This window comes from Oryza glaberrima, chromosome 8 (assembly GCF_000147395.1).
Source record: "Oryza glaberrima chromosome 8, OglaRS2, whole genome shotgun sequence".
NCBI classification, from domain to species: domain Eukaryota; kingdom Viridiplantae; phylum Streptophyta; class Magnoliopsida; order Poales; family Poaceae; genus Oryza; species Oryza glaberrima.
In genome coordinates this window covers 5,683,545-5,755,633 of record NC_068333.1, presented here as the reverse complement: position 1 = coordinate 5,755,633, position 72,089 = coordinate 5,683,545, and the positions used below count along the sequence as shown (strand labels likewise).

The 72,089-nt window shown below is 42.1% G+C and overlaps 2 protein-coding genes and 1 long non-coding RNA gene across 8 annotated transcripts; all 3 read right to left on the bottom strand.

The window, feature by feature from the left end:
* Positions 1-23,702: 23,702 nt before the first annotated feature.
* Positions 23,703-26,595, bottom strand: LOC127781159 (uncharacterized). Its single transcript, XR_008018933.1, has 5 exons — positions 26,117-26,595; positions 25,657-26,034; positions 25,486-25,545; positions 24,030-25,158; positions 23,703-23,934 (listed from the first exon to the last, which is right to left on the bottom strand). It is a non-coding gene; the product is annotated as an uncharacterized LOC127781159 (long non-coding RNA).
* A 5,991-nt stretch (positions 26,596-32,586) lies between these two features.
* Positions 32,587-35,237, bottom strand: LOC127781494 (probable pectinesterase/pectinesterase inhibitor 32). Its single transcript, XM_052308455.1, has 2 exons — positions 34,690-35,237; positions 32,587-33,663 (listed from the first exon to the last, which is right to left on the bottom strand). Exons 1-2 carry the CDS (start codon positions 35,153-35,155, stop codon positions 32,936-32,938), a joined length of 1,194 nt encoding a protein of 397 aa, XP_052164415.1. The 5' UTR covers positions 35,156-35,237; the 3' UTR covers positions 32,587-32,935.
* Positions 35,238-44,830: 9,593 nt separating this feature from the next.
* Positions 44,831-53,978, bottom strand: LOC127781906 (VIN3-like protein 2). 6 transcript variants are annotated; one of them, XM_052308974.1, is made up of 8 exons: positions 53,803-53,977; positions 53,397-53,475; positions 53,228-53,272; positions 52,967-53,060; positions 51,997-52,046; positions 46,911-47,583; positions 46,243-46,568; positions 44,831-46,070 (listed from the first exon to the last, which is right to left on the bottom strand). In XM_052308974.1, the coding sequence occupies exons 6-8, from the start codon at positions 47,573-47,575 to the stop codon at positions 45,169-45,171; spliced, it is 1,893 nt and encodes a 630-aa protein (XP_052164934.1). In that variant the 5' UTR covers positions 47,576-47,583; positions 51,997-52,046; positions 52,967-53,060; positions 53,228-53,272; positions 53,397-53,475; positions 53,803-53,977; the 3' UTR covers positions 44,831-45,168. The 6 variants fall into 6 exon arrangements, with proteins under 6 accessions (XP_052164934.1, XP_052164932.1, XP_052164933.1 ...); XM_052308972.1 differs by lacking the exons at positions 51,997-52,046; positions 52,967-53,060 and having other exon boundaries at positions 44,831-45,036; positions 45,195-46,070; positions 53,803-53,978; XM_052308973.1 differs by lacking the exon at positions 51,997-52,046.
* Between the last annotated feature and the right edge of the window lie 18,111 nt (positions 53,979-72,089).

Here is a 72,089-nt window from a genome sequence, read left to right as displayed (position 1 = left end):
TGTAGTTTAATTCGTGCAAATTAGTTTAAGTCTCTGCTAGATCTTCAATTTTTTTTGTTGCCCGGAAGTTCCGGTGGTTAGAACACCGGAAGTTCCGGACAGTCTGAGCATATCGGAAGTTCCGGTGTTCCACACCCGGAGGTTCCGAACCTGCTGAATTTTACCGCTGCGATTTGTTTGTGAATTTCAGGAAAACCTATTCACCCCCCCTCTAGGCTACATCTTTGCGCGTTCAAGCACCACCTACGCGCTCAAGATCGGCTCGCACCTCCGCGGTTGCCCTGCCTCGGGCAATAGTAGGTACAATATCATGCAATTACATTTCAAATCACATGTGAGACCTCCACGTCCAAGAGACTGGTGAAGCAATCTCCGCGGCGGAGTCAGCGTTGAGACCGTCCTAGCTCCGGCCGGATGGAGTAGTTCTCCACGACTCTTGAAAACAAAAGGAAAAAAAGGTCATGATGAGATTCACCTGGCCTCCGGTCCGCGAAGCAATTTCCTTGGCCAAGTCATGTGAGACCTCCGCGTCCAAGAGACCTGTGAAGCAATCTCCGTGGCGGAGTTAGCGTCGAGACCGTCTAGGCTCTGGCCGGACGGAGTAGTTCTCCGCAACTCTTCAAAGCAAAAGGAGAAAAGGTCATGATGAGATTCACGCAGCCTTTGCCCGCGAAGCAATTTCCTTGGCCAAGTCATGCGAGACCTCCGCGTCCAAGAGACCGGTGAAGCAATCTCCATGGCGGAGTTAGTGTTGAGACCATCCTGGCTCCGGCCGGACGGAGTAGTTCTCCGCGACTCTTCAAAACAAAAAGGAAAAATGTCATGATGAGATTCATGCGGTCTCCGGTCTGCGAAGCAATTTTCTTGGCCAAGTAATGTGAGACCTCCGCGTCCAAGAGACCCAGTGAAGTACCCTCCGTGGCGAAGTCAGCGTCGAGACCGTCCTGGTTCCGGCCGGACGGAGTAGTTCTCCGCGACTTTAAAAAAGATAGGTTAGCAATTGAGATATATATATATATATATATATATATATATATATATATATATATATATATATATATATATATATATATATATATATATATATATATATATATTGCAGTCTTAAGCTGTGTAGGTTTGCAATTCTAAGCCTCGGCTAAGGCTCCGCAAGTTGCTCCAAATTCCGAGCCTCTCTACGGTAGGCTCTGCGTTCGGAGCCCCTCCGTGGTAGGCTGAATTCGGAGCCACTCAAAAAAAAAAACTCCGTACGCTCATGCACATCAACCCGTGCGTTCAACTTCGGCTGGCCTCCGGCGCGGGGCATGCCTCCACATCGAGCTCCGGCTTCGACCTTGTGACCCCGCTGATGCGCGATAGGCCGTGGCTCCTTGCCGGCTCCACCCAACGGCGCCGGGAGCTAGCGCCGCGCCGCGCTTCGGCCTCGCGTGGTGGGCCTTGAGGCGCCGACAATGCTCCGCGTGGACTCGGCCTCGTCGCGCCGCCGCTGTTCCATGCTTCGGCCATGGCGAAACAGCGTCAGGCCCCACGACGCCGCTTCCGTGTCGTGCTTAGACTGCTTCGCGGAGGCTTCGTCCTTGTGCGCCGCCGCTGAACAACGGCGCGGCTACTAGCGCCCTCAGGCCGTCAGACGCACAAGAAAAAGAAGAAAGAAACAGAGAGGTGGTGCGCGGCACAGCATGCATCGCACATGCGTGTGCAGCCATCACGATCGTGTGCTGTCCTGCAGTGCTAGCTAGAATAGCTAATACGTACTGCCAGCATGGTCAGGATGGAACCCACAACCACGTCAAACTTGACGACCACGCGCCATGCAACGCGCGCGCCGGGGTACTCCGCCGCCTGCTCTGCCAGCACACTCGGGAACCGCCGCCTCCGCTAGCCCCGCGTGGCTCGGAACGCTCCGGAGCTGCCGCTAGCGCGCCAAACTTCGGCCGCTGGTCACCGCGCCGGGCGCGGCAAGGGAACTCCGTGCATCTGTCGCCGCCTCGGCCAGCCGGCATCGTCGCCTCCACGAGCGCCGCGGGGCTCCGGCCGTCGCGGCTCCGTCGCCCACGAGCGCCTCCGCTGGCCGCCCGCGACTCCGCTGAGTCGACGTCGCAACCGCGCAAGGCTCCGTCGCCTCCGCGGCCACGGGCGGCTCTGTCGCTTCCGCCGTTCGCGTAGGGCTCCGCCGACTCTGTCGCCTCCACCGGTTGCGCGGGGCTCCGCCGCCCGCACATGGCTCCGCGCGGCCCCGCCGGCGCACGCGCCTCCACCGCTCGTTCGTGGCTCCGCACGGTCCCACGCCGGCGCACGCGGCTCCGTCGCTTCCGCCGGTCGCGCAGGGCTCCGCCACCTCCATGGCCCCGCGCGGCTGCGTCGCCTCCGCCGCCAGTGCTCCCGCACCTATCTCCGACGCACGCACCTACGCGTAGCCCCCCGCGAAGCCATCCTGTGTGAGGCGGCGGCAGGCAACATGCAGTTGCATGGTACTGTTCACGTAGAAGTAAAAAGAAAGACGGGACTGCCTATACATCATGGCACATGGTATCTAGGTGTATGCATGCAATTTAAATAGTTGTATAAAAATTTTATAAAATTTGGTAAGATAGATCATGATAATATAAAACACTATACAAACATGTAAGTCTAAATTCGATTGATATATGAAGAAACAAAAATAACAAATTTTATTTGCACTTTACGAGTACTATTCACTGTCTGATCTTATTATTTTTGTTTCTCTAATAATAGATCAAATTTAGTCCTGCATATTTGTGTATAGACTTGTATCATCACAAAGGATGTTACTACATTTTTTCAATTTTTTTATAACTATTTGAGTCACATGCAAATGATGAGTGCCATGGCACCTAGGTGTAGAAAAACCTTGTCTGATATATCATAGGACAAGTGACAGATTTTTTAGCCTCATATCATGCAGAGGAATAGAAAAAGAAGCCTCCACATTCGCTCTCATGGCCTAGAAATTCTCACATTAATCGGAGAAAAAGAAAAAGAAGAGTCCATATAGAAATACAATTTAGAAATTGTTGAAATTCGGAATTGAAAAATAAGAAATATTAGAAGAGGAGACTAGAGTCCATATAGAAATACAATTAGGAAATAACTGAATTTCAGAATTAAAAATAAGGAATATTAGAAGTAGAGTATAGAGTCCACATAGAAATACAATTAGGAAATAATAGAAATTCGGATTTAAAAGTAAGAAATATTAGAAGTAGAGTATAGAGTCCATATAGAAATACAATTAAGAAAAAATAGAAATTCGGAATTAAAAAATAAGGAATATTAGAAGTTGTTAACAACCAAATTTGGTAACATTAGCATCGGAGAGAAGATTAGATCGAAGCAAAGTCGGAAGCGGAGATCGAGTTTGAAAACAGGGTAGGAATCGGCTGAAGTCCAGATCGGCTACGACAAGATCGGCTGAGTCTGAGTCGAGCTAAATAAGCTGATATAGCCGATTCCGACAATACGACTTGTGCGCGACATCGGGTTCAAGTTAATGTACTTCAAGATGATTGCCACGCATGGATAGAGTCCTGGGAATGCAATTGTATCTATTAATTAGGATATTTTATATGAATTCCTTATAGATAAGTGTGGGCAAAAGTCTGCCGCAAAGACTTGTGGTATCTTAGAGTTTGTTAGAGATAATGGTCGTGTCCGGTATGGGCATATCTTGTAATCCTCGGGTATAAATAGACCCCGAGCCCTATGTAATTTTGAACACACACGTTCAACACAATTTCGGCGCATCGCCACCCTTTTTGCTTTAGTTTTGTTTCGACGAGTTCTTGCTTTCGGGATGAGCTGCATCGATTTCGATCTTCAACAAGAGGTAAAATTCGTCGTGATGGATTGCGTTCTTAGGATTAGTGCTTCCATCTTCATGACACTCTAATCTTGTTTATGTAATTCATCAAATTATCATATATCTTACATAATCTCTAGCAATATCGCCATCTAGACTACTATCGGCCAATATCTGTATGCAGAAGACAGCCGATTAGGTTAGATCTTGACGTTGATCTAGATTATATAAGATATCTACCATTCTGTGAAATTTCTAGCGGCTTGATTGTCTAGATATCGTTCTTCTTTTTATACTTAATGTTGCATCAGTTGAGTTTGATCTATTAAGTCGTGCTTAGAATATCGATCTCTAGCCTGCCTTCTAGTTGCCGATTAGAATAGTATCGGAGTTTCAGCCGATCGTATCTGATTTAACTTCATTTGTTCTATATGCCTTATTGATATGTTAAATCTGCCCTTTATGTTAAGATATTGCCGTATCTAAGTATGTTAGGCTTTTGCTCAATATATTATACTTGCTTTAATGTCGCGTCCCAAATTGACCCTAAAATACATCCTCTAAATTATGCCTAGAATAATTAAAATGCATGTGAAAGCCTTCAAAGATTAAAATGTGCAAAGTTAAAAGTCAAATAGGGCTTGGAGGATTTTTGTATATTTCCTAAAAGCCTAAAAATGTGTAAATAAATTTTAGTAGAATTTTCAGAGCACAAATAATAATTATTAAGAAATAAACAAAGTTAAAAAGGTTTTATAAAAAGAAAAACCCTAAAAATCACCCCTCCCCTCTAATGGGCCGAATTCGGCCCATCTCCCTCCCCCTATCTCCTCCTCCCCGCGGCCCACTCGGCCTCCTCCCCGCGCGCGTGTCGCTGACGGGCGGGCCCGCCCGCCACCCTCGCTGACGGGTGGGGCCCCCCCGTCATCCCCTTCCTCCCGCCGCTCCCGCCGCCCCGCCCGCGCCAAGCGCTGCCGCCGCCGCCGATTCCGCCGCATCCCGCCGTCCCCGCGCGCAATAAAGAGGGGGGAATTATTCCCCGGGATCCCCTCCCTCTTTCCCCCCATTTTTCCCTCCCTCTCTCCCTCGGATTCGTTTGGAAACTCCTCCCCTAACCTCGCCGGCGCCATTAATGGCGGCCGGGTCTTCCGCGCCCATTTCCCCCTCCTCCGGCCGCCCTCTCTCACTCCCAACCCTATATAAACCCTCCCCGAGCTCCCCACCTCCGTTTCCGCCACTCACCGCCCTCTCTCTCCACCGGAATCGAGCTCGCACCGTCGCTCTCTCTCTCCGCCGTCGCCGCCGAGCTCCGGTCCGCCGCCGTCGTCGCCCCGGGCCACCTCCCACCTCGGCGCCGCCTCCTTCGGCTTCGCCGCAACCTCGCCGACCTCGTCCACCTCTCCGTTTCGGTCGCCGACCGCCGGAGCGCCGCCGACCCCGTCGACCCGAGCCGCGCCACCGCCTTCCTCCGCTCCGGTCGCCGTTTCCGTCGTCGCCGTCGCCCTCGGGGTGAGCCGTGGACTGCCGCCTCCTTTCCCCCTTCCCTCCCCTCTCTCGGCCGCTGCTCCGCCGTGCCGGTGGTCGCCGGCGGCGACCATCGGGGTGCGGGCGCTGCCTCCCGCCGGCCGCGCCGACGTGGCCGCCTCCGGGCGCGCCTAGCGGCTGCCGCGTGGGGCCCGGCCGTCAGCCGCCCGCGCCCTCGGGTGCGGCTGACGCGTGGGGCCCACGGCGCCGGCCGGTGTAAGCCGGGTACACCCGGTCCACCGTGGACCGTGAGGCTGCCGCGTGGGGCCCACTCCCGTGGACCCGGTCCGCGCGCCCTCTCCCCCGGCTGACGCAATCAATCTCTTTTTAATTAAATTTTAAATGAAGAAATTCGTAAATATTCATTTAAAGAGCATATAAACTTCAAATGGCCATAACTTGGCCATTTGAACTCGGAATTGGACCGTTCAAGTCTCTAAGTTTTCCTTAAGAAGTTAAGAACCCATTTTTGTGCTTTGTTCCTGCTTGTTATATGGAGTTTATTAGAGTAAAAGCCCTTTTCTTTTCCGTTGGTCGTGTAGACGCTGCAGCTTCGGAAGATCCGCTCTTCGTGGAGGTTGAAGCCGACGTTTGGGAAAGCGAGCAAGGCAAGTCACATCATTCTTTGAACATATTGGATCCCACTTTGTGAAATTACTTTGATTTAAATTATTGCATTATCGCTTTATTTAAATTCCCGCGTTATCACTGTTTTATTTAGCCATGCCTATTTACCTTTGTTATGACCTTATTATTATTGTTATTGTTATTATTACCTTGTTCACCCTAGAATAAACAAAACCCCAGCTAGTGGGCACTCTATTCATGGCTCCACTAGTACGAATTTAGGTAGATGCTTCGCTGATTAATTAGGCAACATTAGGTGGTTTTATAACTCTAGACTTTGGGAATATTCATATCACCTGGACATATTGGTATGGTTGGATTATTGTGGAATTGGATGCACACCTCCCCCTCTATTCAAAACCCTCAAAATGGTTTTAGGCTGGGCTCGGGGTGCATGGTTTCGTTAGTAGCACCTCGGCCACATAAGGACCGGTCTTCGGGCCTCTGTTGCAAAGCACTACCGTACTTCCACATGTCTAATGGGTAAGGCTTAGTTTGTAGCTCAGTCTGGTTATAAACAAAAGTACACGGATGGAGATGGACGAAGTCGGGGGTCGATGGACATCTCTAGGACAAATGAAGGCTACACGAGCTGCGGCCCGGTAGTCGAGATGTCATGGCACAGGGCTGGTGTCCTGCTGCTAGGGGCTCAATTCTGCCTGCCTGTCCGGGGGTTCCGGCCGTAGGTGGGTTGGGTCGGTACTCTTGTCTATGGCTAGGATGGGTTGGAAACTATGTCATGTCTTCCGTCCATATGCCGTGGTGGTATGTGGCACGTGGTTGCACGTGAGAAAGACGTGTCTTGTGGGTAAAGATGTACACCTCTGATCAGAGTAAAACCTATTCGAATAGCCGCGCCCTCGCCTAGCAATGTACCCAAGTTAGTGTTTTAAATTCTTAAAACCTGCTTAATAACTAAAATGTGGAATGGTTGGCCTGGGTTGGCTTGGGACGAGCTGGGACCCAGGGTCGGGTTGCCAGTTCGGTCTGAATCATCGTAGGCCTTGGGTTAAGGCAGATTCGTGTGGGTTCACGGCCTTGTTTAATAATATTAAATAGTTCTAGGATCGTGTTTTAAATTTAGCTTCGAGCAACTAAGGGTCTTTTAAATGCTGTTTATTGCAAAACCTAACCCCTATATTATAACTCCATTGTACTCCTTTGCATTTATGCTGCACTTGTGGGTGTGTCTTGTTGAGTACGGTGGTTGTACTCAGTCTTGCTCAATTTTTCCCAAACCCAGAAGAGGAGCCCCTGGATGATGAAGGCTTTGGTGTCTAGCTCGTGCCTGCCGTCAAGCGCCTGTGGTCGTCGCCTTAGTCTTCCGCTGTTTTTCGTTGTCTTTGAGTGTGCTGGGCCGTCGCTGCCCATGTAATAATTAACTATTTACACTTCCGCTTGTTAAACTCTGAATTGTATCAACTTTTGGTGTACCTTGCCTCCTGGGACAAGGATACACGCACGTAAGGAACGCCCGTTGGGTCATTTCCGGTCGTGACATTTAATATCTTGATATAGAGTAGTATCGGAGTATTAGCCGATACATGCTAGATCTATCTGATCGGCTATGCTATAAACATATATAGTCTTGTTATTGACATATATTTCGATCTAAGTGATTTATACTGTCTCGGCATGATGACCGATCTATCCCAATCACTTGATTTAAGTAGACATCGATATAAGGAGTATATATTGTTAATATCTACAGCCGATCGAGTAGATTTAGTCCTTTTTTACTTATTCATGGCTGCCGATCGACGCACAGATGACATCGGCTCAAAGATAAATGATATGTCATCGGCATCTAGCCGATCGGCTATCATTTATAAATTTAACTACGGTTTCTTTGTTTTTATTTCTTGTTGATTACAAGATCAAATCAACTGGCACGCTAATACATCCGAAGGCAAATTTTGGACCTGCACTGGAGTTAAGCAGATCTCCCAGGCCACGTGTTTTCTGTCAACACGCTTTTGGCACGCCCGGTGGGACCTGATTAGAAGTCAGACGTCAGTCCCTCCTCATGGCCGAGAAACAGCCACCGCCACCATCAAGCCCAGGTTCCATTAAAGGCAAGGCGCCGAAGCCGGGATTGACCGACATCATTGATGACAACGTCATGCCAATCGATCCAGAGAAATTCACGCCTGAGCAGAAGCAGGAGTTTGAAGCAACGATGCAGCAAGCACGGGATCAGTTCCTGAGCTCGTTCATGCAAACCCGCAAGGGCACGCTTGTTCAGAAGTATAAGATAAAAGTGGTTGCTGATAATCCTGGGACCGGTTCTTCTAAAGATGGAGAAGTGAAACAAGCTCCAGGCGGCTCGGCTCAACCGAGTTCTAAAGGTGCTACCGACGGCTCCCCGAGCGATCAAGGCAACAATCTGCAAGGAGTCCACGGAGCACAAGGTGATGGAGCGCATGGGGCTCAAGGTGATGGTGCTCAAGGACCACAAGGAGGAAATCTTAATCGGAACAATGAACTAGCACAAGACTTTCTCAATAATTTTCAAGATCGGGTCGATTACGCTGTGCATCATGCTTTGATCAATCAATCAGGAGTGCTAGTCAATACATTGTCAAACATGATGAAGACAATAGCCGATGGCTCAATAGCTGAGCATCAGGCTGCAGGCCTGGTTTATTTGCAAGGAGGTGTCTTCCCGAATTATCGATCGTTGATCACTGATGTTCAGCCATCTTCTCAGGCGGTTCCCTCTGTTGCACCCACAACTCAGCCGACGGCGCCAGCATCAACTCCTCTATCTGCTACAGCAGCTATAGCGCCAGGCCAGCCAATGAACCCTCGGTTGTTAATGAGGGAACATCCACAGCCTACTGGGCAGATTGCAAATCAACCAACCCAAGATCAAGTTGCTGCCATGCTTTTGCCACCTCCACCTATTGTTGATCCAGTGCAGCAGCAGCCGATTCAGCAGACATCACCAATCCAGCCAGTTGTACAGCCGATCCAACAACAGGTCGTACAACCAGCTCAGCAAACACCATCAAGGCAGCAGCCTCTGCAACTGATTCAGCAGACGCCACCAAGGCAGCGGCTTCAGCCGATCCAACAGACTCCGATGCGATAGTAGATCGTTCAGCCGATTCACCACCCGGGGTCGGCAAATGCATCGGCTGGGTTTGCAGCACCTGGTGGGCAACCTGCGCAACAATTTGTAAACCAGGTCGTCCCAGAGCATTTGGTTCACCATGCACAACCGGATGGCACGGTGGTGCCTCAGATGGTTCCTGAGCACTTGGTACACAACATCCAGCCGAATCTTCATAACTACCAAGGGGGTAACTTGAGCTATCAATATCAGCCTCCTTCCCCGCAAGCCCAATATCAGCCGGGGGGATTGGCTCAGCCCCAGTTCGCACCTCAGTTTGGTCAATTCGAGCCCATGCAGCAACAACCACAAGGAGCAGCTCAGCAACGACCATGGGCCGATGTGATCGCCGATGTAATGAGGGAGCAATTCGGACTTAAACCAAAAGAAACTGGAAGTTTGTATTGACAGCCTTACCCTGAGTGGTTTGAAAGAGTTCCTCTTCCCAATCGGTTTAAAGTTCCAGATTTCTCCAAGTTTTCGAGACAAGAGGGCGTGTCGACTTATGAGCACATCAGCCGATTCCTTGCTCATTGCGGTGAAGCATCGGCTGTAGACGCCTTGAGAGTTAGATTGTTCCGGTTATCTCTGTCCGGATCAGCTTTTACTTGGTTTTCCTCTTTGCCATATGGGTCGATCAATAGTTGGGCCGATTTGGAGAAGCAATTCCACAGCTATTTCTACAGTGGGGTCCATGAGATGAAGTTATCCGACCTGACAGCGATCAAGCAGCGGCATGATGAGCCTGTGCACGAGTATATTCAGAGGTTCAGAGAGATGCGGAACAAGTGCTTTAGCTTGAGTCTGACTGATGCTCAGTTAGCCGATTTGGCCTTCCAGGGTATGATTCCTCCAATCAGGGAGAAATTTTCATCCGAAGACTTCGATAGCTTATCGCATCTGATACAGAAGGTAACTTTGCATGAGCATAGGTCGGCGGAAGTCAGGAAAAGCTCTAAGAAAGTTAATCACGTTTGTCCATATATGTATGGGTCGGATGACGAAGAAGATGATTCTGAAATAGCTGCAGCCGAATGGGTAAGGAGCAAAAAGGTTATACCATGCCAATGGGCAAAGAGTCCCGGGAAAGAGGAGAAGTATGACTTTGATATCACCAAAGCTGACAAAATTTTTGATTTGCTACTCCGAGAAAAGCAGATTCAGCTCCCTACCAATCATACGATCCCATCGGCTGAGGAATTAGGCAAGAAGAGATATTGCAAATGGCATAATTCTGAGTCTCATTCTACTAATGATTGTAAGGTCTTTAGATAGCAAATCCAGGTTGCCATTGAAGGGGGAAAGATTAGGTTTGATGATTCCAAGAAGCCGATGAAGGTCGATGGGAATCCTTTTCCTATTAATATGGTGCATACAGCTGGTCAAGCAGCCGATAGGGCCCGTGCTAAGGGTTTTCAAGTAAATTCGGCTAAGATTATCAACAAGTATCAGAAGAAGTATGACAAGCAGCAGGAGAGGCGTTATGAAGAATACGACGATGGTTTTGATCCTCATTGGGGTTGCGAGTTCTTCAGATTCTGCTGGAATGAGGGGATGAGGTTGCCATCCATTGAAAACTGCCCTGGGTGCAGTGATATCATCGAGAGCTCAAGCCGACCACATAATAGGGATAATCGGCTGAAACAGGCAAGACTCTCTGTTCATCAAAGATTGGGTCCAATGAGTCAAGATCGTGGCCAAGAAGATGAGGTGATCAGAAAGAATCAATGGTGTCCTTCTGGTATTTTCACGAAGAATCAGAAAAGGAGGGTCCAGAGATTGAGGAGCAGGGAGCGTTTTCAAGAGGTTGAACAGGAAATCAACCATCGGCTGAGGAAACCAAGACCAAGACAGGAGTGGCGTGTCTAGAATCAGGTTCCCGTAGCCGATGATGCTGCAGCCGATGAGGTGAAGAGGTTAGCAAAAGGAAAGAGTGTTATAGCGGCACCAATTAACATGGTCTTTACACTACCAGCCAAATTCGGGGTCGATCAGGCCAATCTCGATGAAGTGGAAGAGGAATCAGCTAAGTTGGTCCTGTCACCAGAACAGGCAGTATTCGAGAAACCCGAGGGGACAGAGAATCGGCATCTTAAACCATTATATATAAACGGCTACGTCAATGGGAAGCCGATGTCTAAGATGATGGTCGATGGTGGGGCCGCGGTGAATTTGATGCCTTATGCTACGTTCAGGAAGCTGGGTAGGAACGCTGAGGATCTCATCAAGACAAATATGGTACTCAAGGACTTTGGTGGTAATCCATTGGAGACCAAAGGTGTTCTAAATGTGGAACTAACGGTCGGCAGCAAGACTATTCCTACCACGTTTTTTGTCATCGATGGGAAGGGTTCGTACAGCTTGTTGCTTGGAAGGGATTGGATTCAAGCCAATTGTTGCATCCCTTCGACTATGCATTAATGCTTGATTCAATGGCAAGGCGACAAGATAGAGATCGTGCCAGCCAACAGGTCAGTTAACGTTGCCAGTGCCGATTTAGCCCTTTGGGAGATGGATGGCCTTGATTGTTTATCTGGAAAAGTCTAGGATGGAGATTTTCTAAAGGTGTCCGATTCTGATATACAGCCAATTGAAGATGGAGAACCCAAGCTATTACTTTGAGAGCGTCATGGAGGGTTCGAATGTCTACGCTAAGGATACAGTAGATGATCTCGATGACAAGCAAGTCCAAGGTTTTATGTCAGCCGATGATTTGGAAGAAATAGACATAGGTCCAGGCGATCGGCCAAGGCCGACATTTATTAGCAAAAATTTGTCTCCAGAGTTTAGAACCAAGCTGATTGAGCTCCTAAAAGAATTTAGAGATTGCTTCGCTTGGGAGTATTATGAGATGCCCGGACTCAGCCGATCGATTGTCGAACATCGGCTACCTATCAAGCCAGGGGTTAGACCACACCAGCAACCTCCGAGGAGATGCAAAGCCAATATGCTCGAGCCGGTTAAAGCTGAGATTAAACGATTGTATGTGCTGGTTTCATTCGTCCCTGTCGATATGCCGAATGGGTTTCTAGCATAGTTCCAGTTATTAAAAAGAATGGCAAGGTCAGGGTGTGCATTGATTTTCGAGACTTGAATAAAGCTACACCAAAGGACGAATATCCAATGCCAGTGGCCGATCAATTAGTCGATGCTGTATCAGGGAACAAAATTTTGAGTTTTATGGATGGGAATGCAGGATATAATTAGATCTTTATGGCTGAAGAGGATATCCATAAGACAGCTTTTAGATGCCCTGGTGCAATTGGCTTATTTGAGTGGGTCGTCATGACTTTTGGCTTGAAGAGTGCTGGAGCAACATATCAAAGGGCCATGAATTATATATATCATGATTTAATCGGCTGGTTGGTTGAAGTCTATATTGACGATGTGGTTGTTAAATCTAAAGAGGTGGAGGACCACATAGCCGATTTAAGGAAAGTTTTTGAGAGAACCAGAAGTATGGCTTGAAGATGAATCCGACAAAATGTGCTTTTGGTGTGTCGGCTGGCCAGTTTTTGGGATTTCTTGTTCATGAGAGGGGGATTGAAGTGACTCGAAGGAGCGTTAATGCGATCAAGAAGATTCAGCCCCCAGAAAATAAGACAGAGCTACAAGAGATGATCGGCAAGATAAATTTTGTTAGAAGATTTATTTCTAATCTGTCTGGAAGATTGGAACCTTTTACACCCTTATTGAGATTAAAAGCCGATCAGCAATTTACTTAGGGAGCAGAGCAGCAAAAGGCTTTGGATAATATTAAGGAGTATCTCAGCTCTCCTCCTGTTTTGATTCCTCCACATAAAGGAATACCGTTTAGGTTATATTTATCGACTGGTGAGAAGTCAATCGGCTCGGTGTTGATTCAAGAGTTGGAAGGGAAGGAGCGAGTTGTATTTTATCTCAGTCGACGGCTCTTGGATGCTGAGACTCGGTATTCACCTGTGGAGACGTTATGCTTGTGTCTATATTTTTCGTGTACGAGGTTGAGGCATTATCTATTATCTAACGAGTGCACCGTTATATGCAAAGCCGATGTAGTCAGGTACATGCTGTCGGCTCCAATATTAAAGGGACGAGTTGGAAAGTGGATATTTTCCTTGACTGAGTTTGATCTTCGGTATGAATCACCAAAGGCGATGAAGGGACAAGCTATAGCCGATTTTATTGTAGAACATCGTGATGATTCAATCGGCTCGGTGGAGATAGTACCATGGACTTTATTCTTTGATGGATCGGTATGTACTCATGGTTGTGGCATCGGCTTAGTTATAATTTCCCCTAGGGGGCATGTTTCGAGTTCGCTTATACTATTCAATCATATGCGACCAATAATCAAGCTGAATATGAAGCAGTGCTTAAGGGGTTGCAATTACTCAAGGAAGTTGAAGCCGATACTATTGAAATCATGGGGGATTCTTTGCTAGTAATCAGCCAATTGGCAGGAGAATATGAATGCAAGAATGATACATTGATGGTTTATAATGAGAAATGCCTGGAACTAATGAAAGAGTTTCGGCTGGTTACTTTGAAGCATGTATCTCGAGAACAAAATTTTGAAGCTAATGATTTGGCTCAAGGGGCATCGGGGTATAAGCCGATGATCAAAGATGTTAAAGTTGAAATTGCAGCAGTATCAGCCGATGATTGGAGGTATGATGTGCATCAGTATTTGAGTAATCCATCTCACTCGGCTTCCAGGAAATTAAGGTATAAGGCATTAAAGTATACACTGTTGGATGATGAGCTTTATTATCGGACGATTGATGGGGTATTACTTAAGTGCTTGAGTGCCGATCAGGCCAAGGTTGCAATCGGCGAAGTTCACGAAGGGATCTGTGGTACTCATCAATCGGCTCACAAGATGAAGTGGTTGCTTCGGCGTGCAGGGTACTTTTGGCCGACAATGCTGGAAGATTGTTTCAGATATTATAAAGGGTGTCAGGATTGTCAGAAGTTTGGAGCAATTCAGCGAGCACCGGCATCGGCTATGAATCCTATTATTAAACCATGGCCGTTCAGAGGTTGGGGAATTGATATGATCGGTATGATAAACCCACCATCGAGTAAAGGGCATAAATTTATATTGGTGGCAACTGATTATTTCACCAAGTGGGTAGAGGCGATTCCTTTGAAGAAGGTTGATTCTGGGGATGCTATTCAATTTGTTCAGGAACACATAATCTATCGATTTGGTCTTCTTCAGACTATTACTACGGATCAAGGTTCAATCTTCGTGTCCGACGAGTTTGTTCAGTTTGCCGATAGCGTGGGTATCAAGTTGTTGAATTCTTCACCTTATTATGCACAAGCTAATGGGCAAGCCGAGGCATCTAATAAAAGTTTGATCAAATTGGTTAAGCAAAAAATTTCTGATTATCCTCGGCAATGGCATAATCGATTGGCCGAAGCATTGTGGTCTTATAGGATGGCCTGTCATGGATCGATTCAAGTTCCTTATAATCGAGGCTGTTTTGCCATGGGAAGTTAGAATCGGCTCTCGACGAACGGAGCTGCAAAACGATTTAACAGCCGATGAGTATTACAATCTTATGGCTGATGAGAGGGAGGATTTGGTTCAGTCACGATTGCGAGCCCTTGCGAAGGTTACTAAGGATAAGGAATGTGTTGCTCGGCATTATAATAAGAAAGTTATATCTAAAGATTTTTTGGAAGGAGAACTTGTATGGAAGCTGATTTTGCCGATTGGTACTCGTGATAGTAAATTCAGTAAGTGGTCGCCGAATTGGGAGGGACCGTTCCAAATTCATAAGGTTGTGTCTAAGGGAGCATATATGTTGCAAGGGCTCGACGGTGAAGTTTATAGGCGAGCGCTCAATGGCAAATATTTGAAGAAATATTACCCAAGTGTTTGGGTTAACGCATGATCGGCTACTATTGCCGATACATGACAGCCGATGAGTTTACATCGCCTTGAGATGGCCGATATTGTTATATCGCCCTTAGTTGTTTTTATAATGTGATCGGTTGTGGTTTGCCGATGTACAATGGCCGATATTATTATCGCCCTTAGTTGTTTCATAATTTTATCAATGCTCTCGACATTGTAAAACTAGGGGGGCATATATATATATCAGCATGCAGTATAAAGTTTTAAATTTTGTTTGCGCAAATTTCAAAGTCGTATTAATCGGCGCAAAGGATCGTTCCAACAGTACAGTATCAGAATGTTTTAGCAAAGATTACCGCGATAAGTATCGCTGGATAGCCGATATAGCCTTCTGCCTAATCTGCTCTACTTCCTCTATGGCTTGGGCATCTTGAGCATCGGTTCCTAGGATAACTTTCAGGGACTTGGTCAGTTCAGCAACATGTTTAATAGCCGATTTGAGTCTCGCTTTCTGTTCTTCAATAGACTTGGGGAGATCGGCTAGTTTCTTGTGTTCCATATCCAGCTCAATGTTACATTCTTCAAGTTGTGCTAAGAGGTCAATCTTGCGAGCCTCAAGCCGATCAATGTTAGACTTGATTGGGCCTTCAGATAGTTGATCAAGCTTGGACTTCTCTTCATGCACAAGTTGTCGGTTGGCTTGGATAGTGGCCTCAATATCCTTACGTTCTCGCCGTTCGGCTAATGTTAACTTGGCTTTCTCCAGTTTGAATTGGTGTTGCTCAAGGTAAACGGCTGGAATAAGGATATCGGCTAACTCATCTGGGATTAAAGCTTGAATCTCATGTAGCCGAGCCCTGATTGAGCCACAGTCAACCACCAAGTTGTCTAGCGATGATGCCTCTAGCCGATCTAAAATCCTTCCTAGAGTTTTCTTCACATCATCAGATAAAGGAGCCAAGGCTTTGCTTGTGGTATCTTCTTCTCCTTCATCAAGGTAGTCCCTGATGTCAAAAGAGAAAAGATCGGCTAATACCTGCAGTGACAGTTTAGAAGCAGATTAGAGGTTAAACAATTACAGCCGATTTGAATGCTTGTTATGATAAAAGAAACTTACTGGGATAGCAGGAACAGCTGGTTGTTCTTCTTCCTCGACGTGGTGACTTCCCGCAGCTGAAGGAGTCTGATCACTTGATGATGATTGTTGAACAGAAGGAGAAGGAGTTGGTGAAGGCTGAAAGGGAAACAAGTGTCAAACAGAATCGGCTAAAAATTAAGTAATGAAAGTTAAAACTATCTTACTGGTGGAGCTGGTTTAGATGTTGTTGCAGCCGATTTCTTCTTCACTGCAGTCTTCTTTTTCTACAATTATAAGATTTGGGAGTGATCGGCTATAAGACAAAATAATCACGAAAGGGATTAAGAAGAAACACTTACCCTTGAGAAATGAACCGGAGCAGAAGGAGTTGGAGAGGTTTGTTAAGGCGAAGCCGATGGTGTTCTTTCAGTGTCACTTATCTCGGATGCGGCCTGATCAACCTCGTCTTCAATGGCCTCTTCATCCAGAGCTTGTTCGATGGATGGATCCAGGGTAGGCAGATCATCAGCTGGCTTGGTTTTCTTTGTCTTCTTATTCTTAATTGGGGCTACGATGCTTACAGCCGATGATCTGGTTTTCCTCTTTTTGCCGGCATCGGCTGGTTCTCTAACGAGCCCTTGAAGAAGAGCTGAGGTCTTGGGGGCATCATAGCCGATAACTGGAGGAGATAGCCCACCTCCGTTAGGAATTAAACCTGGGGCATATTGGATGTCTTTGCCACTGTTGCTTTGATGAGGAGGGGAAGATTCCGTTGTCTGCAAACCAAAAGGACGATTGGTTAAGATTAATCGGCCAAACAGTTATTTAGCTAAAATTGGGCAAAGTTGGAAACTTACTTGAGGGACAACATCTGGAAAGAGGTCTGTCATATATATTGAAGCTGGTTGGTGGAATAAATGCAGTTTCCATTCACCCCACCACCTATCGAAGCTTTTGCTTCTGAATGTTGACAGTTCTATGTTGTCAATACTGCCCCGAGGGGGTCCTTGAAGGCTAAGCAGCCGATCCATCATCAGGGTTGATGAAATCCCTCCTCGGCATTGGATCTTGTCAGCAAAGAACAAGCCGATTAGGAGTTGGCCCATTCCGAGTTGTCTAGCTGAGCTCATTGGATGATAGAATTCATAAGAGGCTTGGATGTTTCTTCCTTGATGAATGCCAACAGGAAGGATACATGGGTTGATTGCAGCCGAGAAGATTTCCCTGGATGATTGGTATACTTCATGGTTGATGTCTTCGAATCTGAAGTCCACTGGGTGCTCAAGTTGTGCAGAGTCTTCATAAAGGAACCAGACTCTAGCATCTTTCTGAAAGCCTTCATAGAAGCTACAAAACCAATCTTTGAGCAATTCAGCCGATAGTTTTGCTCCGGCATCAATTGGTGTAGAAGCGTATTCTCCATATGATGTGCATCTCCGATGAGTACGCTCTTCTCCATCATCATCTACAATCGGCTCTAGTCTTGGGAATTCAGCTTCTGATATGGATGGCCGATTGACAACCTTCATGACTATCAGGTTTAACCAGGTTTGTAGTAGCCACCAGGGTCCACCAGCTCCAACTACTAAGCCGACTGCTATCTTAGCCGATGCATTGCTCAACATCTGGTATAGATAGCCGAGGAGAATTTTGCCCAAGGGGAATTGTCTCTTTGTTTCTAGAGCTTCAACCAGAAATTGCCAGTTGGTTGTCGGGCCACAACTTGATCCACAAAAAATAAATTTTTTTAGCCACATTAACAAGAAAGCCACATGTTCTCGAGGGGTGACCGAGCCCTGGCCCATGTATGCTGCCACATAGCCTGACCAACCCCCTATACTTTTGGTTTTGAAGTCATATTGGTTCTTTATGCTCAAACTCATGGGGTTGGCCGATGAGGTAACATCCAGACCTATGATCATACTGATGTCTATGAGAGTTGGAGTTATCGGCCCTTGATTGAATAAAAAGGCATTAGTAGTGTTTGACCAGAAGTAAGAAGCAGCTGCCATCAGGGGTTCATCTTTGGCTGAGTTTGCTATAGTAAGGTCAAGTGCTTGGCCGATTCCAATTTCGTCCTAGTGAACCCTCTTGCTGGCTGATACACGTTTGAACCATGTGGTCCAGCTCTTTTTTGGTGGAACTTTTTCTAGGGATGGCCAGGATTTGAAGGTATTCTTCCAGTGACCTAGATCTGGGTTGGTTAATCTGAAGGGGATCCTATTGGTTTCACCAATAATGAACTCGGTGGGGTCTGGATTGCCGGCTGGGCCAACGAAGTAGTGATTTTCATGCCACAGACTGGGAATCGCAACTAAGTTGGAAAGGTGCTACAAATCCAAAGCAATTATGCGGGAGATAGCGATATCAGATTGGAGAAGATCGATTTGCTGCTAAAGAAGGGGATTTAGCCGATGAGAACTTACCTCGGCGTATTCGGCTGATGGTGACCAGGTGGGTTGGCGGAAGACGACATTGGTGCGGGCGGAGATCTCGCCGGGAAGGAAGTCGCCTAGGGATCGCCTTTGCGCTGGAGGAATCGTTGAAGAAGAGAAAAGGTTTCGCTTGAGCGGTGAAAACAGAAGTCACGGCGTGAGATTTCTCGGGGGTAACGGGTAGTATTTAAAGCGCTGGAATGACGGTCAAAAGTGGCGGAGTGCGAAACTTGCTCGGAGTCGGCTTATGGCAAATCCGGAACATTATCAAATATCCCGGACTTGGGGGGCATGTGTTAACAACCAAATTTGGTAACATCAGCGTCGGAGAGAAGATTAGATTGAAGCAAAGTCGGAAGCGGAGATCGAGTTTGAAAATAGGGCAGGAATCAGCTGAAGTCCAGATCAGCTACGACAAGATCGGCTGAGTCTGAGTCGAGCTAAATAAGCTGATATAGCCGATTCTGACAATACGACTTGTGCGCGACATCGGGTTCAAGTTAATGTACTTCAAGATGATTGCCACGCATGGGTAGAGTCCTGGGAAGGCAATTGTATCTATTAATTAGGATATTTTATGTGAATTCCTTATAGATAAGTGTGGGAAAAAGTCTGCCGCAAAGACTTGTGGTATATTAGAGTTTGTTAGAGATAATGGTCGTGTCCGGTATGGGCATATCTTGTAATCCTAGGGTATAAATAGACCTCGAGCCCTATGTAATTTTGAACACACACGTTCAACACAATTTCGGCGCATCGCCACCCTTTTTGCTTTAGTTTTGTTTCGACGAGTTCTTGCTTTCGGGTTGAGCTGCATCGATTTCGATCTTCAACAAGAGGTAAAATTCGTCGTGATGGATTGCGTTCTTAGGATTAGTGCTTCCATCTTCATGACACTCTAATCTTGTTTATGTAATTCATCAAATTATCATATATCTTACATAATCTCTAGCAATATCGCCATCTAGACTACTATCGGCCAATATCTGTATGCAGAAGACAGCCGATTAGGTTAGATCTTGACGTTGATCTAGATTATATAAGATATCTACCATTCTGTGAAATTTCTAGCGGCTTGATTATCTAAATATCATTCTTCTTTTCATACTTAATGCTGCATCAGTTGAGTTTGATCTATTAAGTCGTGCTTAGAATATCGATCTCTAGCCTGCCTTCTAGTTGCCGATTAGAATAGTATCGGAGTTTCAGCCGATCGTATCTGATTTAACTTCATTTGTTCTATATGTCTTATTGATATGTTAAATCTGCCCTTTATGTTAAGATATTGCCATATCTAAGTATGTTAGGCTTTTGCTCAATATTATAATTGCTTTAATATCTTGATATAGAGTAGTATCGGAGTATTAGCCGATACATGCTAGATCTATCTGATCAGCTATGCTATAAACATATATAGTCTTGTTATTGACATATATTTCGATCTAAGTGATTTATACTGTCTCGGCATGATGACCGATCTATCCCAATCACTTGATTTAAGTAGACATCGATATAAGGAGTATATATTGTTAATATCTACAGCCGATCGAGTAGATTTAGTCCTTTTTTACTTATTCATGACTGCCGATCGACGCACAGATCATATCGGCTCAAAGATAAATGATATGTCATCGGCATCTAGCCGATCGGCTACCATTTATAAATTTAACTACGGTTTCTTTGTTTTTATTTCTTGTTGATTACAAGATCAAATCAACTGGCACGCTAATACATCCGGAGGCGAATTTTGGACCTGTACTGGAGTTAAGCAGATCTCCCAGGCCACGTGCTTTCTGTCAACAAAGTAGAGTATATAATCCATATAGGAATTTAAAACTAACTAAAATTTAGAATAAACATAATAAAATTAAAAGTAGAGTTTAGAGTCCGTATAAAAATACAATTTATAAATATCTAAAATTCAAAATTAAGAAAAACATGGGAGTCAATATAGGAATACAATTTAGAAATAACTGAAATTTGAAATTAAAAATTAAAGAATATTAGAAAATGAGTTTAGAGTCCACATAGAAATACAATTATAAATAATAAAAATTCAGAATTCAAAAAAAAATATATTAAAAGACGAGTCTAGAGTCCATATAGGAATATATATAATTTACAAATAACTAAAATTTGATATTACACATTAGTAGTTTTGTAAAGTTATAGCAAAATTTAAAATTATGTTGTCATTTTAATATATTTGAATAATATAATAATAGAATATATATACTATTATATGAGAGAAAATATAATGATGCTAGACGCGCAATCTGCGTGGGCCACCATGCTAGTTTTATAAAATTTCAATGGCATGGTTACGAATATACGAATTATAATGGCATTTATCTAAATATGCACATTTGCAATGGCATGAATCCAATTAACCCTATTTTATATGTGTTTTGAATTTGCTTCAGCATATTGACCTGGATGTGCATTTGTGTTCCATTAAGATGTTATATTGTTTGGTGTTCCATGAAAAGAGGTGGATATGCAAACTGAATGTGCTTGCTCACTAAACCATGGTAGCTGCAGTAATTTCTATAACTTGATGTAAGGAAGAAAAAGATAAAAGATATATATGTTAAACTTTCGATGGTCCCATAATCACTTGAGCCTATTTATTTACATGTTCTTGCCCTCCTCTCCTAAATCACAATGTCTGCTTTGTAAGACATGAGATCTCACCATGTTCTCTGCTACTCCAATGGGTGATGATGGTGATGGCAAGAGCATAAGAGAATGCTGCAAATAAAGCTACGCTAGGTGAATTCTATGCAATTTATTCTACTATGCATATCTTGGGATGGAAGTAAATTTGTTGGTCTATTCAGTTCTTCTTTAGATTATTGACTAAACCAAATAACCAACTTGGTGCCGTTTACTTTACAGGAGGTTTTCATATTAGTTTTTTTCCCTCTTATGCTATTCTGGTCCTTTAGTTAACAGTACATGGAAAGTAGTTTCTTTTTGTTGCTATATTTACAAGTAATCATGAGTTTCATGTAATAGCATCAATAATATAACATATGAAAAACAATTATAATCACTATCATTCTCAGGATGACACTTATGACGTGCATTCAGTTTATCATTATATTCAGAGCTTCATCTTCCTTCCTATGTACATATTGGCCTTGAGTGTGGTAAGAAAGAAATTGAGATATGGCTTGTACTTCTACACCTTCAAGTGAGGTACAGAAGTTTTTTACATAGTAAAGGAATTTGCACAACACTGTTCTTTTCACGGTAATTTCCCCCTACTTTATTTTCAAGCTTAAGATGTATTGTTGTTGCCTATTCAAATATTCACCCTCTTGAGATTAGTTTATACTTATATAACTTTTCTCATATTAAAAAATGCACATGATGCTGATATACAATCAATGACATTATACATGATGTGGTTTTTTAATGATTAAGGCTAGGTCATGAATTTGTGGCCGCTTTGATGTCATTTTGTACTTTTTAGAGTGAAGTGGTACCTTTAATTTCGATTCTCAAAGTAAAGGATGCTTTTTTATATGTACCTTCAGCATGATCAAGCAATCTTTGAGATGTAACCTTTGATTCTGATTTCCGAAGTATGAATCGACGTGCTTGGATTTTTCTGATAGTTGTGTCACACTTGTAGTTGAGTGAATTTGCTGGTTGAATGGACAAAGGAAGAAAGCTCCGACACCAGAGGTAAGAGTATAGCCATGGTCCACATGATTTTCTGCAAATTTTTTGAGCAGGGTATTGATGTACAGCATGTCTCAATTTATACCATGTAGGTGATATTTTGATTTCATCTAATTGTGATGTATCACTGCACTATTGTAGGAGTTGGCTGAGCTGGAAGCGAGGCGTGAACGTGTCAAGCAAAATATTGAATAACGCATACGATGATTACATATTATATCCTCTCTTATTCTTTTATCCTTAACCCTATATTGATAATAAGAAAGTGTTTTATCCTCTCTTATTCTTTTATCCTTAATATCCGGATGCACATATTATATCTGTATAGTTTATGGACTTACTTTATTACACTCTAATTTTAAGAAAGAGTAATTATTTTACTTAGAAGAAATTTGATTCACTATATAGATTTTATTCAATAGCCTCAAGATATAAACATCTTTGTTTGCTTAGAAAAAATAGTTTATAAAATATATTTCAAGGAATACTTTTATTAGCTGCAATAATACATTAGAATATGCAAGAATTAAGTTTGAATAGTTTAAAAAGTTTAAATGTCATATACTAATTTTCTTTATTTTCTATCTCAACCTTTAATTTCTATATAGCCCAACTACTAAAGCCCAACAAACGGGAAAGTATTTTCTACACCTAGGTGCCATGGCACCTAGATATATCATTATATGCATGTAATTTAAATAGCAGCCCACTTAGTCCACCGTCTTCCTCTTCTCTTTTTTTTTTCCTCGTTCTTTTCCTCTCCCTCACGCTGTCACGCTCTCTCCCAGCGCCGCCGTCCTCCCAGACCACGGCGCCAACACCGTCGTGCTTCGATCCTCACGCCGGCTACCGGACTCCAATCACATAAAAGTTTTCATTTTGTGGGGTTACACAAGTTTTATAAAATGATGTGTAGCTCTCCTGACAATAAAATATATGTGATTTGTAGCTCCTTTTCTACACTGCAGTAACTAATAAAATATCCTAACAAATTAACAGAACAGAAGGGCAAGATACATGTCATTGATGAATAGAACAAAGGGTTAGGAATGTAAAATACCACAAATCTCCATGTCTCAAAATTTGTGTTGCCAGCAGTGAACCAGTTAATAACTCAATATACTTGAAATTGCAGCAAATACTTATATACCACTTTGAATCTTAAATGTTCCACTTCATCATGTTTATATATATAAATAATTGATTTTAGGCCCCTATAGTATAAATAAGCAAGATATACACCCTCCGTCCCAAAAAAAACCAACTTCTGGGAATGAACCTGGACAAGCATTTGTCCAGATTCATCCTCAGAAGTTGTCTTTTTTTGGAAAGGAGTATGAGGCTTTAAGAGTGACGAAAAAAACAAAACCTTCAAAGGATCATTTCTTAATCTCAAATGATCCTTCTATTGAAGCATTTTTATGAACATGAAAAAAACCAAGAAAAATACTATATGGGTAACCCAGATTCAATACCAGAAAGTGGTTGTATTATTTACATCCCACAAGCAATCCTTTGGAGTGGCTTCCTGCCATGTTGGCATAACTTAGGGGGGCTTATCAATTGGAGTGACACTCTCATCTCACTTCTATCATTGTATCAATAGTACAGATCTAACTCTTTAGAACATGAAAAAACTTTAAATTTAACCAGAAATACAATGATTTTTCCTTATTAGTTCAATCCAGCACCTCAAACAACTTCCATTATAATCTGACAGAAAGATAAAACAACATAAGATCATCCGGAGAATGTAGAGTGTCCCACTCATATGAAGGAAGCAACTTCCACAGATATCTACATGAGCTTGACCAAAATGCTATAATGGTAAGTATACTGAAAGAAGAATATGTAAATAGGAAATATAACATAAGAAAGAGGAGCAGCCATACTCGATAATACAATTGGTAAGCCTCCTGCCGCTGCCAGCTCTTCAAACAGCCCTCTTCTATAATGATATTACGTAAGATTCAATAGAGTTCCATCTAAACTGTGCCTATATAATGCAACTAACAAAAGGGGTAATGGAGGGGTCTACTCAAATTCTTTGGTACTTTGGGTTCCACAAATCAAATTACATGTGTCAAGCAAAAATACACAATGCACTAGCATACCTTAGTTCCTCTCTTGCCAGCAACATGCTAAAAAAATCATTTAATAGATATATATGCTTCTGGACAGGGATAAGCTTAATTTCCCAATTATGCCAGTGAGCTGAACAAAACGAAGGTTTGCTTGTATGCTAATGTACAGATGTAAACATAATTGCTCGCACAACAAATTAATTTTCCATGGTAACAGAAGAGCCATATCCCAATTTCACATTAATACCAAGAGGCTGAGCTTTTTCTCATGATACAGAATTTAAAAAAGAAAATAACAAAACCTATTGATGCAACCAAAGCTACCAGCTTATCTTGCATCTATACCATTGAGAGTATGAGGTACATTCTGAAATGCTAAATTGAGCACATGAATTATCATAATGACCACATGCTAGTTTGATTAAAAAAACTATACATGTGAATCTATAAGGACAGTCCTAAACATTCTAGTACATATTAAGTTTATGTTCCTAGCTTGTTGTACATGTCACTGTGAGAGTATTTTACCGGTCACTGTGAAGAAACAAGTAGGGCGGCTAAAAGATGTTTCATTTGGCAGAAAGTATCATGTTCCATTTTACAAAAAGCATCTCACTAATTTCTGTTAAATAGGACTCAGCAGTGGATTTCCCATCAGGTATTCCAAATATCATTTAAGCAGTAAAATCAACGTGTGTGTGCTCCAGAAGAAAAATAAATGAAGCGTGACAAACTGTATTATGAAAGAAAATACTACGTCGTTTTTACTCTGCATAATCTCACACAAAATGTAGATCTACTTCAATCACACTTGAAGCTCTGACCCTAGAAACTCAATCACACATCAAATTCACAAGATTAAACAAAAGGGTGTGAATTCTTGAAAGAACATTCATAAAATCAATGGCTGGCCGTGCCCTGTTGACCTTTAATGAACCTGAGAAAACAGAGATTACTCATTACTGAAGACCCAAAGCCATTACCCCTTACAAATTCATTATGGTTTTGCATCAGCAAGTTTGATTTATCCAGAGTTCATTAGTTGAACATAACTGGAAGCATTTTAGAAAGGTGAATCAAGGTGTTTTTCTAGATGTCACACAAATTTCTATTTCATGTATTTCTAAAAGAACATATCAATATGGAGTTAACAACCCTTACTATAGAGACCATATGCTTTTTAGGGCATGTATGTTTGATAAAAAAAAGTTTAAAACCAATAGTTTCTACAATATGCCAAATATCAATATATAATATTTCTTACCATTTCATGTTTGTCGCGAGGAGCAGCACAACTCCAATCAAGCATCTGCCAATCAGAAGACTAAAAAAAGTATTTTTGTCAATCTCATCCTTTCATGTATGAAATTTTTTTGATAAGACTAAACGGATTTTCTATCACGATTAACTTGCACCACTTAAAGTCATATCTTACCTGGGTTCTTGTCCAATCTTGATTATCACCTTCACATCACAACTTGTATTTGAGATGCATTAGGCCTTGTTGAGTTAATCCATCCCCATGTGGATTGAGGGGAATTTGGAAGGGATTTATTCCAAATCTATTAGGGCCTGAAATTAATTCCCCTCGATCCATTCAGTCTCTTCCTGGTGAGGATAACATAACAAAGCACTTATATGAAGCTACTGCTCTGTCAAGTCCACATCCACCACCGTGTTGCAACCTTGCAACGCAGCTTTGGTGGTAGTAATCGAGGATGGCAGCATGTAAGCATGGGTGAAGGAGAAAGCACTCCAGAATTAGGGATCCACGACTGCTTGCCAGGAATGATTTCTTCAACCAATAACAGAGCTGAAAATGGCACACTTTGTTAATTATCTGAGAAAGTGAGGGCGTCCGCTGCATTATCAAGTTGATGCTAGGAATGGAATACCAGGAAAACGGCGGCATCGGCTATAGACGACCTTGGCTCCGTCGGCGGCGGATGGGGAGGACGTCGGCTCCAGCCGCGGTCGATGGGGAAGAGGGCCGACCTCGAGTGCACGGTGGCGATGATGGTGGCGGCGGCGGCGGAAGGGGCCGCCCTCGGCGCCGGCCGCGGTGGATGGGCGTGGGCAGCGGCGACAGGAGAAGGTCGGCGTGGGCGGCGGCGGCCTCGACGCTGGTATGGCGGTGCGGTGGTGCGTCGTCGCTGATCCGTCGCGAGGAAGAGGGAGGTCCGGCGTTGCGGCGGAGCGAGGAGGCGAGGTCGCTGGTCCGGCGGTGGACCGTCGCGAGGAGAGGAGGCGCAGAGCGAGGATGCGCGCGGGGAGCAAGTAGGCGGAGTCATCGCGCTAGGGATTTGCGCAGCGTAGTCACCGCGTGGGGGATGACATCGCTGGTGGGATGAGATCGGGCGAAATCGCTGGAGGAGATAGAGCTACGGTGTACAGCGGATGGATGAGATTAGATGAGATGCAGATAAACGGTAGAGATTGATCTGGATGATTTCACCCGTAGGATTGAAGGGGGCAACTTCTTCTTTTTATATTAGTATTTATATTTATATTAGTATAGATGTCTTTTTACGTGGTCATATTTTATGAACTGTGATGCTACGTCCTGTTATTTGTGATGGCAATGGACTAACCATATATCAACTTGATGTGCTCTGCTAATGATTATTATGCTCTGTTAGTTCTAAGTTTCTAATTCAATTGACTCACTCTGAATAGATGATGGCTATATATTTATGAATGAATGAATAAGCGAATGCTCACATGAATCAAGTATGTAAATTTTGTAGTACAAAAACTGAAAGCACACTACAGGATTGGTCCTTATATGTGTGCTTGCTTGCAAAAAAAAACTGAATTTCTGAAATTAGTGGCACATTAGCAGAATCAAATCCCTGAATGAGGTTTATTGAATGATGCGGCAATTTGCATGTTCTACAATTTGATAATTATGGCAAGATCTGTACTGTGTAGATAGTTCAATTATAACTTATGAAATCTGACATTGAATAAAAAGAGATGGTGACTAACTTCTTTTGATGATTTACTACTACTATCTATATGTCCTGACATTTATGTATGCTTTACAGAGCAAGTAACACAATTTATGTCATACTTGATTAGAATGGTTGATGAGGCCAATAATTGAACTATTGATCAACTAATTATATATATGCAATTGATCTCGATGCTAAGCTCTTAAATCTACTCTAATCTATCTATTGTACAAGGTTTTCTAGTCATTAATCTTAATGCTTCCAATTTTACTGGAAGTTACTGTTGTGGTGAACTCCATTCGGTGAATTTTTGAGATTTTTCTCATGTGCAGTTCTTCGGTATGCCCATCTACCAAACGACATATGCAACCGACTAGGAATCACCCTAGAAAGAATCATCCTCGAAAACTCCGGTACCTGGTGCAAAGTAATCGTCACTAGACACCTCACATCCTGCATCCAAGTTTAAAAACAACAAGGGATGGGTCAATACATTAGGTATTGCCAAGTCCTACCCAAACCTTGGGAAACCTAGGACTATTTCAAGCTGAGATCAAGGGTGGCTATATTTGTGGCTCATTTTCAGCATAAAGCAAATTTTGTTTTACAATAGTAAATAATACTCCCTCCGTTCCATAATATAAGGCACAACTACTTTTTTTGGATGTTCCATAATATAAGGCACACATGCATGCATACAATTAATTAGTACCCTCTTATTCATTAAATTATTATTTTTTAAATCCTCTACCCTTAAGATCTTTAATTCTATTGGATGCATGCATTATATTTATTAGGGTGATCTAAACTAGAAGATGATAGTAATTGTTTCTTGGTCTTTGAATTAAAGGTGGTTGTGCCTTATATTTTGGAACAGAGAGAGTAGTAGATTGCAACGAAACTTTGTAAATCAAAGGATAAACAACAGTAATAGTAACATTAATGTTATCAGAGTACCATCCTTGTGCCCTCCATGGCAACAAGTAACAATTTTATTCTTAACCCACGCTGGGCAAAAATCATCACCATTATTCACCATACCCATTTCACAATTTATTTAACAAAAATCACCAACACTATGCTTGTATCATTTCACCAAGTCGCTCATGACCGTGAACACGGCTAATCGATTAGTTTAGACTCTGCAGAGTTTATGCACTTTACCCACATGACACAGGCTAGCAATCATGTAAACCATGCCACGCGATACCAAACCGGTACTCGTTTTGCTAGCCTGTGACGAAGCCACTACATTGCTCAAAGATTAACCTTGCATGAGCATGGAGAGTGTTTCTCCACATTGGCCATGAACCAATGCCACTAGGAAAGGTGGGCCCTAACCTAATCCTAACGCTGTGAGGCGAACAAATCCGCTCCCTCAACGAGGCACTATCCGTTATATTGGATATGCTCAGACGCCCATGCCATATGGTGAACGCAACTGTTCCCATAGAGGGTCACATGGGTAGCTCCTATGAACCACGCTCACACTAGTCCCTACTACAACGGCATCCCAATGCAAGGTTAAGCAATAAGCAACATAAGAAGCTAAGGTTACCCCATAACCAACACACGTGGTTGCACTGTAATCTTAGTTGGTGACATATAGTTTAGTCCTTAATTGACCCAGGCGAACACTCCCCCTATCGGTGCACAACTACTATCATATGCACACTACTTGCCACCCAAGTCGAAAAGAATTATTTTCAATTTCCCATTTTCATAGAGAACAAAGATAACTCCTCTGTAAAATTATCCCATTTGTAAAGAATGATTATCATGTCATATATAACCATCAGTAATTTTTTTCTAAGCATGGCTAAGCAAGTAGCTATAGTAGTAGCTCGAATATACCCACAATGTGCTTGTACAACACCCATATATACTCAGCCTAGGGCTTCAACAGTAATGATAATCAATATATCAAGTTAGATAATGCGGCAATTAGGTCATTTTTTACCAATATCCCATTTTTATAAAACATCGCATGCAATTTATTCAATAGTAAAGCATTTGCGAAAATATACGACTCAACATGATCGAAGGAGGAATTGAATAGGACTTGCCTTGCTCAGTTGGTTGCTCAAATAACTCTTGGTCCTGCACACTCTCACCAACGGCAACAATCGATTCGTCCTCTATCTAAATTTAAACATGCATTCAAATGAACATCCAATAAAACTCCAAGATAAAATATGATGCATGGGTGCATGAACATGTTTAGTGTAAAGAGGGTGATTTAATATACATTTAGGAGAAAGAATCGCTTAAATACGATGCTGTATGTGCAAGTTATCGTGTTTCATTAAAGTACGGTAAATACCACGCTTACTATTCAAATTTAAATTAGTGAAAATTTTCACAACAGTGGTGATAATTTTGAGTGTACAGTATTAAAGAGAGCATTATTATGAATCTAACAAAGTTTGGTTCACCTCAATCGGAGTTAAAATAAATTCTCTATGATTTTCCAAAGTTTCAGCATTTTATAGTGCATAAATAATTAACTGGAACCGTTTTCTTAGATTGATTAATTTCTCTTTACAAAAGGCTGAAGCGTACTGTCTAGAGTACGCTTTCCTACATGGAAAACGTATATTGATAGTGCGCATCCACTTAAAACAGTGGGGTCCACATGTAAGTGTCTCGTAGATTTATATCTCCAACCCTATACTTTTTGTATTTACGTATAAGTCCAAGGTCCCACTTGTAAGTGAATTGGCGCTTTGTATCGGGAACCCTAGAGTTTTTCTTATTTACGAACGGGTCCGGTCTTCTTCCCCGACAGGAAGGAACGAGGGGAGCGGCATGGGGGCGGCTCGGGACGGCCTTGCCGGCGGCGAGCGGCGGAGGGGCTGGCTAGGGCGGAGGAAGGGGTGGCTAGAGGAGGTCCTCGCGCTACACCTAGGGGCGGAGGCGCAGCCGGGGGTGTCTAAAGGCAGCGAGCGCCATGGCCGGCGTTGGCGGCGGTTCTGGACGTCGGCCGCCGGCGTGCTACGATCGACAGCGATTCGATTCCTTGCTAGGGGAGGGCCTAGGGACTACGAGAATCCTTAACCCGTGCGTGGTTGGAGTGGAGACGGTCCGAGGCGGCGTGGCGACGAGCTCCCGAGGTGGTCGGCGGCGACAATGGTGGCGGCGGCTCTCCGGTCGAGGGGTCCTAAAATAGATTGCGGAAATGGACTTAGGGAGGTCTTGGGAGCGTGCTGGCGCAGGGGAATGGAAGGCAGCTCACTGAGGCGACGGCTCGATGGTGTGGGTTCGGCGGCGGGGCACGACGGTGGCGCAGCCGTTCCCGGCGAATCGGAGGGTTTCGGGCTTCGGCTTTGGGAGTGGAGGTTGAGGGTGGTGTGGAGAGTTAGCTGGCGCGAGGGAGGAGCGAGGGGCGGATGCGGAGGCTGTCGTGATGCGTTCGGCGTCTCGCGCGCGCAGGCGGTGTCGGCGGAAACACGACGTCAGCGGGGCAGAGGGAAGGCTAGCGCGGCATCGGCTTTACAGGATTTGCAGAGGGAGGTGCAGGGGGTAGGCAGAGGGAGACAGGGCGGTCGGTCTCGCCTTGTCGCTTCGGGCGTCGGCTTTGGCAGGGGTCGGCGGCTCCGGGTTAGCGAGGCGCGCGGCGAGGCCGGCTTTGCAGGCAGGAGACTTGGAGGCAGGGGCATCGGCTTTGCAGACGGCAGACGCAGGTCGGCGGCCCTGCAGAGGGAGGCAGCAACGGTCGGGTTCGTCGCGTCTCGTCGCTCCGGGCAGAGGGGCGGCGTCGGTTGGGCGTGGCGGCTGCGAGGCAAGCGCTGGGCGCGGCAGGGCATCGGGCAGAGGCGGCGTCAGCTTTGCACAGCCTTGCAGCGAGATTCGCGGGCAGAGGAAGAATGGGCGGCTTGGAGGCGACGACCTTCGGCTCGCATCCTATGTGTTCGATGGAATGCCTGCAAGGAAAGAGAGGGGAAGAAATAGGAGAGAGAGATGGGGTGCTGGGCCACTGGCAGGTGGGGTCCAGGGTGCTTGGGCCCATTGATCAGAGAGAGATAGGGAGATGAGAGGTCAGGAACATTCCTTTCCAAGGATTTTTAGAGAGGTCCGAGGGTTTGTCGAATTTTTTTCGGAATAGCTACATTGCTCAAAAGCATGCGCCAATTTTATTGGAAGTTACTGTTGTGGTGAACTCCATTCGGTGAATTTTTGAGATTTTTCTCATGTACAGTTTGTTTTTTGAAAATTCAAACAAGTTTCTTTCTTTTATTCCAATTTAAATTAATTTTGGGTGCTTTCATCTTTTTAATTGAGATGCAAAAACCGAGTTATATCTAATTGAATTTGTTGTTTATTATTTATCATCATTATTCTTATTTTTTTTTCTCTAATTTAATTTATATATGCAAAATGAAATGATGCATAGAAAATCTAAAAACAACTAAATCAAATTTTCACCACAATAATATAAATGATTTTTTTTCATTATATTGAATTTCCAAGTTTCTACAGTTTGGGTTTGTTACAGCTATTCCATTCATGGAATGGTTACAGCTCAACAGAGCTTACTCGGTGGAATAATTTTGAAGATTTCCACTAATTTGTTTTTAAATGGAATTGTGGTCAGATCTGGAATATTTGGCACTGCACTTAAGTCCCTCGAGGTCTCTAAAATTGAAGTTGCTCTGAGATTAGGGACTGATTTGTAATTATTCTAGAACTCATAGTCAGTTTTGCAAGGGTATCAATTGTCCATAAATTTTTTGGTAGATAAATTAATGCTTATATATGATTTAGTCGTGCATCTATTTGCTTGCTGGGATTAAAATTATTTGCTCTAGTTTTATTTCATTTTCTCGGTTAGTATATTGATTTGTTTTATGATTTAGACCGTCAGGAAAATTGGTCTCAAGGCAGAAAAAAAATAAAAAACCACAATGCCACAATGCAATCCACATGCCAATATGGATTACTAAACAATACTTTCTCGACACATTATGAAAATGAACTAGCAAGTATAGCCACACACAAACTGATTCATCCATTAAAATTTAAGCAAACTTCCAAGTCCTTCAAGTTTTAACCAATATACACATACAACCAGCAGTTCACCGTCAAGTACAATTTTTTATCACCCACTACAAAGTAAACATGGGACTACTTGTCTTCCGGCAGTAATAATCCAAGCTGAAGATCAGACAGCGAATGCACCATCTTATACCTTTTCCAAACATTTTATCTCGAGCTATTTTCACCTCTTTTACATGTCTTCTAAATGTAACAGATTGTGGTAAAAACAAATCAAGATATATGAGAAAACAATATTGTAAGCTGAATAAGATGACATATGCGAAAAAATTGTAGTTAATGAGGATACTATGAACTAAATAAATATCGAATACAATTAAATGACAGGGTAAATATCTTTCACATCAACAGGATAATAACTGAGTAATCATATGGCAGCTAATCATCAGATCAATACAAACATATATACAGTGCTTATTCCTCGTTCAGACAGTGCATAAAGAAAGAAAATTAAGTTACAAACCATTAACCATCGCAATACACACAGCCACATCGGAGCACATCGAGATCATACAGTACCAGTTACAAACCATCATATCGCATATACACACACACAGGAGCACGCATGCATCATACAGTACCAGTTACGTACAAACCATGGCATACTACACACACAGGAGCTAGCACATCGAGATCGATGATACAATACCAATACCAAGCAAATATAGGCAGGCAAACAGTAAATAAAGAGAGTAGCAGGTATTATTACAGACCGAGATCGAGATCGAGATGGTACGGGACGTTGGTCTCTGGCAGCCAACTGCCACCGTCGATGAAGCTGTCAACGGTGAAATTGCGTACCTCGTGTGGTGCAAGAAGGTGGAAACCATGCCAGTTAACACGCTGGGTGACGTTGGCCCCAGCCCCAGTGTTGTTGTACTCCGCGTAGTAGACGGTGCTGGCGGTGGAGCGCTCGTCGGTGGCGTTGTTGATGCGCCACGCCACCCATCCCTTGGGATTGACCACGTTGCCGTCCAAGTAGGACGACATGAAGATGACGCGGGAGTACGGGTGCCAGGGGCGGCCCAGGTAGGTGTCCACGCCCCTCAGGTCCTCCTTGGTCGACACGTTGCACTCCTGAAAGACGAAACCCGAGCGTGCGACGACGGGCTCGGAGTCGTTCGTGTGGCGGCGCCCTTGCGCGGTGATGGTGTTGTGGGAGCCCTCCAACGGGCGACGCACCAGGAGGTGGCACATCTGGAAGACGGCCGTCGCCTCGCCCCACACGAAATCAATTGTCCCGGAGATAACACATTCCCTGTAGAACTGCCTGTAAACATCTGCCAGCAGCGTGTCCTGGTAACCCGTTATCTCGCACCTGAAGAAGACGGCGCGATCCGACTTCACCACCACCGCCGCCGCCTGCATTGCCTGCGGCCCCGCGGTGTTCTCCACCGTAAGCTCTCGCGCGATGAACCCGTCCTTTTGCACGTCTGTACGTACGTATATCAATTACTGTACTATATATCAACAAGTTCCATGCATGCATGTGTATGTATATATCAATTTGCACCATGCATGTACGCACGCATGCATGCATATATATAAAATTTTTTGCTACTGGCCGGTTAATTTGACGTTAAACTTTTAGCAGGCTAAAATCACACAGTTTAATTAGTGCTCCCTTATATATATCGATCATCTTAAAGAAATCAAAGCACGTACGGAGGTGAAGCTAGAGTTGATCCTATATATGATCCATGTCCACTATGAAAGAGCAGGGTGTCTAGCTAGCTACCAACTGAGCAAGCACGTTATTTTGATATAATTATGTAGGCAAAACAAAAATTACATTGCAGTTTTATACTGTAAGTAGTTACAGTTATATAACTTTATTGTATTAACTTACATTGTAGCTTTTAGTTTTTTGTTTTAAATTAGCAAATATAAATTATGTAATATAACGATCCAGCATAATAACTGTACAATATATCTACTTGATATTGTAAGTATACACAAGCTTAATAGCATTTTAAAATTCAATTATTCTTTTATTATGAAACCCGCTCTCTAAATTAATTACAGTGTAAATACAATGTTCTTAATTACACTATAATTTACATAAAGTTCTAATGCAATATATACGTGTGTGCGCGTACGTATGTAACCTTTTTATTCTAAAGTTTTGTAAAGTAATTTATTTGTAGTGCATTTTCTAACTAGGATACTTGTTTCTTTAATCTGGTCAAAGAGTTTTATGTGTCTTATATTGCTCTAATGTAGACTATATCATGTTAATCGGGCGGTATAAAAATCTGTGTGATTTATTCCGTTGAAAATTTGTTGACAAACAAATAGCTAGTCCCGCTATATACACACACACACACGTACGCATCGATCATCTAGCTAGCTACTAATTAATTAGTGATTAGTCGTCATAATTAATACACATGTACGTAGTAAGCACAAATCTAGTCAAATATTTATATATGTACTGGGAAACGATTTCATTTACTTACTCAGTGTGCCCGTACAGGCCGTCCCCCGATTCATGTTTTTGCTCTTCCTGCCGCTGATTATCGTACGCCCGATCCCGTCGCCTATGATGGTAATATTAGGCCTCCATATCTCAACGTCTTCGACGTACTTGCCAGCTTTCACATGGATTGTGTACCGGCGCCCGCTCGTGTCCGCCTCTGCTGCCTTCACGGCTTGCTTGATGGTAGTGTACTGGCCGGTGCCGTCGGCCGCCACGACGGCATCCACCGCCATGCCGGCCACAGACATCCCCAGGAGGCGCCGGTCTCCGGGTCGCACCCAGAGAGGCAGCTGCAGCTGGCCCTGGCCGCCCCAAGTCGACGACGACTCGGCAGCTGCCCCGGCCACGGCGCCGGCGGCGAGTTGCTCCTCCGTGGCTACCAGCCACAGGAGGAACGGGACTACTACCCAGTAGCGAAGCAGCGCTGCTTTGTAGTACTGCTTCATCTTGCTAGCTAATGATGATAGAAAAAGCTCTGATCGATCGATCGATGTATCTGTCTGTCTTGCAGCGCCTCGCAGTCCACCACTGCCTACCTATTTATACAACCACTCCAACTCTTCATGCTGCATATGCATGCCCAACAAGGGCTGGAGAAAGCTATGTGCACTGCATGTTACTAATGGAACCAACAACTACGACTGAGGCCGGCCGGCCGGCCGGGGTCCCCATGCATTTGCATGTCTTGCTTCCTCTCTTTCTCTTTCGATTGAAGAAACACCAATAGTTAATTCATGCATGGTTGCTCTCACTGTGTGTTCTCTTGTGCAACTGAGGAGCTAGCTAGTACAACTTCAGTACGTACTTATAAACTCTTTTGATTTCGTTATTTTTATTAATTATGTCCCGGGTTAGATTTCATGTGTTTTTTTCCCTGATTTCACCACTGTAGTCTCTCTCCTCTCTCTCTCTCTCTCTCTCTCTCTCTCTCTCTCTCTCTCTCTCTCTATATATATATATATATATATATATATATATATATATATATATATATATATATATATATGCATATGCATTTCAATAAGTATAACTTTTCGGTTTTAAGTTAAGAATTACTTATTTATTTCATTCCCATAAGAAAAAGGGACTAGCTAAGAAACTGTCGAGTGTTTTTTAAGGGGAAAATTTTCAAATCTAACTATAGTAAATAATTTCATTAGAACTATACTATAATAATAATAACTTGTATATATGTATTAAAATAATATATGCAACTTTATATCTAATTTATATAAAGATAACAATGTAGTTATAGTGTAGTTACACTATAGTTACAATGTAATTACAATGTAATTATAGTGTAACTACAATGTAACTAGCATGGAACTGGAATGTAACTTAGATGTAACTTGAACAAATCTACCATAAACATGCGATGATGAGACTAGCTTATGAAAAAAGGGTTTAGATCCGATAGCAAAATATCTTAGCACAAATCTTAGAACGGAATTGACGGCCAAAAAATTTGACAGTTTTCACTCAAGAAAACTGTCGACAGTCATCTAGCAGTTCCGAACAAAAATAGGCATGTTAATTAATATTGGGGTACTCCATTAATATATATGTGCATATATATATATATATACATACATACATACATATATATATATATATATATATATATATATATATATATATATATATATATATATACATACATACATACACACACACACACACACACACACACACACACACACACACACACACACTAGCTAGCTACAATTAAGCAGGCATGCAGGGGCCACTTTTTTCATAACACAACAAATTGTAAAACTACCAAAAGAGCTAGCGCTAGCTATAGCTAATAGCTATATATGATCTATATATAACAGGATATGGATTATTCCCCCCACCGATAGTTAGTTATAGTAGTACTGGTCCTCGATCTAATGCTCTCTTCTAGCTAGGAGTAGTGCGTATTGATTGGTCGGCTGGTCATTCTGTGTTGCAGCGAAGAGCTATCTAATTAGTTAACTAGTAACATACAGCGATCCGTCGGCCTCTCCGTGCATGTTGCAACGAAAAACTATCTTACTAACATGCAGCTAGCCGACCGGCTGGACGATGAAACCAGTCAATCGAAGATATAGTTAGCTAGTAGATCGATCGTGCTGTAGTGGATCCACATGCATATGTCCATGCGTCATGCATATATGGGACGACAGACACGGATGGCCGGCATTCGATCGATATATGGTCTTACCGCAGATCTATCATCGATCGGTATATGTAAGACTAACAAAGCTAGCAGTGGCTAGTTAAACATTCACAGAGGTTCAATTCCTAACTTTCCTACTATAGTCTATACGTCTGCTCTCAGCTAGCTTGCTCTCTATATATCGAGCAAGCGATCGTGCCGCCTATGTTGGCTATATATGATGATTACATTTTAACTTATCGACAAATTCTCTCCTAAAATTATAATCATAACATAACTGTATTATTATAATTTATATATAATTACATTAATTACAACCTGTATGCATGTAATTTTTAAAAATCCTGTGGTAACATACTATTACCGTGAATCCCCTCACCTGTCCATGGACAGTGATTATTAATGGCAAATTTTGTCAAGAACATCGCGACTTCGTGGTTTTAGCAGTAGGACACTACACAAATTCACTTTTTGGAGCAAAACACTCTCTAAACGTGGTTATTTGCTAGCGAACACTGTGCGTCCGTACCAATCAAATAATAAAAATAGTGTATTCGTCCTAACAAAGTGATAGGGGCCCAAATATTTACGCGGAGTGACCAAATTGCCCCTTATTTCTCTTCCTCTTTCTCTTCCTCACTTCTTCCTTCTCTCTTGCTATATCTCTCTCATTTCTCTGTTCTTCGGCGAGGCGTGCGAGCTGAGAACGGCCGCCGTTATAAGTGTAACAGTATGCGCAGCGATGACAAAGGTGCGGTGGAGGAGTACGAACGGTATCATGTGTCTCTCCACCGGACAGCCCTCCCCCCCAAGTCGCCATTACCCGATCTGCTCGACTCGTAATCGACGCCGCCGGCTCGGTTGCTCCAGCGTGGCACCGTTGTCTGATCCGTTCAGCTCGACGCCAGCGAATAGCGACGGCCGTCCTCAACGTCCAATCCAGAGCCGACCAAGCTCTCATCCCTCTCTACACGAGGACGGTGGTGATGGAGACAAGCCCTTCAAAGCAGAGGACTGGCATCAAGGAGGATCCAATGCGGCCTGGAGAGGAGGCGAGGGTGGCACCGGTCGGTGAGGTGGAGTGTCGCGGATGAGTCGGGGTAGAGCGGTGCGTCGAGCAGGCCTGTTCTCTTAGGGAGCCGGCGGGGTGGTCAATAGGGTCCGCGTGGAAGCCTAGGCTGAGCCGACCGATGGTGCGGTTTCAGGAGAAGGCATCGGCCGGAAGAGGAACTGAGGAGGACGTACAGCGGAGAAGACGGTGTCGTCCTTGATCCAGAGAAGCAACGGTGCGAAGGATTGCTGGGTGTACGTAGCCGAGGCGCCATGCGGGTGATGGAGGCGGAGGAAGACGATGCCGTGCTACCAAGGTCGGCAGCTCCGACTGATGCAGTGAAGAGGGGTCTGTCGGAAGCATGCAGTGAATGGGCAGGAAGAAGAGGACTAATATGACAAGTGGGGCCAGTGGTATTTTTTACCTTTGATTTTTCATGTTGTTTCTTTCTCCTATTCATATTTCACTTGCATGAATCTTGAAAAAAAATCTAAATTCAAAATTATGTGAAAGTTATATACATGTTACGTACATTAAAGTAATATGTAAATTACAATATAATTACACTATAATTATATTTATATTTGATAAATTTTTGTGAGGAAATTTGTCAATAAATATATAGAAAATTGTTACGTAGCGACCTCCTACTCAGAGCGCATAGGGGCTTGGCTAACTAGTAATTTGCATGTGCTAAAGCTACGTTATTATTTTGTGTTGTAATTCAAATTATATAATTGATATGACAATATATGTTTTGACAGTAAGCATATAATGAAATATATTTATGAATTGCATGGGCTATAGTAAGGCAGTTGAAAAGGAGATATAATGAAGGGATCATTTCACCGGAAACAATTTCCTGTTTTGCAGGAAACCCACAATTTAGGCGATTGTGCCCTCGAAGAAGAGGGGCAGCATGGAGATGATGCAATGCTGCCTAATTAAGCATTATTTTTTAATAATGGAAAATCATCAATTTCAGTATTGGACACAACAGCCTGTCATTCCCAAATTGTTCCTATAGTCCAAGCTTAACTTGCATCTGGAATATTTCCTTCCTGCTTTTTTTCCCTATCCTTTTTTTTTCGAAAAACTGTAAACAAGGTCATGCAGGAATTTATATCATGTCAATATATGAAAAATACACGAGCTAGCTTATGGTATACAAAAGATTAAAAAACAATCATAGAGTTATTTGATCTTGGATGAAAAATACAGGTGCTAGCTTATGAAAAGCACTGCAATCACTGATAAAAAGAAGCTTACTAATTAAGCAAGTGCCTGAAGAGGCCGGCCGGGGTCCCCATGCATTTGCATGTGTTGCTTCGTCTCTTTCGATTGAAGAAACACTAAAAGTTAATTCATGCATGCATGCATGGTTGCTCTCACTGTGTTCACTTGTGCAACTGAGGAAAAAGCTACTTCCTCCGTTTCGTAATGTAAGTCATTCTACTATTTTCTATATTCATATTAATGTTAATGAATCTAGATAAATATATATATATATAGATTCATTAATATTAATATGAATGTGGAAAATACTAGAATGACTTACTTTGTGAAACGGAGAGAGTAGCTAGCTAGCTAGTACAACTTTAGTACGTACTAATTATAAACTCTTTTGATTTGGTTATTTTTATTATGTCCCTGGTTAGATTACATGTTTTGTTTTCTCCGACTTGAATAAGTATAAATTTTCGGTTGTAAGTTAAACTTACTTATTTCATTCCCATGAGAAAAATAGGCGCCATTTTAATAATGGGGTACTCCATTAATATATATGTGCATAAATTAAAAAATATATATGTATACACACTAGCTAGCTACAATTAAGCAGGCATGCAGGGCCACTTTTTTTATAACACAACAAATTGTAAAACTAGCAAGAGCTAGCTATAGCTAGAAGCTATATATATGATCTATATGGATTATTCCCCTACCGATTAGCTAGTTATAGTAGTACTGGTCCTTGATCAATCTAATGCTTCTCTTCTAGCTAGGAGAAGTATGTATTGATTGGTTGGCTGGCCATTCTGTGTTGCAGCGAAGAACTATCTTGGTAACTAGTAACATGCAGCGATATATCCGTCGGCCACTCCGTGTTGCAGCGAAAAACTATCTTAGTAACATGCAGCCGACCGGCTGGACGATGAGACCAGTCAATCGAACATATAGCTAGCTAATAGAGATCGATCGTACTGTAGTGGATCCACATGCATATGCCCATGCATCATGCATGCATGGGACAGACACGGATGGCTGGCATTCGATCTTACCGCAAATCTATCATCGATCAATACAACAAATTAAGCTAGCAATGCTAATTAAACATTCATAGAGGCTTATTAATTCCTACTTTGCTACTGTACAAGTCATACTAGATGCTATGTACTGTAGCTCTCACCTAGCAAGCTCTCTATATACCGAGCGCGCCATCGAGCGCGTTCACGTGGCTGGCCGCCCTGCTGGCGTGCCGCCTGTGTGTTATACATATCTGATAATTACATTTTAACTTGTCGACAAATTCACTTCTAAAATTATAATCATAGCATAATTATATTACTATAACTTATGTATAATTATATTAATTATAACTTGTATGTATGTAATTTTTAAAAATCCCGTGGTAACATACTATTACCTTGAATCCCTCACTTGTCCACGGACAGTCATTTTTTCACTTTCCCACTTGCTTGAATCTCGAAGGAAATCTAGATTTAAAATTATGTGAAAGTTATATAGATGTTACATTAATGTTATAGGTAAGGTATAATACAATTACACTATAATTATATTTACATTTGATAAATTTTTAAAAGAAAACTTATTGCGCACGTAGCTCTGAGCCGTAGGGGCTTGGCTAATTAAAGTTAAGAACCGACATAATGACCGCATAAATGAAATATATGTATACCATTGTGCTTGTTCTCAATTAAACCGCTCATATATGGTACTCCCTCCGTTTCATATTATAAGTCGTTTGACTTTTTTTAATCAAAGTTCTTTAGATTTGATTAAGTTTATAGAAAAAAATTAGTAACATTTACAACACCAATTAGTTTCACTAAATTTAATACTAAATATATTTTGATAATATGTTTGTTTTGTATTGAAAATATTCACTACCAGACTCATGACCTATCCTGAAGAGGAAGAAAATGTCTCAAGTCTCTTTGCTCCTCTTTCTCGAATCTTTGGAATTATGTCATGCTGCAAATGGCAGTAAAAACAAGTCAAAACTAGCGGTTGTGCTCAAGGCAAAATTTAGGTATGCACTAGTTCAATGCCCATGCTTTAGGGATATATTTTTCTATGCAAGTAAGGAAAACAGCAATAATACACATTTAATCCCTTTTAGTTCTATGCAAGTAAGAAAAACTCCAAAAATACACATATGAGGCTGTGATATATCACTTTTAATCCCATGGGAAGTGAAACTTTGAACTGTAAACAAAAATTTGTGAAATATTATTTCAGTTTGAAGAAAGAACATGTTGGGCCTCAATAATTCAAATAGAAAGAAATACATTTCAGAACTCAACCCATTTAATTATAAACACTGCCCTCAACACATTTTATTATATATGCGCAAATGAGTTAGATATGCTTGTTTCTATTGTTCACACCTAATATAAAACATGTATATTTTACATATTCTTGTTGTTATACATGTATGGTTTTACGTTTAGATTGTCATGATTTACTCTCTAGTTTTCTAGATTAAATATTACGATGAATTGCTTATAATCCCAAACAAATGAGACACCGCAGCCCCGATGTTGGAGTGGAGGAGATCATGGTTGCGTGGCTTGCTGTGGGCGCTACAAGCGACCGGAGCTGAGCAGCACTTGTGATTGTGGTCGTGGGTGGCGGACTGGCGGATGCGGAGCGATCGAGGGTGGCTGGGGAGTCGTCACGTGTAGTGGTGATGACGTTGGAGAGGAGTTTAGAAACTACAGAGGTGATGTAAATTTTTGCCAACTACAGAGGTAGGTTTATTAATAGCACATAGGTTCTTCAATAATGTTGCCTCTTTATTGTTGGTCTTGTCGTTTACTACATCCTTGTCATATTATCAATTCTTTTTGGATGTAGCTATACAACATTCGACAGTTTTTTGAATGAAAAACTTTCAATTGTAACTACTATGTAATTACAATGTACTTACGTTGTAACTACATTGTAACTAGTATGTAACTGAAATATAAGTTATATGTAACTCATATGTAACTCTGAAAAATTGGATGGAGCAGTTGGTTAGTTGAACGAGCATGCAAGCTGTAGGTCTCATGTTCGATCCTTGCCGCGAGCATCAGGTATTTTTTCCCTAAAAACTCGACAGTAGGATAGCAAATCCGTTCTTTTTAGTGGCCTTATAGTACGATGTAAAAATTATAATAACCAAGTAAAACCCTACGCGTTGTTGTGGAAGTTTAGTATGGTACAATAAGTCGTAAAGAGAAAAGTCCATTTTACACCCTCGAACTCTTATGCTTATCCAAAATACACCTCTGAACTACAAAACCGAATGCAATTAACACACCCTTGAACTGCACTGTTTTTACCGTGGTTTTTGACAGTCGGCTTCCACGTCAGCGCACAACATAACATGGGCCAAGCCCATATTCTCTCCCTCCCCCTCTCTCTTTCTCTCCCTGACCTATTCGTTCTCCTCTCTCTCACAACCGTTGGCAGTGGCGCGTCGGCCACTGCGTGGCGTTGGCGTGGAGCTGCGCGGCATTGACAGGGTTGCACGGACGGTCGCCGGCGGAAGCATCTGCATGCAGTCGTTCATGCACAACAACGACACCAACAACCACCGTTGATGATGATCATCACTAGCTCGAGCTGGATGGCCGGCTACTGATACTCCACAAGTAGTTCCCATGAAGACCCATCCAAAGGCGCGTGCGGCGACGACGCCCAGACCTTCCGCTGGCGACCGTCCGTGCAACCCTGGCAGCTGGATGGCCGCTCTCGCAGCAGCTCCCCGATGCCGCCGCCCTCGCAGCTCCACGCCAACGCCGCAGCCGCCGCCCTCGTAGCTCCACGCGGTCATCACCGCCCTCTCAGCTCTATGCCGACGCCGTAGTCACGGCCCTCGCAGCTCCACGCAGCCACCGCCACCCTCGCAACTCAACACCGCCGCCGTTGCCGTTGCCATCGCCCTCGCAGCTCCACGCAGCCACCGCCACCCTCGCAACTCAACGCCGCCGCTGTAGCCGTCGCCCTCGCAGCTCCGCACCGCCGCCACTGCCAACGGTCGTGTGAGAGAGGAGAACGAATAGGGCAGGGAGAGAGAGAGAGAGAGGAGGGGAGGGAGAGAATATGGGCTCGGCCCATGTTATGCTGTGCACTGACGTGGCGAGGGCTATCGTGGCATCCGATGTGGCATCTGATGTGGCATCCGACGTGGCAACCAACGTGTCAAAAACCACGGTAAAATCAACCCGAGGGGGTTAAGTGTCCGATATTGATAGTTCGAGGGTGTATTATATCCGGTTTTGTAATTCGAGGGTATATTTTGGACAAGCATAAGAGTTCGAGGTGTAAAATGGATTTTTCCTATAAGTAAAATATATGTAAAATAGCTAGAGAATATGAACTTAAGTTAGTGTGGTTTATGATAATTTAAATTTAAATAGTTTATAGAATGATGATTCAAATGTAAAAGTATGGTGATATGATTTTATATTGAGAGAAGAAAAGGAGGCAGATAATTTGAAACATAGATTAATCATTAAGGCTAAAAATAATTAAGGTGATATGATTTAATGAGAGAAGAAAAAGATGAAGATAATTTGAACCATAGATAATCATCTAAGGACTAAAAACAAGTAATGTGATATGACTTAATAAGAGATGAGAGAAATCACATTACCTAAGTTAGGATGAACTATATAGGTACATAGGATATTATAAATAAATGACGAGATATATTGAAATATTATGTGAACTATGTGGGATGATGATTTAACATACTTGTATTTTAAAAGCTCTAAAATTTAATAAGTTATAAAATTATAGAAATATAACATGATTGCATAATGTTTAAATGTAATAATTGTTAATAGATGATGATGTGGTATCTTGTTAATGGATGATGATGTGATATTTTTACATGTTAAGTGCTAGTATATAGTGGGTTTGTAACTAGATTCCTGTTACATCAAGAAAAGTTCAGTGTGGGGATACCACGTCAATTATTAATTCGAGTTGAAAACAGAACCTCGTATTCTCAAGCGTAGAATACACATACTTCCTCCGTACTTATGAAAAATCAATTTAATACTAGACATGACACATCCTAGTACTATATCTAGATATACATTTGTCCAGATTCGTTATACTATAATGTATCACATTCGGTTATTCGGTTTTAGATTCGTTTTTTTTTTTTACGGATGTAGTACTTGTGAGTATGGTCTCCGAGGATGAAGATAATATAAGCAAAATAGTCGCCTCGTACACAATATTATTCACACAAATATTGCAACATCAAAACGAAAACAGATTGCATATACGTACACCCTCTATAAAACAAAACAAACTTTTGAGTTTGAATGTGGATATAGGCAAACTTAGAAGTTGGTTATTTTCTACAACAAATGATAGATGTCCAGATTCAGATTCGAATCCGAAAGTTGCTTTTTCTTAATTACATAGGAAGTATGTTTCAACGCGATTTCCCACTAACTAGCGAGTAACAAATAGACAACGATTAGTCCGGTCGACTGGGGAACACTGGTTTCTGCATTCAAATCTTGCAAACCAACAATGAAATTTCCACTAGATGCATACGGTTGCTCGTCTACAGTCACTGAACAATCGCAGATGAGCATTAGCTAGGCAAAGTTTGGCTCCAAGAGAGTGTAACCAACTTAGGCCTAGTTCATAAAACTGGTGTAACTAAAGAAGATTATGTCAGCAATCACTAAGCAACGAGATTTGGGGAAAATACAAATGATATATCATCATTATGGATAAGATGATACCAGTTTTGAAGCATCTAAACCTACCTCCATTTATAGCATTCCAGGAATCACTTGTCAACAACTTCAGCTTAGTTCATACACCTAACATAACCACCACCACCACCACAGTTCAGAAACCTAGCAATCAGCAACTAGTGTTAAATTGATCAAATAAAGCAATAAGCCATAGCTTGAATTGCTCAGCTTTTCGATGCAGATGATTATTGGCAAAAATATGATAGTGAGATTCCTCAGTGGCAATGGAACTTTCTAATGCCAAAGGTTGCAGCACCCACCATTCGGCTGAGCAGGCTTCTCCTTGCTGCAGACAACCTCCATAAACGAATCAATCAGTTGTGCTACCAGGCTCGCCGGATCACTCACCAGAGCATCTACGAAGGCGTTCACAATGCGTCGCTCCTGTGCCGACGCCTTCAGGCTAAACCATGTGAGGAACTTCACGCGGAAATCCTTGTCCATGTGCCCTTCATGCTCCAGCCATCTAATGACCTTCACACTGTATTCATACTGCCTCTCAACATGGTTCTTGCAGGCGGAATCTGGGGTGCTGCTAACCCAGTCAGGTTTGCTTGGAACTTCTGAAAGTGAAGAATTAGAGCTCATGAATGGTAAAACTTCTGATGTTGGCAGCAACTGGCTTTCGTCGTTGTCACTTGCACCGTCCAACTTTGCGAGCTTAGCTCGCTTAGGGTGCAGGTCAGGACACACATCGTTCTCATTCGAGTTTGCCGAGGGTGAGTCATATTGAATGCCCCACCACTGCTTGTTCTTCAGATTCAACTCATTTTTCTGATGCTGCTCCAAATCCTCCTTGATGGACATACTCTCGGAATTCTGTGTTGAGCACTGGCTGCTGCCATGGTTAAGGCTTCGTGTAGAGCATTTTACCTCCCATTCGCCATATCCCTGTGAACAGCCAAAAGGCAAAACCTTGAAGAAATACTCAGTAGAAGGGCTTAGACCTGAAAAAAGACTCCTTGTATTTGGTCTAAGAACGTGGCAAGTGGGCTCTGCTGGATAGTTGGCCATGTTTGCACTTCGGTGCCAAACTTTGCAACCATCAATCTCCTCAGCGATATTATCCTGGTACTTCAATACAACAAGCACAGAAAATGGAGTAATCTCCACAAAAAATACTTGAGGCCGGGGACCTGCAAAAGTGGATAAAATCTCTTCACACACAATGTCAATACATCATTGTCGTAGTATGCAAAACATTGGAAGATCATAAATAACTCTTTGCATAACAAGCCTAGTTCTGCAGGGATAATTTTGCGGAGTAGAACTGCAGTTTTCTGTGAGTCAATACTATCACAAAATTACCTGGCACTTCCAGATTATTGTTTGTTTCGAAGTCCAGGGTGCTACTCAATGTGGAGTCTACCATTTCTAGTGCACATGAACAAAGTTTTTGAACATCAGCACCACAACAAAGCCGGTTCACGATGCCACGCCCCGTGATTGCAGACACTTGATCTAATGCACAACCAACTTCTTTCTCAAGTATTTTCACAGCTGAGTTGATTATGTTTGCCAGTTCCCTGTAACGTTCAGACCCTTTCACCATTTTATGAGTCAGTGACAAACGCTCACACAGCATATCAACTCTTCTAGATTCTCTTGCAATTGCCAGCTGCTTACGCAGATTCCTGCAATGATGTAAGAGGTGAAATCTAGAGGTAAAATTTCACTGTGAATACTCTTGATTTTTTAATACAAGACCAGGATTGTAAGTGCCAAAATGAGAATGGGTAGATTGTAAAACTGGCACAAATTTTCAATATATAAAGTATCAGATGAATTGCTTAACACAAAAACATGATATTAAAGCTGAGCAATGCATGCTACCAAAAAAAAAGGACAGTTTTGGTCAGGGATCAGTACCACACCATGCTACTTCAGAATTAGGATAACATGCAGAACACAATTTTAGATGTGTTTGTTTCCATATAAATAACTGGAATGTTATAATTAAAATAGCAAAGAGATACCTCATTAGCCAGTTCATCTTCCCACACCAAACACAGTAAAAACTACCATCTGACTTCTTGTTGCACCCATTCTTGAGAATGCCAGCTTTTTTATTCTTTAGAGCACACTTTAGGTGGCATGATGTGCCGCATGAATAGCCAGAGTACGGTGTATCAGAGCTGCAAACCAACCATAAGCTAGGATCTTTGTTCTCATCATATTTATGGCAAATGCAGCAAGAGCAACGCTTGCAATACGCATCTCCAGAGTTCAAAGTAGCCTGGCATGCAACATTTCGGCATACCGCTGTGCTACCAGCTTGGGCCTCTCTGCACATTGATGAGTCAGACTTTGCACTTCTGCTGAAATGATGTGGCTGTTCCTCATTTTCTTTCTTCTCTGTGTCATCTTTGTTATTCTGCCCCAAAATTGAAGCATTTGCATTATCATCCTTTGGCTGTCCATTCTTTCGTAAAACTAATTTTAACAGATAAGCAATCATTTTAGATTTTGGAACATTAGTGTATTTCCTCTCCTTGCCCAACTCAGCACAGATAAGCTCAAGAAGATCCCTGCGAGTCCAACATTGTAAAATCTCAGAGGCACCTTGTGGCCATTGTGAAACTTCATATACTAATTCTCTTCTGTCCTTCAGACTCATTCCATTGTGTTTTCCCGGGTCCATCAAAAATCCTGGAAAATAGAATAATGAGGTCCAGGCCTATAGCAAATACCATCTAGCAAGGATTCAATAGAGATGAGTATATACAAATAAAGAAAGAAAAGTAAGTGTGCTGCAACGGACAGAGTAAAAATGCAGATTGACATCTAAAGGACACAATTAGTGATAGTATCATATACTGATACCAACAAACAAAATGTATAGTTGAGTCATATACACAATCAGCTGACTACCTGGCAATAATCCAATGGATGACCATAACTTCGTAAGTCAACCAAAACCCAATTTAACTCAATCAATTTAGTTGGGATTTTATAATAACTTGTATTTTGTACTACAGTTAAAAAAAATCCAAAATTGAAGTGTCAAGGCGTCGCCATAGCGTCGCTATGGAGGTAAGGCGCTGCCAGTGCCAGGAGTCACTGCGTCTAGCCCGCCTTACCATATTGTTTATGGCGTCCGCCTTATGCCCAAGGCGTTGCTATGACGTCGATATCACGTCCTTAGGTGCTACAACGGTTAAAGGCGACGCCAGAGGAAGTTGAAGGCGCAGTTTTTGCCGCGATTGGTTGAAGGGCCCAAAAAAATTGGTGCAGCCCTGGGCACGAAACAGAACTAACAGAAGCGCCAATCTTAGGGGTGAAAAGGTCCCCACGCACCAAATACCACCAAATCAGGGAGAAAACAACAGAAAGAGGGTCGCTGGAGCCTGAGGCTGTGGCGATGGCAATCCATCCCGGTGACTTCTCCATCCCTAGCGGCAATCCCAGCTGTCGCATGTGCCTATCCTGTGCCTGCGCCATCATCCTGGTCCTCGGCACCTGCGCCATCATCCTGGTCCTCACCATTGACACAAAAACTAAGCGGGCATGCTCTTCTTTCTCTTCCCTCCACCCTCTACTTTCCTCTGTTTCTTTCTCTGCTCTACGTGATCCTGCTTTGCACCTTCCTCTGCTCTGCTCTTATCCTTCCTCTGCTGCTCTGTTTTGGTGTTTCCTCCCCCCTCTTCTACATCCTATGTACTCTTCTCCCTCTTTTGCCACTCCATTTGTCCCTAAATATTTGACGCCGTTGACTTTTTTAAACTTGTTTGACCATTCGTCTTATTCAAAAACTTTTGTGAATATTATTCAAAAACTTGAGTAGTAGTAGTATATTTAACAATGAATCAATGATAGGAAAAGAATTAATAATTACTTAAATTTTTTGAATAAGACTAACGGTCAAACATATTTAAAAAAGTCAACGGCGTCAAATATTTAGGGATGGAGAGAGTACTATGTTGTGGTCTTTCCTCTCTCTCCTCTACATTTCATCTACTAAACTCCTTCCTCTACTGCTCTGTTTTACTCCCTGCCCCTCCCCTGCATCCCTGACTCCCTGTTAGTAGTTAATAAATTGATATCTTGTTAAGTAATTATTATAACCATCTAGTGGGCTCAAGAGTTGCCAAGAACAAGGTATATATAAGCGCGTTGTACTGCTCTTAAAATGCAACTTTGATTTGCTAGCATATTAGATTATTTTGTTTGCCACCTAATTAGTATGGAGTGCCTAAGGTGTCGCCTCGCCTTACGTCTTACCGCTATGGCGATAAGGCAGTCCGGGGTCGCCTTAGGACGCCTTACTGCCTTAAAAACCATGAGTCTACCAACTGGCCAACAAATCCAAGATTTTGAACAACTGTCGATTCAACAAAAGTAGATAAACACGGACGAAGAAAAAAAGAAAGAGTGAACAAGGGAACAAGAGAAATTCTTGGGTGGACTCCACACAACCTATGGTGGAGACTGGAGAGAGGAAAGCAACTGCTATTGCTATAGCAATCAGTGTTATCTGATCGTCCGATTAATCGCGATTAATTGTCCTGATCAATCCCCTGAATCCGATCAGGGACATTCATTCGATCAGAAATCTGATCGTCCGGTTAATCGTCAATCAGGCGCGATTAATCGTCTGATCAGAGCACCTATGATCATTTTTAGAACAAGTCTTAGGGTTTAGCACATGTGAAGATGTGCTACTACTGCTGGTTGCTTTATACAATGATTGCTTTATACTACGGCAAGTAATTGATCATCCTGCCATCAATTATGCACTGTGATTGCTTTATACTGTGCACTATATAGAATATAGGTTCTGGTATACATAGTATCGATCAGGTCGATTAATCAAGGCTGATCGACGATGAATCAAGGCTGATCGACGATGAATTGACCTGATCGGTCCCTTGGCGATCAGGATTGATCAGCAATTAGATAACACTAGAAAATTGGTGCGCCGTTAGCGCACCATCCATATAGCAAACCATATTTATACTACACGTACTATTTATTGTTATTCGTAAAAGCGTAACATTTTAAAGAGATCTTTTAGCAGTTTTTAAATTTTATGAAAACATTATATTTGTAAATATTTAAATTATAGAGGAAAAACAGAATGATGTCAAATATATGTTGGTTGATGGTCAATTTGATTATTATTAATAAGATAAGGCTAAAAGGCGAAGTTTTATATGAAAATCGTTTGGAACTTTAATAATTAGAGGTTTCTTATAATTGCCCTAACAGTTGGATTGTTTTTTTAACTGGTTATGAAAGAAATGGAAAATATTTTGTTCTTTTCCTTCTTCCCATATTTTTATTTTCTTTCGGCCTAATTATAACCTTTTAAATTCTCTCTATTTCTTTTACTTTAGGATTATTAAATCCATTATTTTGATGGTTAAAAATCTTATCATTTGTATATCTACCACGCTCTCTCTTTTTTTTTCTCAATATTTGCTTATCTTCTCAGTAGTCGAAAATATTGTCATGAGTACGAGAGGGCAACAAAGTTCACATGCTATTTGAAGAGCCACATGTGAATGGATAAGGACACGCCTCCATATCTTCTATTGCAAGTAGTACACCATTTAGATGTCATAATTCATAGCTCCATATGTATAATTCGGAAAACTATAGCTATACCACCTCTCTTTGGGCATTCATAGTGCAAGACCCTTCTATAAAGGACCTCAAAGTATCATGTAGGATGAGGTAACATGTCTCAAATTTGTTTATCCCATAATGCAAAGTAACTCTAGAGATAGCTTTGATCTTTCATGTCGGGCAATCATATTTCTTACTTTAGTCCATATGTTTTTCAAATTTATAGAGTAGTCCAACATTACACTGAATACCCTAAAAATTAGAAACAAATATAAAATCTCACCACCCTATCCTTTCCCAATTCGCCGCTTCCATATCGTAGAAAATTGGCGCACCATCGGCACACCAACTTATAGCTATGATATATTTACTTATTTAGAACAATTATTGTTGTTGTTGTTTAAAGTTTCAAATGCAGTACTTGATAATTTCTTTTCTTTAAAAAAAATCTATACACTTGTAGATTTAGAAGAACCTATTTAATGAATTTTGAAAAGGTTGACGAACGATTAACCTGTAATAATAACCGTATTTATGTAAAGATTTAAGCATTGTAAAAGAATTAATACAGAAAGCAAAATTATGTGTAGTACTTGCCTATTTACTTTCAAACCTTTGTTTTTCTCTTCCATTAGACAGAGTGATTAACACCTAATAATAATTGGTAAGATTAGATGATTAGTGGACTGAAAACTAAAGGATATAGTTTTTGACAAGTCTCTCTAAGAGACATTTCTTGTGCTAATCTACCAGTGTCACCTAGTCCCCTCTGTAGTCTCATATACGATACCCCCACATCTTAAAAATAATATAAGCTAATCATAGGTACAATGGAACATAATTAGAGCAATATTATCAACAAATAGAGTAATATGGTTAATTAGTTTATGCATGGCTAATTCTTCTCTGCCGCATTTAGCTAGCTGTACTTGTCTGGTGTATAATTATAATTCAACCTGAAAACAAATTTTGCTAATGGAAGATTAATTTGTTTAAGCGTATATACATACCTTGAACAAATACTTTGGAAGATGTGTCTTTTGAATTAGTATGATTTACAGAATTTGTCAACCTATAGGAAAATTACGAAATTTATTTAAGGCGTAACTTTTTAGGCAAATGACTCTAATTGTCAGCTTAATACGCAGAGCCATATATAAAAGATTACTCTTTGTATTAAAAGTTAAAACCAGTCTTGAAAAGTTAAAGCATCCAAGGTCTTGGAAATCAATATGTGACTATGTGGGTACTGAAATAGTTTGTGCGTGTAGAGAATTTTACCTTTTTGACTGCCTATACTTAATACACGTGAAGGACCATGTAATACCTTAATTTTTCTAGAGACTTCGGATGGGTTACATCTCTAACTTCTTCACAAGGGTCAGGCAAAGGTGATTTATTGACTCCAGAGTTTTCCTAACAGTTCAGTGGAGGAGAATGCAGTTTAAATATGCATAGGGGAGGCCACGTGGCACAATTTCAGAGTAGCCTTACAAAAATTTGTAGAGTGCCACGTGGCCCAATGGGAAGCTGGATCCTGCACCCTGAAATCGTTATTTAAGATTGATAGCAACAGAATGAAACAATCTTTTGATGTAATATACAATGGCCCTAACTTTTGTTTGTCAGCTCAAATTTTCTATACTTTAAAGGAATTTTACCATACCACAAATTTTGCAGACTGACAGAAATTTTACTAATCGTCTTTGATGAAAACCTGAGCTTCCCAAACTGATTGGAACAGCATCCTAGAATGATTTATAATTCCAAAGAGCAAACACTACATATGCAAAATATTAGGCATATTTAGATACAACTTCCATTGGAGAAATCTTAAATAAATGTTATGGAATGACACTACAACACGATTTCAGGTGGTCACTTAATGGCATCTTCCTTACAAGTAGTTCTAGCAAACTCCAACATAGTTATTTGTCTATCATAAAGACAGAGATCACTCTGTTTCACAAGACATGCCCAGTTTATTGGGAAAAAAACTGTGTCACAATAATTGTTCACCGGACTGATCCATAGCGTAGCCACTTTATTCTGTTCTATATTTACCCATTCTTTTAAATATATGAAGGAGAAGCTTGGGTAGGAAAGCATACAGTGAAAGGACTGATACTGCGAAATTGAAGGACCATTGTTTTCAGGAGATGGAACAGGAACTAAAGTATTAGCTGCTGGATGAGATATTGGTGGTGCAAATCAAGGCAGATACATTACTTATGCCATTAGAAAAGTAGAACGTGGAAGGGCCTGAGAGCATGTACGGAATAGTAATCCAAATGGTCCTTTTTTGAAAGATTCCAAATGATTTTTAGCATTTGACCTTAGTCATCCAAATCTGGCCAACACACTAATAACACAGTAGTTCCAGTTCACTTATAGGGATTAATTTGTATGTGTTCTCTATTATTAGTGTAGCGTATATCCCCAAAACACTACAGTCAGCGTATACCTGAAAACAGGGACTTTTATTACCACATCCACCAGTGAAAGCTCATTCGGCTCGAGGAAATCCAAACACTTGCAGTACAGAGAACCTTCCTACTCTATGACATAAAAAAGTGAACTAGTCAGCACCTTACGAATGGGAAGATAATAACACAAATTGATTTCAATAAAAGAATAGGAGCAAAGCATTCTTGAGAAAGAACACAGGAATAGCGTGAGATGAACAGTATGCTTCATTTGCATAAGCATTATTAGAAAATTTTACCAGGTCTCCACAGCACAGCTTCACCTTTGTTCAACATATGGGTCTCTGCATGGTTGGAGAAAACGATAATACTAAGTTGTTGGGCACATGTAAACATTTCATAAAATGGTGATAACAACACTTAACAAAACCAACAGCTTTTTAGTCAGAAAAAGGCATTGGACCCTACCATGCGAAACTGGAGGATTCCTCGGTGTTCCTCACGACATTCGAGTAAAAAACAACCAACTTTGCTTGACCCCAACTCTCTGCAGGGAAGGGAACAAAATCTTATCGCATTGTACACTCAGGAATAGTTGATAGGAGTATAACCAAAAACAAAAAAAAAAAAGTTGCAACAAGGCAGTCGCACTGACAGGGGCGGACCTAGCTGGGACATGAGGGTTCGGTTGAACCCCAAAATTCTCTATTGGGAACAGATTAAACTGTTACTATTGTTATTGCAAGGGCTAACGCAAACAGTGCAAAGAGAAAAGCTGCTTCCAGATCTAGAAGAAAAGCTAGGGCTAACGCGAATTCGAAAAAAACAGCGCGGGTAGAGCGAGATGAGAATGAGCATGGCCATGGATGCTCACCGGCGAGCGAGGATGCGGAGGACGCAGCAGACGCCGGCCGGCTGGCGCCGCCGCTGGCGAGATCGACGCGACGCAGGCGAGGCGAGGCGAGGTCGGCACCGGCGCAAGAGGAGGAGGAGGAGTCGCACGAAGCGAACCAAGATCGTGTGGCGGAACGGAGCGGCCCTGGTCGCATCGGGCGGGTTCGCCTCGGCCCACGGCAACAAAATTGGCCCACAAATAACCTCGCTGGCCCACGGGCCCACCGATCGCTTCTGGGTCATGCGGAAGGAAAAGCGGGGCCGACACGATAGGTGGAGAGAAAAGAAAAGGAAACAATGGTTTCGTTGATAGCACCGAAAGTAAAAAAAAAAAAAATGAGACGCGGGAGAGTGGACACGAAGGACCTGTGGTCGTGCAGGACGGACGAGCGGCACCGTTTTCGCGACACGGAAGTGCGGCACCACCTCGCACCCGCAGCTAGGGAGAGCGGCAGCGTGGTAGCGAGCAGGACCGTGCCGCATCGAAACGGTCCCACGGCGTGAAAGAACGGAACCAATATGGTCCCGCGTAGCCATTGCACAGCACCGAGGTGGTCCCGCGTCGTTGTTTCACGGCACCGAGGCGGTCCCGCGTCGGTGTTTCATGGCACCGCGTCGGTCTCAAGGATGACGGAGACAACAAGACTATCAGTGATGAGATGACAAGGCAGTTGGTAACGAGAGAGAGGGGGGCAGTGGTGGTCAGGAGTGGATCAAGAGAGAGAGGGGAATTGTGGCTATAGATGGATCGAGAGAGAGAGGAGGAGGAGTGCTCTCCTCCTCGTGGGTGTGGGCCCATCTCGTCGTCTAAAAAGTACTACTCTTGCTCCCACTCGGTCGGCTTGGCCTAGCTTGATTTTTATGGAGTCGGTTTTTCTAAAATTGGCAACTATAATATACTATAGGTACCAGTTTTTAATTAACCGATACATATAGTATATTAAAGGTGTTGGTTTTTTAAATACCAGCACATATAGTATTAGTGCCGGTTTTACTCTAAGATCAGCCTCTATAGTCGTTTGAAGGTATCGGATCTATATTTCTTCATCCCTTAAGGTGGAAAATCACTATGGGTGCTGGTTTTAGTATTTTCCGACAGCTGTAGTGTGCGGTGTCCTCCAGCTTGGCCTCTCACTTCTCCCGCGGTCACTGGCACAAGTAGAGGGGAAGGGGAATGCCTCCTTCCATGGTCACGGCGCCCGGCTCTGCTCAGTGTTTTGAGATTCGGAATTAAATTATAGCGGTGTGGTTTAGGGAGGGATACCATACTGCATATATACAGAACATGATTAGGTAGTAGTAAAAGAACTATAATAAGGCTTCGTTCGGGAGGAGAGGTTGAACCCCTCCTTTCCGGCACGCAAAATGAAACACGTATTATTGAATAATTAATTAAGTACTAACTAATTTTTTATTGGATAAAACAACTTTCGTATAATTTTTTTTAAAAAAAAACACACCGTTTAGCAGTTTGAAAAGCGTGTAGGGAGAAAACAAGAGAGGTGACTTAGGAAAACTAGGGGAAGAAGAAGGCCTAAGAGGAGTGGGGAAAAAAGGGGACGGGAGATTGGGAAGGGTGCGGATCGATTGAAAGCTGTGAGGCACGTTGTTTTTTCTAGAAATTTATTTTTCCATTTGAAATATTTCGCAATTTTGAAAATTTCAGTGTCCTGGCCCCGGTAGATTTATGTAAACCGAAATAGTAAACTGCAAGGTTGCACTAGTATTCATACCGAGAACAAATCAAGGTTTGCTTTATCGCGCGGTAATCGCGGTTACCGCGAGGGGGGATTGGTTATTGGTGGTTAGGGTTTAAGGAATTTTAAACAAATTCAAAATTTCCAAAAAAGTAAAAAAAGAAAAAAAAATAATGGATGTAGTTCTTGAATAGTATTTGCATATGGTGAAGAAAATGTTTGGAAAAGAGTAAGATAAATTCATATTTGAGGGCTAAACCCAAAGTCCATAATAAATTAGAAGAAAGAAGAGATGGAATGGGCTTGATCTCTAACTGTTCATGGGCCCATTAAAGCCCATTTCAGGGAGAAAATCTCTTCATTTCTACACATATTCTTCCAATTTCTACACACATTTAACAGTAATTTTGATTTTTTTTACTAGTTGTATTTTATTTTCATTTTTTCTTGTACACAGTTTGCGATAACCACACAAATACCACGGTTATCGCGGCAAACCACGCAGTAACCACGGCAAAACCGTGATACTGCCAAGAATTTGAATTCAAATTTTTTAATGCGGTTTTTGCGCGGTTTTTTGCAGTTACCACGCTACGGCATGCGTAACCCTGGCCCACACGATAAGGTGAACCTTTGAACAAATTAATGCGTGGTCCAAGTCGTTATTTGCTGGAACAGAAACTGAACCTTTCTATCTAGACTGATCATACACCTGTTTCCTTGTAAATCTCATTTTCAGTGATGCATCTTGGTTCACCACGCATAATGGAAGAAGCAGGCCGCCACGCATCAAATCCATCCGTACCCGGCGCCGTTGGTTTGATACTTTGATTGCAGCCACAAGTCCGCATCCTCGCAATAATCACCCTGATCAGCATCGGCGACATATCAAACGTGCTCATGCCGTTGAGTATTTTATAGCCGTCGGATTAAGTTTGGGTGCACCAGATCAATCGCTACAGTAACCTTAAAAATAATAAAATATATTCACCACTGTTTCTACAGTTTTTTTTTTATAGCTACAGCACAACACTGTAGCTTTCCTCATATTTCACTGTGCGTCTCTGCCTTTCTCCCCCTACGACAGAGGATGCGAACCCAACGTACGGCCATGGAGCGCCTCGCCAAGGCCGACGTCAGGTACCGCTTCGTCATCGACATCGGCAACACCCTCAAGGACGCCATCGAGTGACGCGTCCGGTCCGGTCACTGCTTAATTTACCTCTCTGTCCATTCTGTAACCGCCCAGACGTACTGTCTAAATAACTTTCGACAGAAATCTGTCGGATTTTTTCCACCACAGGATACTTACCCAAAGACAAGATTAGGCACACTACGACATGGTTAATCGATGAAACTAATTCAGACTTTATTTCCCGTAATTTTGCAAACAAACAGATGATTAACACTAAATTAGCATCAATCAAGCATTTCTTACCTATTACATGATGCACGGTACAAAGTTTAGACATTGCATAATTAAAGTATAACAACACTATAATTTCCTCTCCTTTTTTTATAAAAAGAAATACAACAGGGGGGCCCCCACTGTTAATAAATTTTATTCATAAAAAGAGAGGTAAAAAACAAAGTTACAACACAGCAATCCAATTGATAACTGCATCTTTGTCTCAGCAAAAGAAGAAGATCACCCTTAAATAGCTGCCTCCATCGTTGTCTCTCTCAGTAAGACGAAACAGCAGAAGGAGATCAGCTGCCTCCAAGACACCAAAGAGGGGATTTTTTTTTGTCAAAAATGAAACTATTCTTCTGCTTCCAGATATTTCAAGCCCCATATTCTCCATGAAACACCTGCCTTGGTAACTATTTTTTCGTATGCAGAAACATAGAACTGAAGCTTAGGGTAGTGTCCAAGAGATACCCAGCATAGCCCAATAGGATTGAGCAAAAGGGCATTGGAAGAACAAGATATACCCAGCATATATAGCCCAGTAGGATTGAGCAAAAGGGCATTGGAAGAACAAATGCAACAGATCTTCCAGAATATGAGCAGAACAAAGAACACAATTAAGATCGGAATTGGGTGGCGCACAATGTTTGTGATCTAGGTATTCAGTCTTTTCATCAGCAGCAACCAACCAAAGACTTTAACTTTCGAAGTAGCTTTGCACTTCCATAACCAAAGGAAATGAGAGGGTGGTTGTAAAGCTCTGAAGTTAAGGGCATATTTCTGAGAAGAATATTTCAGATTACCCCAAATGTAAACCCAAACATCATTATCCTGAGAAAGATTGATACTCTCCAAAAGAGTAAACAAGGGTTGCAACTCCTGAAAAGCTTGCACAAAAAGAGGCATATGAAAATTTTCCTCGAAATCAAAAATTTATGGCTGATATCTTCGCATTATTAGCAGCATAAGAGAATAATCTTTACATATGGAAAGACAAAGGAGGCTTATCACTGAAATGTCTTCCCAAAAATAGCAAGCGACACTATTACCCACCATACATCTAGCAATGCCCATGAAAAGATCCATCAGTTTGCAAACATCTTCCCACCAAAAGTAACCTTTGAGATTGCTCAAATGGGGTACTCCATTCCCATAATAAGAGTTCTAAATTAAATTAACCCAAGGTAGATTTTTCCTATTATAGAACTTGTCTAGGTATTTCAACATAAGTGCCTGATTCTGTATAGAAAGGTTTATAACCCCCAAGCCACCCTTATTTTTTTGGTTTGCAAACCTTGTCCGATACAGCGAAGGATTTTCGGTTAGAGTGCACATCAGAACCCCTCTATAAGTAATACCTTCTTACCCTATCAATATGTTGATACGAAAAACACACACTGGCCTAGAAGATCTGCTTAACTTCAGTGTAGGTCCAAAATCTTGCCTTTAGCTTCGTGAGTGTGCCAGTTGATTTGATCCTGCAAACAACAAGAAAGATAAGAAAACCAAGATTAAGTCCTTAAACGATAGCCGATCGGCTAGAAGCCGATGACGTATCATTTATCTGCGAGCCGATGTCATATTGGAATCAATTGGCAGTTGTGAATAAATAAGATAACTAAATCTACTCGATCGGCTGTAGATATTAACGCCACTAAGTGATTAGGATAGATCGGTCGCCATGCCGAGACAGTATAAATCACTTGAGTCGAAATATATATCAAAGCAATGATTATATAGACATTTATAACATAGCCGATCAGATAGATCTAGCATGTCTCGGCTAGTACTCCGATACCACTCTATATTAAGATATCGAAAGACAATAAAATACATCAAACAAGAAGCTTAATATACTTTAATACAATGAGATCTTAGTATAAAGGGCAGATTTAGCATAACAATCGAGCATATATGGTAAAAGGTAGCTAAATCAAGTAAGATCAGCTGAAACCCCGATACAATCTCTACTGATAATCATAAAACAAGCTAGATATCGCAGTTATAGATAGAACTTAATAGATCGAACTCAACCGATGTAGCATCAAGCATAAAGATAACCACGAGATCTAAACAAGTTGATGAAAACCTATAAAAGATGGTAGATAAACGATATAATCTAGGTTAATGACAAGATCTAACTCTATCGGCTATTTTCTAACAGTTAAAACCAGCCGATGGCAAGTTATATAGTGAAACCAACAAAGAATATAAAGCATATATGATAACTCGACGAATTACATAAACAAGATTAGAGTGTCATAAGATGGAAGCACTAATCCCGAGAACGCAAGCCGCCATGACAAGTTTACCTCTAGTTAAAGATCGAAATCGTTGCAGTTCAACCCGAAAGTAAGAACTCGTCGAAATAGAACGAAAGTAAAAGGGTGGCGATGCGCCGAAAGTGTTATTGAAGGTGTGTTATTTGGTTACATGGGTTCGGGTCATATTTATACCCAAGATTACAAATATGTCCTTGCCGGACACGACTCCTATCTCTAACAAACTCTAAGATACTATAAGTCTTTGCGACAGACTTTTGCCCAAACATATCTCTAAGGAAATTATAAAAAATATCCTAATTAATAGGTACAATTGCCTTCCTCAGAGATTATCTCCATCGTGGCAATCCCTGTGAAGCATGTGAATTGATTCTAGAAAACAACTTTGGGTCCATCTTCATCAGAATCGGCTGTCTTCTGCATACTCCAGCCGATGCCTTCGCACCGATGTATACTCTGTTCCCCGAATCTAACTCTTTGCCGAATCAGCTTTGATCCCAATACCGAACCTGGTTCATATCTTACCAAATTTGGTCGTTAACACAATACTAGTAATATGCCCGTGCTAAACACGCTACGGTGCAATTATATTCGTCTTTAATAAAACTTTAAAATGGATTCGGATGTCATGAATAGAAAAAATAAATAGAGTATAAGAAAATATATTTTCTGCATGTCACAAAGTCGAATGTTCTTAGGTCAATTCTATTCATTTTTCTTTTTGTGTTATGCACTTAAAAATATTGATTTTTCTATTTGTCACACAAGGCACACGCCTGTTATAGCCCATTGAGGACAACATGAGGGCGTGAATATAAACCCAAATAACAGTTTGAATAATTTCACAATGTATAACAATATAACAATTGTTGATCATATCATTAACGTCTTCTTTCAAGATCTATATGGAACGACTACTAAAATTAGTCGATGGCAAAAGTGCATATTTAGAGAGACTGACTCACGTAGAACGCGATGGTGTGAAGAAGATAATCATGCAATCAATATTCCACTTGAGGTGATGGCGTGCTGTGCAAAACAAGAGGATGTCGATGAGTAACATTTCGATCAGCAATTTACTATATTCTAGAATAAGTTTTTGAATTAATGTTGATCATGCGAGCCTACCTTTGCTCACCAGTTAAAAACGTTTTTATACATGATATTCCTAGTGCTCTTCCCTATGGGGTCAATTTTTTTCTTTGACTTTGCCAAAATCTGGTTGTTTGCCTTGACACACCTCTTAACACTGCATATTTATCCTTGTTGTTTGCTTTGACACATCTCTTGGCAATGCACATTTATCCTTGTTGTTTGCCTTGACATGGGGGTTCCTAAGGGGCTCGCGCGCGCCGGCTGCTTAACTCGCGCAGCCGCGCACGCCCCCCTTCCCCACACCCGCGCGTGATTAGCGCTCTTGCTAATTACCATCATTAGCATTAATTACACTGATTAGTATTATTTCTTTAGTACGTGAAAAATTGGGTGTCGTAGGCTTTCCGGACCTTCCATTATATTTGAGGGATGAAGTAAATAATTCAAGTCATCAAACAAACATAATGAAACATCCGACGCCTCGAGAGAAGAATATTGGAGACATTGCTGGACCTTTAGCCTGCCAGTCAACTTCAGCCTAAGATGTGCCCGTCAAACCACTCGAAGGCGACGACCAGATGTGTTACACATTCAAGATACTTAACAAAAATAGTTAAAGATCTACAACATCTCAAATATTCTTAACTCATACTCATGTCAATCTAGTTCCCAGGATGTACACTAGATTCACACTTTCATCTTAAGCATGGACATACATAGCAGACACATTTAAGAAGAAAAGGACTTGAAGACTTACATCAACTTGAAGAAAAGAACTTAAAGACTTAAAATCAACTTAATAGTTACATAGGCCGACCGGCCAAATAGATATATAAGAGAACAACGGAAGCTTGTCTACCCAAACCACAAGCACACCGACTAGGGGTTTACCCCCATTAAGTTCCAAGTCCTAGAAGAAGCAGTCGATTACCTGCATCACTCAAAGACTAAATCTAAAACCTGCAAGCAAAAGGTTAATTCAACAGCAAGAGTCAGCAAGCACCAAGACAAGCCTAACACCCTACTTGCAAGGCATATAATTAAGGAAGGCATAATCTTTTTAGCATAAAGCAAGTTTTATTTGCATAAAATATTTCTAAATCAGGTTTACTTTCAAATAAATTTCAGCAAGCTAGTACTTGACATATTGGGCATCAAAGTAGGCATTAATCATGTATAAATATACATATGCACCTCATTGCCTTCCATGGCAGCAAGGAGATCATTCTCAAATCTCATCACAATTTGAAGGTAAATTTCAACATTTAGAAGAATAAACACAAGTCTATACTCAATACATATCCACACGCCGCTCATGACCGCGAGCACGGCTAATCGATTAGTTTTAACTCTGCAGAGTTTGTACACTTTACCCACATGATGCAAAATAATAATCATGCAAGAGCATGGCACGCGATACATAAGTACCCGATTTATTACTCGCAACAAAGCTTTTCCAAAATTCATGATTTAGCCTTACACCAGCACGATACGTGTTACTCCATCCTAAGCCATACACGTTATATGACTTAAGGTCGTGGTGACGGACACAACGGGAACCCACCCACGTGGCACAATACCGTTGTATTGGACAGACTTAGTCACCTAAACTACCACGTCGGGGTAAATAGGAAGTTCCTCTGAGTTATCCGAACTCATACACACTAGCCTACCAGAATGTAAGGCTAAACCATAAATAATTTACTAAGCTTGGGCTATCCCATACTAGCACATGTGGTTGTACTGTATACGAAATAAACTGACATTGAGTGAAATCCTTAGGTCGGTTTGGACGCACTCTCCCTTTATCGGTACACAACTAATCACCATATGTGCACCACTTGAGACCCAAACCTAAAATCCATGTTTTCCATCATTTTATTTATCAAAATCGCAAGTATTAAAGTTCTGTCCAGATTATTTCTAAATCAGTTTTCATATTTGTAGTGAGCCCATAATGACAAGGAAGATCATTCTAAGTATGGCTAAGCCTTATAGTAACCTAGTGACTCCAAAATTCATATATAAAGTGGTATAGTCATATTGTTCCTATTGTTCCTAAGGTTAGGAAGGAATTATGGATATGGATATATGTGGGGTTAAGGTGATAATGCAAATAATAGGAGTTTGTCTAACAAGTTTAACAAAATTTTAATTGGTTAGAGTACAATCGACATGCAAGATTTGCAAACATTTTCAATAACCTCCAAAACATAGGTTCAAAGTGATCAAAGAGAGGGAGGTGGGACTTGCCTTGAATCAGGAAAATGTCAGCATCTAAATCACTTCTTCACCGTTTAAGCAATCATCTATACAAAGTACACGTTATGCAATTAAACACCGAAATATGCGAAAAATCCAAAATGCTCTAAAATGAATGATTTGTGCACAGTGTATAGGTACTAGTATAATATGAATTTAGGTGAAAGAATTTCTATTTTATCTCATTTCATTTAAGAGTTATGAATTTTAGAAGTTTCGTCGGTATAGTGTAGGATTTACTTAGGTACTATTGTGAAATGCTGTTGTAAGGTGATTCTTATCAAGTTTATGCTTGCTGGCCATTTCGCCTTGCCGCGCCACGCCACCACGCCGCTTAGCCGCTGTGCTGTGCGCTGCCTTGTCGCACCACTGCTGCACGCTGCCGCCATGTCGCGCACCACCATCGCATTGTCGCCGCTGCCGCCGTGCCGCTGTGCCTCTCCCTGCCACAGCCATGCCGCTGCTGCAGTGTGTCGCCGCTCCGCCACCACGCCGCTTGCCACCAAGCGCAACCGCGCCGCTGCCCTAGCATCGCCACTGCCGTGCCGCACCACCAAGCTGTGCCGTCACTTGGCCGAGCCGTGCTGCAGCCTAGGCACTGTACAGCCACTGTCGCGCCTAGTCAAGTAGTCATTGTGCCGCATCAAGCCGCTGCCATGCGTAGCCTCCGCCGGCGCCTAGTAAAGTAGATTTGCCGGCTCAGCCGAGCCATTCCTACCGCTCGGTAGTCGCCTTGCCGAGTCGTGGTTGAGTCGCTGCCGTGCCGCGTGTCGAAACATGATTTCGGCAATATAAAAGGGGTAGCGCACAAGACCTAAAAGTGGATGGATGCGGAGACAAGGATTTAGACAGGTTCAGGCCCTCTCAATGAGAGTTAATACCCTATTCCTATTTGGGAATTTGAATCCGCCGGGTGTATTATAGATCTGATGATCTAGTTGTGTATCCTCACGTCCTAGAGGGCCTCCTGCCCGACTTATATAGGATGGAGGGCAGGATTACAAGATAGAAACCTTATGCAATATGGTATGAGTTTCCTAAATTTATTATCAAACCAGCTACAAGGAAACGTAATACCTAAGTCATAATCCATTACATATTCCATAGATATAAGTTATCCCCTATTACTAGTTGGATAACCATGTTGTGTGGGTATGGGGTACCCATAATCTCCACAGTAGCCCCTGAGACCTTCACAGTCAAAAAGATAATCTTCTCTTGAACCTCCAAAGCCGAGTACTTCAATCATCTTTGCCATGGTCTGCCGAGTACTTTTACCAAATCAGAAGACTGTGGAGGGCTAAAAAATAATTAAATGTAGATGCATTGACTAGATGCACCTAATAGATGTGGCCCCCGACTATGTGGTTAGTTGAATAAACTAAGCATATAATCAAGGAATAAATAATCCAACCAACTGAGTTATTTTGATAATTGTAGTCAACCAAGTGACTTAAAATTAATATATAGTATACGCGGTGTGAATCCTCGAATAACATAACCTGAGTGATATACCGACTGCTTTGTAAAATATGATGTGAGCAACCTAAAGTTGACTTCATCTTTGAAAATTCACATAGCTAAACAACTAAAAAGAAGCTTGTATGCTGTGAATAAATAAATTTCCAAAGTATTGGGCATTCACCATGTGCACACTTCTTTAACAAATGTGCTTAAGTCCCTAAAAGACACATGGTTTCACCACACCTGAAAATATACATCATATGTAATGTAAAATCCGAGTAAATAAACTCATAAAGGATTTACCTACTATGTGGAAAATGACCGAATATATAATCAAACTAAGCCATAATATTGGTCAGTAAAAATGAACATTTACGTGGCAAAAGCAACGATATCGTATCCAATCGATTGTTTCATAAATCCAAACAGTCCCTTGACTATATAAAAAAGTCAGCGGGGCAGCTATATAAAGCTTCACTGCTTGGCACCTTTTAAAATGCATTGTACCAACTCCTAAAAAGTTAAGTAACAGCGGTATAAAAGGATTTTGAAGGTATAGGGCACTTGATCACGCGCACTTTTGTCTAAGCAAAAAAAGCCTAAGTCCCTAAAAGAACGTGATAGGCCAAATATGGGGTACAAACATATTAGGCCTAGGCCCAAAATATGCCCACCGATACCCTTAAAATATGACGTGCATAACACGCTTGTCAATATGCTCCCGAGTGATAATTTCCCGGGAGATGTACAGCTAATGCATCTCATCTGAGTAGATTCTGATCTGAGCAGCTGTCCTTCATGGAGAATACGAAAGCAGATATGATAATCAAATCCCGACTGATGCAAGTACTCGGCTGATAGCCCTTATGGGGGAATAATGAGTGGTTCAGTCGTTGAGCATAAGAAATTGACTCATGGCCATGAATTCATGTCGCATGTATCTGGAATAAGTCCAAATTGAAGATATAATCCTCACGCTTGCATTGATGAGCCCCTGAGCATGTAGCTTATCCTTCTATTGTAGTCACAATTGTCCATTGATGGTAGCTGACGCAGTCGGCATGGAGACGAAATGACAAACATGAATATGATATCACTCATCAGAGTTGACGAAGATGTGGGTAGTGGTAAAGACAATGACACCAATCAATGGTGATGAAGTTGCACAGCCTTGGTGGCGAAGAAACCAGTCGGCGGTAGACAAGTCAGCCAACAGTGAAGACGAAGGCGCCCATCGGTAGAGGCATAATAAGCCAGCCATGAAAGCGAAGATAGCATGGACGGCGGCGGCAGAGGCAAAGCCAACGACGTAGACATAGACGCCTATCGACGGCGGTGTGACCAACCAACCGTGTAGGTGGAGACATCAGTTGGCAGCGGCGAAGGCAGTCAGTCGGTGAAGACATAGACGCCCAACAACGGTGGTGTGACCAACCAACCGTGTAGACAGAGACACCAGACGGCGGCGGACGAGGTGGCCGGTCGGTGAAGATGTAGATGCCCAACAACGGTGCTGTGACCAACCAACCATGTAGGCGAAGATTCCAGTCAGCGGAGAACAAGGCGGCCGTTCGGTAAAGATGTAGACGCCCAACAACGATGGTGTGACCAACTAACCGTGCAGGCGAAGAGTTGGCGGCGGACGAGGCGGCCGTTCGGTAAAGACGTAGACGCCCAACAACGGTGGTGTGACAACCCAACCGTGTAGGCGAAGGCACCAGTCGGCGGTGCATGAGGCGGCTATTCGGTAAAGATGTAGATGCCCAATAATGGTGGTGTGACCAACCAACCGTGTAGAGGAAGACACCTATCGGCAGCGACAAAGGTAGGCCGGTGGTGAAGACATTGACGCCCAACAACGGTGGTGTGACCAACCAACCATGTAGGCGGAGACACCAGTCAGCGGCGGACGAGACGGCCGGTCGGTGAAGAAGTTGACGCCGAACAACAGTAATGTGACCAACCAACCGTGTAGGCGAAGACATCAGTCGGCGGCAGCGAAGGCGAGCCGGTGGTGATGTTCTGACAGATCCATTCTTGAAGCGCAGGAGATAAGCTCAAAGGCATGAATCCCTATTGTGCATATCTGGATCTGGATCCTACAGAACAACGTATAGGATGAGTAGTATTTGATGTAAATACAGTACTTGAGAAAAACTCAAGTATTTTAAAATGTTTATAAATATGTATCTCTACTCTTGTCAATTTTGATTTAACCGAGCAGATGACTCCTTATGTTTAAACACTTTGCCCGACTACTCAATGACATGAGTTCGTCATTAATGCAACAAAGTTTAACGCATCAGAATTTACTTCTCGGGTACTTTTGCAATTGTTAAGAGCAAAAAACAAATTATCTTATCCCTATGCTTTTGATTTCGTCCGAGTAATACTTAGCACCTTGCGTTACTCGCTCTATCCAACGAGTCCCCGGGTGCTAGGAATCGGCCCAAAGGCAACTGTCCATTGACAAACCAAACAGAAAGCTTTGGAAGATAGAACTCTATAACTCGATAGGCACTTTATTTTTACTCAGATTATTTCGCGAGCAATTAAGATAGATATTATGAAAAATTGTTGAGAAAATATGATATAACATTTGTAGCCCCTGACTCACTACTCAATTGAGAACCAATTGATGTAGTGAGGCAGAGATAAAGGAAAGTATCATATAAAGAAGAAAATTAATGATAACTTAGCTTTTTTATTCCCCTCGGTGATGGCAAAGGTTGACAATGTGGGAACGAGGTCATCCATCAATGGTGACGAAAACACCAGCCATGGAGGCAGATGAAGCGATTGGAGGTGAAGATGAGGACGCCCATCAATGATGATGTGACCATCCAACCATGAAGGCGAAGGCACCAGTCGGCGGCGATAAAGACAAGCTGGCTGTGAATACGATGACGGCCATCCACGGTGGCATAATAGACCAGTCGTGCAGGCGAAGACACCAGTCGGTGGCGACGAAAGCAAACCAGTGATGAAGACGTAGATATGCATCAACGACAGTGTGACCAACCAGTCGTGTAGGCGAGGATACCAGTCGACGGCGACGAAGGCAAGCTGTCGGTGAAGACGTAGACACCCATCAACGGTGGTGTAACTAACCAACCTTATAGGTAGAAACAGCTGTCGGCGGCGGCGTAGGCGGCCGACAGTGAAAACGTAGACGCCCATCAACGGTGGTATAACCAACCAACCATGTAGGCAGAAACACCAATCGGCGGCGATGAAGGCGACCGGTCGGTGAAGACGAAGATGCCCATCAACGGCAGTGAAGTCCACCAATCATATGGACGAAAACACCAGTCGGGTACACCAACCGTGGAGATGAAGAACATAATTGGTGATGACGAGAGATGCAGCAGATGTACTGGTGGTAGATACTGGCTGGTGAAGTGTCGATCCTTGATGAATATTTGCATAAGTAACTCCACGTAACGTGCTACTCTTAATTCAATTGTGTCCGAGTAAAACTCATGAAAAATACAACCGGTCGGGATCAGTTTGCTTGTGAATCGCCACCTCAATCCATGCATGCACGTTTGTTTGCATGCTCCTGTTGCTTGGTGATGACTGCTTGACACGTATGCAAGCGTACACACACATACATGAGTTGTACATGCATGCAGGACAGTACAAAATTTCCTTGCCCGATGATTGCTCCAATCAGTTGGGTCGGAGTCCATGTCGCTTCTGATTCAGGCTAATAACTAAAACTTGCCAGAATTTTTTATATTGACCATGCAAAATACCAGCGGCTGGGGGTTGATCTGTTATACACTGGCCTAGACGTGGATCGATATCATAAGATCGATTGAACCGGCTGGATGATGAACGCGGTAGATTTGTAACGAACCAACAAACATGGCGGCGGAGAACACCAACCGTGGAGGCGAAACCAGCTACCGGCGTCAGGCGAGGTGGCCGACTTAAACATGGTGTGACTAACTTAGGGGAAACTATTTTAATCCCTCGAGGGGATATCCCCTTGTTATTTACATGTCACTCAAATGGTTATGAAAAAAATTAAAAAAATTTGAGAAGATGTATTAACATGTGATATATCATTTCACAGACATGCAAGTTCACACTAGTACAGATTCTTCTATCTGTGATGGCCTCTAACATGCCTAGAAATAGCTGACCGTCACAAGGAAGTCATCTCAATCGGGCCGAAAAGTGCCCGATTGAGATATGGTCGCACAGACATGTTAGATAGGCATAAAACTTAAGCCCGTCACGGATGACACCTATCAGTGATGGGCCGTAGTTTAGACCCGATTGAGATAACATTTCATATCATCTGTGACGGGCCCCAACTTAAGGCCCGTTTGAAATAACATTCCATATCTCAAACGGGCCTCAAGTTGGGGCTCGTCACAGATGACCATCATCCGTGACGTGCACCAACTTGAGGCCCGTTTGAGATAACAACTAGGCCCGTCACAGATGACTCATCAGTGACGGGCTATATACTTAATCTCTATCGGGTATTAACTAAAGCTCGTCACCGATGAGTATTTTTGTATTTTTCATATGAAATGTTTATATTTGTAAGTTGAACTATAGCAAAATAATTAAGTGCCGTATAATAATTCATTTTATGAGTCAAAATAATTTTACAGGTAGTAAATGATTTCAAATGGAAAAAATGTCAACAACAAAGTTGTATAACTTATCAAGATCTATAACTTTTAGTTTGGTCATTTTTCTATATAACATTTTTTGAATAGTTTCAATTTGAATTTGAAAATATGACAACTTCAAATAACATTTTCAAATAATAAATTATTTCAATTGAAAAAGTCATCAACAACAAAGTTGAATAACTCATCAAGATCTAAGACTTTTATTTTTGTTATTTCTTCATCCGATAAAATGTTAGTAATATTATTCACAAATTTTACATATGTGTTATAGTTTATAAAACCAGATAAGAGATATGTCAATTTTGTGAACAATGTTACTATCACTTTATCGTATGAAGAAATGACCAAAATAAAAGTTTTAGACCTTGATGAGTTATTCAACTTTGTTGTTTATAACTTTTTTAGTTGATATCATTTAGTACTTAAAAATATTGTTTGGAGTTATCATATTTTCAAATTTAAATTCAAACGGTTCAAAAAATGTTATATAGAAAACTGACCAAAATAAAAGTTATAGATCTTGATGAGTTATACAACTTTGTTGTTGATGACTTTTTCAGTTGAAGTCGTTCACTGATCTAAAATTCTATTTGAATTTTTCAAACTTTGAATTTCAAATTTCAAATTGTTTAAATAGAGTCAGATGGAGAAATGACAAAAATAAAAATTTTGCACCTCGATGAGTTCTACAACTTTTGTTTTGGTGACTTTTCTATTTGAAATCATTTAATAACCCCAATTTTTGTTCGAAGTTGTCATATTTTGAAAATTCAAATTTTGAATTGTTCAAATGAACTTATTTGTACAAAGGACCGATACAATAGTTGTAGGTCTCGATGTGTTATACAATTTTGTTGTTTATGATTTTTGCATTTGACATACAAAAATTGGCCCAAAATTAAATTTAAAGTTCTTATATGTAACGGGCTTTATTTTTGATAGATCTCGATGAGTTATACAACTTTGTTTTTGACAGTTTTTCATATGAGATTATTTAGTATTATAAAATTCAATTCAAAATTCATTTTTCCTAGAAGTCTGATTTGCTTCCTCTTCATGATAATACTTGCTAAATATATATTTGATCCAATTAACTCGGTTTTGCTAGTGAAATATGTGAATGGATATGAAATATGTGATCAAAATGGATGTTATGTGAATGTGGTTGTGTTAAATATATTGATGGTTGTGTATGTGAATGAATGTATATGAATGGGGGATGTTGGGGTGTGACATCCTGGCCTAGGGCTTAATAGGATTAATAGAATACTCATAACAACAAGTTAGAACTACTTTTCCGGAAGTCGATCTCCAAACAACTTTGATGTTAAGCATGCTTGGTCTAGAGTAATTTTGGGATGGGTGACTGACTGAGAAATTCTTCCTGGGGGTGCACACGCATGAGGATAAAAAAGACTAGCCTAGGATGCCTAAGGCTAGCCAAAAAATTAAATTTATTTTTTTTGGATTATACTCATCTGTGACGGGCATTAACTTAGGCCCAACTGAGATGATGATCATCTGTGACAGGCCCGATTGAGATGAGGGTCATCTGTGACGGGCTATAGTTAATGCCCATCACAGATAAGGGTCATCTGTGATGGGCGCTAGTTGTGGCCCGATTGAGATAGGTCATCTGTGACGGGCTATAGTTTGACTGGTTGTCTGGGTCAAAGCTATCGGTGACGGGCTTTAATTAGGGCCCGATTGAGATAGATTCATCCGTGATGGTCGTTTGCCCGATTGAGATAACTCTTCACATCAATGAATTCTAGCCTGTGACAGACCGGGAGGCCTAAGGCTAGCCAAAAAATGAAATTTATTTTTTTTTGGATTATACTCATCTGTGACGGGCATTAACTTAGGCCCGATTGAGATGAGGGTCATCTGTGACGGGCTATAGTTAATGCCCGTCACAGATAAGGGTCATCTGTGACGGGCGCTAGTTGTGGCCCGATTGAGATAGGTCATCTGTGACGGGCTATAGTTTAACTGGTTGTCTGGGTCAAAGCTATCGGTGACGGGCTTTAATTAGGGCCCGATTGAGATAGATTCATCCGTAACGGCCGTTTGCCCGATTGAGATAACTCTTCACATCAGTGACTTCTAGCCTGCGACGGACACCGTGCCCGATTGAGATGGGGCTTACTGCCCGATTGAGATGATGGTATCCGTTCTAGTGTCAAATTTAACTTCTACATCTCGTAACGAAAAAACAAATTTAACTGTCAATATACGTTAACTAGCTGTAGTTTAATTTATTTTTTCGTTGCGAGATGCATGTACGCAGATGTAGGCCCTGCCCTGTAAATACAAGATGAATCTTGCTGGCCTCGGAAAGATGAATCACGCATAGTCCATGGCAAAGATGATTTTGATGTGTGTGTGCTTGATGCCAAATTGTAGATTGATCCACGTGGACAGAGCAGTATTGATCCATATGTGTATGTCCTTCTATTTTCTTTACAGCAAGTTAGGACTAGGATCTTGTATATAAGTATGCATGATGCTTCCTCTCTCCTGATTAGCTGCCTGTACGTTTATCAGTTTGAGCAGTATGTAGCTGCATGAATCTGATTCGGTCCAGGCAAACGCTGTCGGAAGAGTGTCCAGTCGGTCTTGGTGTCCTCATTAAGGGTACGGATGATCCACACCATCGAGTAACCTCGATGTTTTCACCGACAAAGGTACATGCAAATAACAGATCAATTTATGATTAGCAACTATGAGAAATATGATTGTGTTAACGACCAAATTTAATAAATCGTGCATCGGATTTGGAGTTAAAGCCGAAGCGGATTTGGAGTAAATCGATATTCTCAGAAACAGAGTGTGCATCGGTTGCAAACCGAATCGGCTATAATGTACATCGGCTGATATCAAGTCGGACAAGGGAGGCCGATGTAGCCGATTCTGACAATGGTGTGTTGGAATCACTATCGGATCGGGTTGATGTGCTTCGTGAGGATTGCTATGTTTGTATCTTTTAATTAGGATATTTTATGTAATTTCCTTATAGTTTGAGTCGGTAAGAGTCCGCCTTATAGTTTGAGTCGGTAAGAGCCCGCCTTAGGGACTTGTTCGTATCCTAAGTTGTTATAGAGCTAGGAGTCATGTCCGGCAAGGACATATTATGTTCTTTGGGTATAAAAGTAGCCCAAACCCATGTAATCAAATACCAGTTAGTTCAATAACACTTTCAGCGCATCGCCACCCTTTTACTTTCGTTTGTTTTGACGAGTTCTTGCTTTCGAGTTGGGCTGCATCGGGTTCGATCTCCGACAAGAGGTAAAACTTAGTTATGGCGGCTTGTGTTCTCGGGATTAGTGCTTCCATCTTTGTGACACTCTAATCCTGTTTATGCAATTCGTCGAGTTATCATATGTGCTATATAACCTTGA

What these genes read in the sequence shown, in the direction of transcription:
- LOC127781906 (XM_052308971.1), bottom strand. Translation starts at nt 53,264, where the DNA reads ATGTTGAACAAAGGTGAAGCTGTGCTGTGGAGACCTG. An exon ending in AGCTGTGCTGTGGAGACCTG is followed by an intron (nt 47,584 to 53,227) that starts GTAAAATTTTCT and finishes TCTATTTTCCAG; the next exon opens with GATTTTTGATGGACCCGGGA. An exon ending in AAGATGAACTGGCTAATGAG is followed by an intron (nt 46,569 to 46,910) that starts GTATCTCTTTGC and finishes ACATCATTGCAG; the next exon opens with GAATCTGCGTAAGCAGCTGG.
- LOC127781494 (XM_052308455.1), bottom strand. Translation starts at nt 35,155, where the DNA reads ATGAAGCAGTACTACAAAGCAGCGCTGCTTCGCTACTGGGTAGTAGTC. An exon ending in GGCCTGTACGGGCACACTGA is followed by an intron (nt 33,664 to 34,689) that starts GTAAGTAAATGA and finishes ACGTACGTACAG; the next exon opens with ACGTGCAAAAGGACGGGTTC.